At 36.9% G+C, this 70,199-nt stretch overlaps 12 protein-coding genes across 14 annotated transcripts in view; all 12 read right to left on the bottom strand.

Annotated features, from left to right (window-relative positions):
- Window positions 1-4,683: 4,683 nt before the first annotated feature.
- On the bottom strand, window positions 4,684-6,891 carry LOC125205010. 2 transcript variants are annotated; one of them, XM_048103797.1, is made up of 3 exons: window positions 6,086-6,891; window positions 5,297-6,006; window positions 4,684-5,200 (listed from the first exon to the last, which is right to left on the bottom strand). In XM_048103797.1, exons 1-3 carry the CDS (start codon window positions 6,886-6,888, stop codon window positions 4,779-4,781), a joined length of 1,935 nt encoding a protein of 644 aa, XP_047959754.1. In that variant the 5' UTR covers window positions 6,889-6,891; the 3' UTR covers window positions 4,684-4,778. The 2 variants fall into 2 exon arrangements, with proteins under 2 accessions (XP_047959754.1, XP_047959753.1); XM_048103796.1 differs by having other exon boundaries at window positions 4,684-6,006.
- Window positions 6,892-9,580: 2,689 nt separating this feature from the next.
- LOC125203306 lies at window positions 9,581-10,966 on the bottom strand. Its single transcript, XM_048101622.1, has 2 exons — window positions 10,933-10,966; window positions 9,581-10,843 (listed from the first exon to the last, which is right to left on the bottom strand). The coding sequence occupies exon 2, from the start codon at window positions 10,828-10,830 to the stop codon at window positions 9,622-9,624; it is 1,209 nt and encodes a 402-aa protein (XP_047957579.1). The 5' UTR covers window positions 10,831-10,843; window positions 10,933-10,966; the 3' UTR covers window positions 9,581-9,621.
- A 3,469-nt stretch (window positions 10,967-14,435) lies between these two features.
- On the bottom strand, window positions 14,436-16,658 carry LOC125204953. Its single transcript, XM_048103726.1, has 2 exons — window positions 15,811-16,658; window positions 14,436-15,740 (listed from the first exon to the last, which is right to left on the bottom strand). Exons 1-2 carry the CDS (start codon window positions 16,575-16,577, stop codon window positions 14,576-14,578), a joined length of 1,932 nt encoding a protein of 643 aa, XP_047959683.1. The 5' UTR covers window positions 16,578-16,658; the 3' UTR covers window positions 14,436-14,575.
- Window positions 16,659-19,521: 2,863 nt separating this feature from the next.
- On the bottom strand, window positions 19,522-21,730 carry LOC125208348. Its single transcript, XM_048107940.1, has 2 exons — window positions 20,929-21,730; window positions 19,522-20,840 (listed from the first exon to the last, which is right to left on the bottom strand). Exons 1-2 carry the CDS (start codon window positions 21,711-21,713, stop codon window positions 19,634-19,636), a joined length of 1,992 nt encoding a protein of 663 aa, XP_047963897.1. The 5' UTR covers window positions 21,714-21,730; the 3' UTR covers window positions 19,522-19,633.
- A 3,045-nt stretch (window positions 21,731-24,775) lies between these two features.
- LOC125208252 lies at window positions 24,776-26,892 on the bottom strand. Its single transcript, XM_048107833.1, has 2 exons — window positions 26,129-26,892; window positions 24,776-26,046 (listed from the first exon to the last, which is right to left on the bottom strand). The coding sequence occupies exons 1-2, from the start codon at window positions 26,860-26,862 to the stop codon at window positions 24,843-24,845; spliced, it is 1,938 nt and encodes a 645-aa protein (XP_047963790.1). The 5' UTR covers window positions 26,863-26,892; the 3' UTR covers window positions 24,776-24,842.
- A 3,304-nt stretch (window positions 26,893-30,196) lies between these two features.
- Window positions 30,197-31,613, bottom strand: LOC125207009. The gene is made up of 2 exons (XM_048106219.1): window positions 31,528-31,613; window positions 30,197-31,394 (listed from the first exon to the last, which is right to left on the bottom strand). Exon 2 carries the CDS (start codon window positions 31,379-31,381, stop codon window positions 30,197-30,199), a length of 1,185 nt encoding a protein of 394 aa, XP_047962176.1. The 5' UTR covers window positions 31,382-31,394; window positions 31,528-31,613.
- A 4,419-nt stretch (window positions 31,614-36,032) lies between these two features.
- On the bottom strand, window positions 36,033-42,781 carry LOC125207010. The gene is made up of 4 exons (XM_048106220.1): window positions 41,928-42,781; window positions 40,706-41,846; window positions 37,446-38,212; window positions 36,033-37,357 (listed from the first exon to the last, which is right to left on the bottom strand). The coding sequence occupies exons 1-4, from the start codon at window positions 42,719-42,721 to the stop codon at window positions 36,157-36,159; spliced, it is 3,903 nt and encodes a 1,300-aa protein (XP_047962177.1). The 5' UTR covers window positions 42,722-42,781; the 3' UTR covers window positions 36,033-36,156.
- Window positions 42,782-44,534: 1,753 nt separating this feature from the next.
- On the bottom strand, window positions 44,535-46,939 carry LOC125204707. Of its 2 annotated transcripts, XM_048103422.1 has the most exons (3): window positions 46,782-46,892; window positions 46,308-46,708; window positions 44,535-45,988 (listed from the first exon to the last, which is right to left on the bottom strand). In XM_048103422.1, exons 2-3 carry the CDS (start codon window positions 46,697-46,699, stop codon window positions 44,800-44,802), a joined length of 1,581 nt encoding a protein of 526 aa, XP_047959379.1. In that variant the 5' UTR covers window positions 46,700-46,708; window positions 46,782-46,892; the 3' UTR covers window positions 44,535-44,799. The 2 variants fall into 2 exon arrangements, with proteins under 2 accessions (XP_047959379.1, XP_047959380.1); XM_048103423.1 differs by having other exon boundaries at window positions 44,536-45,988; window positions 46,308-46,939.
- A 3,843-nt stretch (window positions 46,940-50,782) lies between these two features.
- On the bottom strand, window positions 50,783-51,382 carry LOC125207011. Its single transcript, XM_048106221.1, has one exon. It carries the CDS (start codon window positions 51,380-51,382, stop codon window positions 50,783-50,785), a length of 600 nt encoding a protein of 199 aa, XP_047962178.1.
- Window positions 51,383-57,623: 6,241 nt separating this feature from the next.
- LOC125204883 lies at window positions 57,624-60,162 on the bottom strand. Its single transcript, XM_048103643.1, has 2 exons — window positions 59,342-60,162; window positions 57,624-58,911 (listed from the first exon to the last, which is right to left on the bottom strand). Exons 1-2 carry the CDS (start codon window positions 60,133-60,135, stop codon window positions 57,687-57,689), a joined length of 2,019 nt encoding a protein of 672 aa, XP_047959600.1. The 5' UTR covers window positions 60,136-60,162; the 3' UTR covers window positions 57,624-57,686.
- Window positions 60,163-61,845: 1,683 nt separating this feature from the next.
- Window positions 61,846-64,573, bottom strand: LOC125207313 (subtilisin-like protease SBT1.5). The gene has a single exon (XM_048106600.1). It carries the CDS (start codon window positions 64,506-64,508, stop codon window positions 62,169-62,171), a length of 2,340 nt encoding a protein of 779 aa, XP_047962557.1. The 5' UTR covers window positions 64,509-64,573; the 3' UTR covers window positions 61,846-62,168.
- Window positions 64,574-69,935: 5,362 nt separating this feature from the next.
- Window positions 69,936-70,199, bottom strand: part of LOC125207294 (AT-rich interactive domain-containing protein 4-like) — a 5,587-nt gene continuing 5,323 nt past the window's right edge. Inside the window, exon 16 of the mRNA XM_048106571.1 lies at window positions 69,936-70,199. This exon is cut by the window's right edge and continues 182 nt beyond it. The gene's annotated coding sequence lies outside the window, so the exon portion shown is untranslated.

Consider the following 70,199-nt stretch of genomic DNA (forward strand, 5'->3'; position numbering starts at 1 on the left):
TGAGGATGGCGATTTCAAGATTTGAAGCTGAGAAGTTTTCAGGCAAAAATGATTTTGGATTGTGGCGATTGAAGATGAGGGCGATGCTTGTTCAACAAGGCCTCGCTAATGCCTTGAAGGATCAGAAATCGAAGGAGGAAATCACTGATCCGAAGGAGATAGCCAAGAGGGACGAGATCTGCGAGAGGGCTCACAGCGCCATAATCTTGAATCTTGGTGATAAGGTTCTTAGAGAAGTTGCAAAAGAAAAAACTGCTGCGGGCGTTTGGACGAAGCTGGAATCTCTCTACATGATAAAGTCTCTGGCAAATCGCCTCTACATGAAGCAGAGGTTGTACTCATTCAAGGTCAGTGAAGAAAAGAGTATTGATGAGCAGCTTGAGTTGTTTAATAAGGCAATAGATGATCTTGAGAATATAGATGTCAAGATTGAGGATGAGGACAAGGCAATCATATTATTAAATGCCCTGCCTAGATCCTATGAGCAGCTAAAAGATGCAATGCTCTATGGGAGAGAAGCCACCATCTCTCTTGAAGAAGTTCAGTCTGCTCTGAGATGCAAGGAACTGCAGAAGCAAGGGGGAAAGGTGGTTGATCCTGTGGCAGAAAGCTTGAATGTTAAAGGCTTCAAAGGGAAGAAGCAATCCAAGAAGAAGTTTAATGGACCAAAGCAGCCTCAACATCAGAAGGGAGGCCAAGAAACCGAGAAAGAAACAAGATCCTGCCATTATTGCAAGAAACCTGGCCACTTAAAGAAAAATTGTTTCTCATGGAAGAGGAAGCAAGCAGAGGAGGCAGGAACTAAGGTGACTACAGATTGTGTTGAGGAACTTGAGGTTCCTCAAGCTCTAAATGTAGCAGGGGATGGTGAAGAGGGTCCATGGATCATGGATTCTGGATGCAGTTTGCATATGTGTCATGTGAGACACTGGTTTACTGAGCTATCTGAGAGTAAGGGTTCAGTACTGTTAGGAAACAATCAGATCTGTAGCATTGAAGGGATTGGGAGCATTATGTTTAAAATGCATGATGGATCAAGGAGATTGCTCACTGGAGTCAGGTACATTCCAGAGATAAAAAGAAATTTGGTCTCTCTTGGAATATTGGAAGCTAAGGGCTGTTCTTTTGTTTCTGCTTATGGAATAATGAAAGTCATAAAGAATGGAGAAGTAGTTATGATGGCAGAAAGAAAGAGTAGCAGCCTGTACTATCTTGTGGCGGAAGTACTTTCTGGTAGTGCAAATGTTGTGCAGAAAGCTGATCTTAGAAAGTGGCATTTGAGGCTTGGGCATCTTGGTGAAAATGGGATGAAGGAATTGATTAAAAGACAGCTGATTCAACCTGGAGATAAGTCAGGAAAATTGGATATCTGTGAAGAGTGTATCTTGGGCAAGAGCAAGAAGTTAGTATATCCAAAGGGAATTCACACTTCATCAGCTCCACTTGAATACGTTCACAGTGATTTGTGGGGTCCAGCAACGCCACTGACTATTGGAGGAGGTAAGTACTTCCTATCTATTATTGATGACTATTCAAGGAGACTGTGGGTTTTTATTCTGAAAGAAAAGTCAGAAACTTTTTCTAAGTTTAGAGATTGGTGCAAGGAAGTTGAGGTTGAGAAAGGATGTCCAGTGAAGTATTTGAGAACCGATAACGGCCTTGAATTTCTGAGCCAAGAGTTTGATCTGTACTGCAGAGAGAAAGGAATAAGAAGGCATAGGACCGTGCCATGTAATCCACAGCAGAACGGGGTGGCTGAGAGGATGAACCGGACTATCTTGGAGAGGGTAAGGTGCATGCTTTTTAGCTCTGGTTTGCCCAAGAGGTTCTGGGGAGAGGCTGTAGCAATGGCTGCAGTTCTAATTAACAGAAGTCCTTCATCTGCTATAGGTTTTGAAACTCCTGACAGCAAGTGGTATGGGAGAAATGGGGACTACTCAAATTTGAGAGTCTTCGGATGCATGGCCTATGCTCACATCAGGCAAAATAAACTGGAAGCAAGGGCTCTTAGATGTGTTATGGTTGGTTACCAGAAGGGAGTAAAGGGCTATAGGTTGTGGTGTATAGAGCCAAATAAACAGAAAATTATTATCAGCCGAGATGTTCAATTTGAAGAAAATAGGATGCCTTTTCTTGAGGCAGGCTCCAAGCAGAAAGGAAATGAACCAGAAAAGTTGGTTCAGGTGGAGGTGCAGAGTGGGGTCAGAGAGGACTCTGATGAAGTTGTGGTGCCACCTGAGGATGAAGATATTGGAGCAGCTACAGAAAATATTCCTGTGCAAGAAAATTCAGAGAATGATTTAAGTGACTATATGCTAGCAAGAGACAGAGTAAGAAGGAATGTGAAGCCATCATCAAAGTACAGTGATGCTGAGTATGTCTTGTATGCCCTGTGCATTGCAGAGAAGATTGAGTATTCAGAGCCATCAAACTTCAAGGAAGCCATGGCATCCAATGAAAGCAAGCAATGGATGAAAGCCATGGTGGAGGAGATAGAGTCATTAATGAAGAATAAGACATGGATTTTGGTGGATAGACCAGCTACACAAAGGCCGGTCAGCTGCAAATGGGTGTTCAAGAAAAAGGTGGAGGCTGGAAATAAGATCAGGTTTAAGGCTAGACTTGTGGCTAGAGGCTTCACACAAGAAGAGGGCATCGATTACAATGAGGTCTTCTCACCTGTGGTAAAACATGCTTCAATTAGAATCTTGCTTGCAGTGGCTACTCAGAATGATTGGGAGTTGGAACAACTTGATGTAAAGACAGCTTTTTTACATGGAGATCTGGATGAAACCATATATATGGATCAGCCAGAGGGTTTTCTGATGCATGGGAGTGAAAGTAAAGTGTGTTTATTGAAGAAAAGTCTGTATGGTTTGAAGCAGGCTAGTAGACAATGGCACATAAAATTTGATAAGCATATGGAGAAGATAGGCTTCCAAAAGTCTGAGTATGACAATTGTGTATACTTCAGAGGAGGAAATGGAACAGCCATGACATATCTACTACTGTATGTTGATGATATTCTTATTTCTGGACCTGACATGAAAGAGTTGCAGAGAGTAAAAAAGCTGCTGGCAGAAGGTTTTGAAATAAAGGATTTGGGCAAAGCTCAGAGGATATTGGGAATGGATATAGTGAGAGACCGAAGGAATGGAACTCTGTGGTTGTCTCAAGAAAACTACATCAGCAAAGTAATAAAGAAGTTCCAGACAGAAAACAGCAAAAGTGTATCTATTCCTATCTCACAGCAGGTGAAATTGTGCAAAGATCAGAGTCCAAGCAATGAGGCTGAGGAGAAAGAGATGAGTCAGATTCCTTATGCAAATATTGTGGGGAGTATAATGTACACCATGGTCTGCACCAGGCCAGACATTGCCCATGCAATCAGTGTAGTAAGTAGGTACATGGGATGCCCGGGAAAACAGCACTGGTTGGCTCTGAAAGGAATCCTGAAATACTTAAAGGGGCATGGTGATCTTGGGATTTTGTTCAAGGCAAGAAGTGCAGTCAGTGAAGATGCCTTGGTTGGATTCTGTGACTCGGACTACGCAGCGAATCTTGATAATAGAAGGTCACAATTTGGCTATGTCTTTACTTTGTTTGGAGCAGCGGTGAGTTGGAAGTCGGGGATTCAATCCGTAGTAGCCTTGTCGACTACCGAGGCTGAGTATATGGCGCTCACTGAAGCTGTGAGAAAGAATGTATAAAAATCACCACTTAATTCAATTCCAAATCAAGAATCTCCTTTTTTATTTCTATGTATTTGCCTTTGTCTTTTGTCTTTCTCTTTGTGTCGTTGTTTGTCTTTAGCTGTCCTTACATTTTGTCTTTATATCTTTTACTTTTCTCTTTGAATTCAGCTCAAAGATTTCCAGCATTTCTATATGATGTACATTAAGACGCCCTTAATTTGAAAAGTTGTGAGAGTTAAAAAGTTCCTTCATAGTTGAGTCATTTCCAATAGGGTAATAATTATCTTACTATCCATTCCTACTTCATTTACTCTCTTACTTTATTCTCTCTGCTTTAGGTCATTTTTATGTCAAATAAATCCCATAGTGTATATATATAATCTACATTATGACGCGTGCCCTTAATTTGAAAAAAACAAGTACTAAAAATCTAAATTTTTTAATTTGAAGTGATGTTGAATCACAAGTTTACATATAGGTGACCAGCTTACATTAATTGGAATACATGAATCATACACTACTTCCAACATGAGAAAGGAATATGAAGCAATCACCACTTAATTCAATCAGAGAATCTTTTTCTTTTTCTCTTTTCTTTATCTTTGTCTCGGTCTCTTGCTTTTCTCACAGTTTGTGACATGACTACAACATATATTGCATTGGATTCAGCTCATAGATTTTTTGCCATCTTACTTCTAGGAAATGTCTGAGAATTGGATAAGCAATCATTGCTCATATTTTATAATACTATTAAATTTTGTTATAGTATTAGTTTAGTAAAAAAATCATATTAATAACTTTGAGGGTGGTATATGATGAACATTCATACGTCCTGATTCTGAAAAAATAAATATTAGTTTGAATTGATGTTCAATGACTACCAAGAAACACATAATCACAGGTTACGTATAATTAATTAAGAAAGATGCCCTTAATCTTTAACTTTTATGCATATGGAGAAGTAAAATTTTGAGCAACTGTAAAAATATAAAAAAGAAGCAAGCTACAACCTTCACTAAATTTAAAACACACTCAAACAAATAAGGTAAGACAAAAACATAAGTCCACAATTGAGCTTTTTCTTCAATCCACGGCCTCAATGTTGCCATCTCTGATAATTTTTTCACCGCAGAAGTTGAGACAAATGAAGAAGTTGCAGAATGCACAGTAAAAACCAGTCTCTTCATGCCTATCCTTACCACAAATGTCGCAGCGGCGTTTTGTAGTGAGAAGTTGAAAGGTGAGAGGGTGTGGATGGGTTTCTGCTTTCACATCATATTCCTGTCCCAATTTGATGTTTTTATACTCGCCGGATGTGGTTAGAAAGCATCTCGGATGGATGGATATATCGCAGCTGCGGCAGTGATACATCCAATGCTTGGGATGCATTTCTTGCTCGCATTGATTGCAGTAGAAATCACCGGGACGGTTTAGAGTGGCGTCGTGAGTCAAGAGCAGCGGGTGGTGCTTGTCCCATTTAAGGCTGGTGGTTGATGCCGGCAGCCCTGCGCATTTAAAGTGCACGCTGAAATCACAGCTGCCGCATTCGTAGCTGTTATCTTCATATATTAAGTATTCACAGGCATCACAATTGATGAAACCTTGTCTCTTAAGCGTATGTTGTGCAGAACGAAAGTTGAGGGGGTGTGGAGGGTGAGCTGCGTGATATATGGTGTCCGGCATTGAAGCGCACTTTATATCTACTCTGAAGCCATTGCATTTTGTACAAGCATAATACAGACCATTAGTATCTTTCCTACAGACTAGACAAAATGACCACTCCCATGGTTTAAGTTTGTCAGCGGATCGAAGGACAAGGCTGCAGTAATCTCTCTCATGTTTGTGGAGGAGAGGAAGAGAGGAGAGCTGAGTTGGCAAGAGGAAGCACGCCAAATGAAGATAGTATTTGCATGAGCTGATGCTACATCTCATGTAGTAGTAGTTGTTATCTTTACTACTACTACTACTACCTGAACAAGAAGACGAAGAAGAAGATGATGATAATGATGTTTGTTTCACAAGTATCGGAGTAATGCACCCATTACATATTAACTCCGATTTTCTACTAGAGTAGTCTTCCTCATCATCATCATAAACATCACTATTTTCTTCTTTTTGTTCTTGAAATGATGATAATGAGGAGGAGACTAATTTGAGTTTGTGATTGTGGAACTTATAATCAACATCATCTTGATGATCAAGGATGAGTGAATGTGCATGTGCATCAACTCCTTGTCTCCTTAGAAAAGCTCCAATTAGGTCTTCACCCACAGCCACATCACTCATTGGAAACTCCATAATCCCTTTCTCTCTACATGCAATGCAACAAATTAAAACACATTTCAACATATATGAACCAACAATTTTTCAAGAAAGAGTATTGATTATACCGAGTGGTGAGGAGCGATTTGTCAAAGGCGCAGCTGAGATGGACAACATAGCTGCAAAGCTCACAATGATATATCCATTGTTTGGAGTGTAAACCTTTTATGCACACATCACAATGGTAGTCATATCTGAGATATTGAGGTGCAACATGAAAAGAGAGAGAGAGGGAGTGATGGTGATCTTCCCTTTGGATATTCTGAGGCAAGGAAGCACATCTCTCGTGGATCCAATACTCACAATCATCTCTGTTGCACAAGTAGGAACTCCCTTTGGCATGTGCGGTGCCACACGCATCACACTTGAAGGAACAACTCCTCTTCAGAAACCTCAGTCCATGTTTGGGGTGACTCGGATGACTTATGCCACCGCTGCTGCTCTGCTGCTTCTCGCCATCTTCAGCTGGATACATCATGTCGCTTCCCTGCGCGCATCTGATATGCGTCACAAACGAACACTCTGCATCCGCACATGTGTAAAAAACTCCCAAGGCACTCCTTTGGCAGATTGAACAGCGGCCTCCTCCCACTCTATAAAGGCTGAATTGTTGAGTGAGTGTGTGTTGAGGGTGCATTGCGTGCCTGATATTCCTCGGCGCCTCTGCACAGTCTTCATGTAGTTGGACACCATACCCACATTCCTGGCTACATACATAACATTTCTCCCCTCTTATAAAATACCTTAGACACCCATAACAGGTTCCTCTTCCACGAGCTTCCACCAAAGTAAGTGGATGCTCGTGGTACCAATGATCAAACATCTCCCTCTCCTCCTTCTCTTCTATCTCATTTTCTACTTTCTCACTCATTCTTATGTGTTTGTGTTTGTGTGAGGAGGTGTCCAGACGAACTTATGTATATATAGTGAAAAGTACTCTATGGAATCACACAACAACTTCCCATGTCAGCAAAGAATAATGTATCACAAAAATCAAAGTGTTTCACTCTCCCTTTATCTCGTATCTTTTGTTTTTCTCAATTAGACACACACATAAAAAACTATTTCTTCCTACTGTCCCCATTAATGTCACATATATGGCCCATCCAAGTTTTAAGAAATTGTTTAATTTTATAAAGAAAAGTGGTCAAAATTTTAGTGGAATGTGAACCCACTTTTATATACTAAAAATAGAATTTTTTTTTCTTTTTAGTCTGTCTCCTAAAAATGAAAACTTTCAAAATTTCTCTCTCTAATGAGACAGGATTCATTTTCCAGTAACACACTGCGTTATCAATTTTACATTAAAATTCGTGTCATTTCAAAAGTTCCTATTTTTGAGGGACGGAGAGAATATTATAATAATTGTGAGTAGAATGGTTTAATGGAATGCGAGGTCCATTTACCACAAACGATAAAAATAAAATGGAACTTTATTGATAATCGTCCCAAAAAAAATTACTTCCTCCGTCCCAAGATGTGAGCCAAAACTTTCGGCACAAGATTTAAGAAAATGGGATTTTGTTAGTAAAGTGAAAAGTGAATAAAGTAAGAGAGTTAATAAAGTAGAGAGGAAAAAGTAAGAATGAGAATGCCAAAAAAGGAAATGACTTACTTATCTTGGGACGGCCCAAAAAAAATATGAGTCGCTTATCTTGGAACGGAGGGAGTATAAGGTACTCCTATTTAATAGATACATGAAGGAATACTATATTTTCAACAATCTTTCTCTTTCTCTTTTCCTTTTCCTTTTCCTTTTCCTTTTCCTTTTCCTTTTCCGATATAATCATATACTCCCTCCGTTCGATAAAGATTGTCCCATTTTGACCGGGCACGGGTTTTAAGAAATGTAATGAAAAGTGAGTTGAAAAAGTTAATGGAACGTGAGTCCTACTTTTATATATTAATTTTATAATAAAATGTGAGTAGGAATGAGTTAGTGTAATATGTGATCCACTACCAAAAATGGTAAGAATTAAAATAGGACAAATTTTGTGGAACCGACGAAAATGGAAAAATGGGACAATCTTTCTTGGACGATGGAGTATCTATCACGTGTAATTTTATATTGTATGAGTATGACTACAATACTATTGATGGAGTATGATACTAAGATATTAAATACTACCTCTGTCCCCCAAATTTTGACACAGTTATCGATCCATTCCCTAAATTTTGACACACTTCACTTTTTACCATTTTTTGGAGTTGATCTCATATTCTACTAACTCATTCCTGCTCACATTTTATTATAAAACTAATACTTTAAAAGTAGGACTCACATTCCACCAACTTTTTCAACTCATTTTTCATTACATTTCTTAAAATCTGTACTGGGCTAAGATGTGTCAAAATTTGGGAGACGGAGGTAGTACTTTATTTTTGTCCTTAAACCGCCGCTATATGCTGCTCCATATGGCTAAGAATACTACTCTTTAGGCCTCTATTGACTTTAGTTGGGCCACTAAAAAGGTTTATTCAGCCCAATTTACACTGGTGGATATTGATGGCCTTTAGACCACTACAATTGGGCTGGCTAAAATCATTATTACTATTTGTTATGTCAATGAGACATTTTTTAACAAAAAAATATATATAAAAGAAATGTTATGTCAATGAGACATTATTACTGTTCTTTGAATTCAACTCAAAGATTTTTAGCATTTCGTCCTGATATTACTAGTAGTATACTATGATATACATTTATATGTCTTGAATTTGAAAAAGTGAATATTGAACTGAAATTAAATCACAAGTTAATACAACAAAGAAATAGAATGCCCTACTGCCAGTGTACGTAGAGAGGTTTTTAATTAGTGTATGAGTGTGTGAAGAAGAGAACGCATGCCATGTTCATGAAGAAGATGGGGTCTATAATAGTAGGTTGATTAGGTGAGGGTAACCTAGTCTTCTAATAAACAAAGCTTTCATATTAAATTGATTGATTGATAATAATACAAACCTTCAGAAACACGTGAGAAAATTGGAATAAACCAAACTTCAAATATGAGAAAAGAATGTTGAATGAGGTAGTATTATCTTTTAGAAAAAAAAACAATCCAGCTCACAACTTATTACTTGGAATTGAAGAATCATACAAAACTCCCAATATGAGAATAGAATGTAAGACATCACTACTTAATTCAATCAAAGAATCACCTTTTTTTTTTATTTTTCCTCTTTGTTTTGTTTTTGTCTTTGTCTTTTGCTTTTCTCTCAAGTACAACATTGCATTGGATTCAGCTCATAGATTTTTTTGCCTTCTTACTTCTAGGAAAAGTCTGAGAGTTGGATTATCCACCGTTGCTCACATTTTATATTAAGTTGGGTTACATATTTAATTTAGGAAATACTCTTATATGGTGAACATTAATACATCGTGATTTTGAAAAAAATAAATATCGTGATTTTGAAAAAAATAAATATGTATTTGAACTGATGTTCAATCACTACCAAGAAACACATAATCACGGGTTAAAGACGTAAAAATTTGAGCAAGTGTATTTTAGAAAGCAAGCTTCATTAAATTAGAAATAACAAACACACTCAACAAATACGGTATAAAATGTAGAAGAATAAAATGGTAAACATTGAGTTTTGTTTTTCAATCCACAGCCTCAATGTTGCCATCTTCGATCATTTTTTTGCAGTAGTAACAAAGGAAGAACATGCACGGTGCACAGTAAAATCCTTGCCATCCATGCCTATACTCACGACAAACGTCGCAATGGCGTTTTGTAGTGAGAATTTGGAAGGTGAGAGTGTGGCGGTGAGCTCCGGCTATCACATATTTTTGACCAAACTTGATGTTTCTAAACCCGCCGGATGTAGTGACAAGGCATCTCGGATGGAAGGATATATCGCAGCTGCGGCAGTGATACATCCAACGCTTGGGATTCATTTGTTTCTCGCATTGATTGCAGTAGAAATCACCGGGACGGTTTAGAGTGGCATCGTGCATCAAAAGCAGGTGGTGTTTGTCCCATCTACCGCTGGTGTTTGATGCCGGCAGCACTGCGCATTCAAAGTGCACGATGTAATCACAGCTGCCGCATGCATAGCTATTATTAGAAAACCAGAAATAATCGTTACAGCCATCACATGATGTATCGGAAGCTCTCATCTCAGTATCTTCTTTTGATAGAAGGTTGAGGGTGTGTGGATGGTGAGCTGCATGATATATGGTTTCCGGCATTGAAGCGCACTTTATATCTACTTTGAAGCCATCATCACATTTCGTACAGGCATAATACAGACCATTCGTATGTGTACAGCAGACTCCGCAATATGTCGACTTCCATGGTTTATGTTTGTCACCGGATTGAAGGACAAGGCTGTGATCATTCTCATTCTCATTCTCATTCTCATTCTCATGTTGGTGGAGGAGAGGAAGAGAAGAGATCTGATGTGGCAAGTGGAAGCACGCCAAGTGAAGATAGTATTTGCATGATCTCATGCTGCATCTCATGTAGTAGTAATCTTTACTACTACTACTACCTGAACAAGAAGATGAAGAAGAAGAAGTAGATGATGTTTGTTTTAGAAATATCGGAGTAATGCACGCATCACATATTAACTCCGACTTTCTACAAGAGTAGTCTTCCTCATCATCATCATCACTATTTTCTTCATCTTCTTCTTCTTGAAGTGATGATGATGCTGAGGAGGAGACTAATGTGAGTTTGTGATGGTGGAACTTATAATCAACAACATCATGATGAGGGATGAGTGTATGTGCATCAACTCCTTGTCTCCTTAGAAAAGCTCCAATTAGGTCCTCACCCACGGCCACATCATTTATTGGAAACTCCATAATCCCTTTCTCTCTACAAGCAACGCAACAAAAACACACATTTCAACACGTATAATAATATCATATTTACATAATGAAGAAAGACATGGATGATTATTATACCTTGTGACGTGGGGCGATTTGGTGAAGGCACAGTTGAGATGGACAACATAGCAGTGTACTTAGTATATATTTAAATAAAAAATCTTCTTTTTCTTTTTTTTTTTCTTTTTTTTAATATTTCTCTTTCTCTTTTTGTCTCTTGCCTTCCGGATGTAATCATATTTCTATCACGTCTAATTTAACTTTGTATGATTACTTCTTGTGTTTTTGTGTGTGTAAGGAAAGGAGGTGCCCACTGTCCAACATATATATATATACATAGTAAAACAGTAAAACAGAACTTTGAGCTATGGAAATATTTTCCATCTCAACAAAGAATAATCAATAATGTATCACAAAACGGAAGTATTTCACTCAAACAATCTCCTTTGTCTTTCGTCTTTTGCATTTCTCATACTAATTCTTGCTCGGTGTGAGTGGAATAAGTTAGTGGAAAGTGAGATCTACCTACTATTCATAATAAAAATGAATCGGGACTCCTAATGATGGATGGAATAAAATGATAAACCTGGACTCCCAATGGCGAACGGGGGGAGTAAGAGAGGAAAAAAAAGTAGAAAGAGTAACATTTCTAACTTAAGAAATATATCATTTGGAATGGGACATCCCAAAAAAATATACTCCTATATCACTGGGTGGGACGAAGGAATATTTAAGTAACAACTCTTCTTTTTCTTTTTTTCTTCTCTTTCTTTTCCTTTTGTTCTTCTCTTTCTCATTCGTCTTTTACTTTCGTATATAATAATCATTTTCTATCACGTCTAATTTAACTTTGTGTGATTACTTCTTGTGTGTGTGTGTGATACGAGCAGCCCCGTAACATCGGCTATGGAGAAGGAGAGTATGAGCGAGCAGGACGTGACAGAGGCTGACGTGGTGCCGGAGGCAAGAGTAACGGGGCACGGTAGAGGAACTGGAGACGCTACGAACACAAGGGTGTTGAGGCCGCGAGAAAAGCTGAAGCAGCCGAGCAAATTCAAGAGCTGAAGAGAGTCAGACGCTGCTGTTAGAATTTGCTCTGTTTTTTTTATTATTTTTGCTTTGATTTTATTTTGAACTCTTATTTAAATTATTGTTGAGTCGGGCCGAAACTATAAGCCCCGTTCGGGTTTTCTTTACAGTTCTTTCCCGAATACCTAAGTTAGGTCGAACCGTCCTAGGGTCCTTAGTCTATAAATAGGGTATTTCGTTCAATAACTTTTTCCCCATGAATGAAATATTTTACCTATATCCTAACGTGTGTTAAAAGAACTTCTTCAAATTCTCGCTGTGAAACGGAATACGTCCGCCAAACAGCAGATTCGTGATTGAATTCTCGAGATTGTCGAGGGTTTGATTAGCGTCTACCCACGAGAAGAGAGATAACCGATTAGTTGGGGAGAACGTCTCCAACAGTGTGTAAGGAGGTGCCCACTGTCCAACATATATATATGCATAGTAAAACAGAACTTTGAGCTATGGAAATATTTTCAATCTCAACAAAGAATAATCAATAATGTATCGCAAAACCAAAGTATTTCAATCAAACAATCTACTTTGTCTTTTGTCTTTTGCATTTCTCATACTAATTCAGTAATTCTTGCTCGATGTGAGTGGAATGAGTTAGTGGAAAGTGAGATCTGTCTACTATTTTTACTAAAAATGAATCGGGACTCCTAATGGTGGACGGAATAAAATGATAATCCTGGACTCCTAATGGCAAGCGGAGGGAGTAAAAGAGAAGAAAAAGTAGAAAGAGTGACATTTCTAACTAAGAAATATATCATTTGGAATGGGACATCCCAAAAAAATATACTCCTACACATAGTTAAACCTCCTATCGGGCTGACCGGCCTCCGTAGATCGGCGATTGATAAATGCGTGTCGCAGGCAAAATGAACGATAATATTGATATTCTATTGATTGATTTCTCAAATAATTACAATAGCTCTTATTTATAATGCTAAAAACTAACTTAATGATCAAGAAAAAAAAGATATGGAAAACATATGTGAATCCTTGAATATCTTAACAAAATATGGAAAAGATACGTATCACTATGTCACTTAGGGTGAGAAGAAGGAATATTTAAGTAACAACTCTTCTTTTCCTTTTCCTTTTCCTTTTCCTTTTTTTCTTCTCTTTCTCATTCGTCTTTTACTTTCGTATATAATAATCATATTTCTATCGCGTCTAATTTAACTTTGTATGATTACTTTACTATTGATATAACACTAAAATATAATATTTCTTTGTCCTCAAACAGCCACTAAATGATTAAGAAAACTACTCCAACTCTAATTAAATTGAGGCTTTAGGCTCTATGTATTTAGTTGGGCCGGAAAATGTTCAATATTCAGCCCAATCACAATTTTTTCAAGACCAATACATGTTCTACCATTTCAGGTTGAATTTATCAAGAAAAGGGTACTGTTTATAGAAAACGATTTTAACGTAGAGTTGCAGAAATATTATTATGCAAGTCCTTTTTGATGTTCTTCTAATGTGATGGTTTTACGAATTCAGTGCTCACATTTTGTTTGATGAAATGCCCCAATGAACGAAGTATTATTATCTTTCAGAAAAAACCACTCTAGCTCACAACTTATTAGTTGTTGTTGAGAACAGAACAACACATCAAAGTCAAAATGCTTTATTTCCTGATTTTTTTTTTACTTTAACTTTTATTCATATAATTTCATTAACCGTTGAATTAGGCATGAAATTACTTAAGGCTTAAATAGGTGACCAGCTCACATATATTGGAATACAAGAATAGAAAACAAGTTCCAATATGAGGAAAGAATGTAACTTTTGCTTTACTCTTTGTCTTTTGCTTTCTCATGTATTGTCTTAATCTCTTACTTTTTTTCTTTGAATTCAATTGAAAGGTTTTAAGCATTTCTAAGTGTTATAACTTGAAGTGAAGTTGAATCACAACTTAACAACGAAAGAGGTACTTAATCATTAGTCATATATATGCATTAGTCTTTTGCTTTTCTCAGAGTGGGTGGGTGCTACGGATTCTAATGACCCACACTGAATGGCAACAGATAGTCCAACACTAAATCTCGTCCCTAGAGACCGGCCTGTTAGAAGAGAGGGCTTATTTGATTTATAAACCTCGTTCATTAATTATTCATATGTTATTTCTTCAAAATTTTCCTATATCTACATTAAGACGCGTTCCCTTAATTTTAAAAAACAAATACTAAAAATCTAAAAAATTTAATTTGAACTGATGTTGAATCACAAGTTTACATACAGGAGACCAGCTTACATAAATTGGAATACATAAATCATACATGACATGACTACTTCCAATATTAGAAAAGAATATGAAGCAATCACCACTTAATTCAATCAAAGAATTTTTTCTTTTTTTTATCTTTGTCTCTGTCTTTTGCATTTCTCACAGTTTGTGACAAGAGTACAACATTGCATTGGATTCAGCTCATAGATTTTTTGCCATCTTACTTTGAGGAAAAGTCTGAGAATTGGATAAGCAATCATTGCTCATATCTTTAACTTCAAGCATGCATATGGAGAAGTAAAAATTTGAGCAACTGTAATTTAAAAAAAGAAGCAAGCTACCACCTTCATTAAATTTAAAACACACTCAAACAAATAAGGTAAGACAAAAACACACAATTGAGCTTTTTCTTCAATCCACGGCCTCAATGTTGCCATCTTTGATCATTATTAAACCGCAGCTGTAGAGACAAATGAAGAATTTGCATAATGCACAGTAGAACCCTTGATTTTCATTCTCATTGTAACCACAAATGTCGCAGCGGCTATTTGTAGTGAGAAGTTGAAAGGTGAGAGGGTGAGGATGGATTTCTGCATTCACATCATATTCCTGCCCCAACTGCACGTTTCTAAACTCGCCGGATGTAGTTGGAAAGCATTTAGGATGGAAGGATAAATCGCAGGGGCGGCAGTGATACATCCAACTTTTCGGATTCATTTGTGTTTCGCATTGATCGCAGTAGAAATCGCCAGGACGATTGAGAGTGGCGTCGTACGTCAACAGCAGCGGGTGTAGGTCGTCCCATCTACGGCTGCTGAATGATGCAGGCAGCAAAGCGCATCTAACGTGCACTGTGAAATCACATGATCTGCTGCTGCAGCACCTGTAACAATCATAATAGTCTATGTCATTGCCACAATCAGCAGCACAACACAAGTGTCGTTGGTTGATATCTGTGCGTAGATCCGACTGAGTCACGTATTTGAGGAGATGCTGCGGGTGAGCTGCGTGAAGTATGGTATCCGGCAGACAAGCACACTTGATATCAACTTTGAACCTGCACTTTGTACAAGTGTAAAACAGCCCATTAGTTTTATACTCACACACACTGCAATATTGGTAGATCCAAGGTTGGCGTTTGTCCAAAGATTGGAGGAAAAGCTGGTGATCATCATGTTGGTGGAGTGGACGTGAGGAGAGTTGAGATGGCAAGTGAAAGCAGGCAATGTGAAGATTGTATTTGCATTCACTGCAACTCATATAGTAGTATGATGATGATGATATAGGAGTGATGCACCCATCACATATCAATTCTGATCTCACTCCATAATTCTCCTCGTCTTCTTCTTCTTCATCTTGGCTTGGATCGTCAGATGAGACTAAAGTGAGTTGATGTTGGTGATGAATGAACTTATATTTCACATTCACCAACTCATCAACAGTAGCAGCAGGGATGATGTTGATGGGTGGAATGAATGTTCCTCCTCCTCCTTCAGTTTGTCTCATCACAAACGGTGTAATTAGTTCCTCGGCTACCTCATTCGCTGGAAGATGAATAATGTCTTTCCCAATATATCTGTTGGACATGAATAATTAAGATAACAGAAGGATAATATAATAAGTAGTGACATAGAAATAAAGCATACTCAATGATGGGAGGCTGCTTGTTGAAAACGCACTTGACGTGGACAATAAATCTGCAGATTTGACAATGATATATCCAATAGTTGGGCAGCAAAAATGTGTTGCACACATCACATTTGTAGTTGAAATTGAGATATTCAAAAGGGACGCGAAAGGACAAAGAGAGATAGTGATGATGATCTTCCCTTTTGAATCTTTCATGCAAGGAAGCACATTTCTCATGGATGCAATATTGACAACCATATGCGGTGCATGTGTAGGAACTATCTTTGCGTGTGGTTCCACAAGCATCACACTTGAAGGAACAACTTCTCCTCAACAACTTCAATTCATGGTCGGAATGACTTGGATGACGAATGATGCTGCGCCTTTTCTCATCATCATCATCATCATTGCCCGTTGTATCGACCATGCCACCACCTTGTGCGCATCTCAGGTGCATCTGGAAATCACATTTGGAGCATTTATAACCAATGCTCCAAATATCCCTTTGACATATACGACACACCCCTAATTCATGTTTGTGGCGTTGGATGAGTACGTGTTGAGGGTGGTGCGATGGATGGCGTATCTCTCTCGCAATGTCTGCACATTCTTCGTGTAATAATCTTGTGTAGCCACATCCCTCGGTTCTGCATCCATAAGCTTGCTCTCCGATCCCAAACAGCTCTTCACACCCATAACAGTAATTTCTTTCACGAATTTCGACCGGAGTAAGTGGATGCTTGTGGCTCCAATGATCAATCATCTCCTTTCCTTTCTCACTCATTCTCTCTTTTTTTTTTCCTTCTCAATATCTATCTCACCATCTTTGTGTGGGTATCTAGACCACCATACATATAAACACTATTTGTACTTACTCCTCTTTCATACATTTTCAAAAGCAAGAATCATACAATCCTTACAATCTCACCAAATTAAAGTATGTACTCCATTAAAGTAATACTAAATGAGTAATTCAGTCAAACAATATTCTCTCTCTTTCTCTTTCTCTTTTTTCTTTTGCTTTTCGAATTTGATTATATTTTCATAACGTTTTAGATTTAACTTTGACTGACATCTATTAATACAATACTTTTGTGTAATGATTTTGAGAAAGTTCATCACTCAAAGAATCTCCTTTTTCTTCGGCATTGGCTTTCCCTTTTCCATGTAATTACCATTTGTTTATTCTTTTCTTGATTGTGTGAATAAATATATTCTCTCAATTATTATGTTTTGTGCTTTGATGATTTCTCTTTTCGAATACTATGTTCTAGAATTATAATAGTATAATAATTCCTATGTCGTCAAAGTAACATATTAATTCACTCAAACAATCTTCTTTTTCTCTCATTCCATTTTTTATAATGGATCCTACGTTCCACTAATTCACACACTCACATTTTATTATAAAACTAATATATAAAAGTAGGACTCATATTCCACCAACTTTTTCAACCCATTTTTTATTACATTTTTTAAAACTCGTGTCGGATCAAATATTGACTAATTATTAGGGACGCAGGGAGTAATACTTTATCTTTGGTCCACAAACAATCACTTTATAATACATATATTTTTAAGAATGAGTTAATGGAATATAAGACTCACTATCAAATACTCCCTCCGTCTCACTCAAGATGGCCATATTCTTGAGTGGCACGGAATTTTAGGAGGTGTTGTTAGGTAGAATAAAGTAGAGAGAAAAAAAGTAGTTAAATATTTTAATGATGAGAAATGAAAGAGGTTATTTCCAAAATTGAAGAGTGATCATATTGATTGGGACAAACAAAAAAGAAATGGTGATCATCTTGAATGGGACGGAAGGAATATGAAATATAACAAATATTATTAGACAGATGAAAATAGAAATATGTGATAAATTTTTGGGCGACGGAGGAGGAGCTAATAAAACTACTCTAACTATAATCAAAATTGAAGCTTTTGGGCTCTATGGTATATAGTTGGGCCACTGAAAAGGTTAAGCCCAATTTATAAGAGTGGCAATGCTTTATCCAACGTCCCAATTGCAACTTTTTCAAGACCAATCCATTACCAAACAAGAAAAGGGTAATGTTCATAGAAAACGATTTCAACGCAGAGTTGCAGAAAGATTGTTATGTAAGTCCTTATTTGATGTTTTCTTCTTATCTTACTTTGCTTTATTTATTACTGTGATTATTCATTATCTTAATTTGGTTCAGTTGATTTTAGAATAGTTGTATTGGAGCTAATCAGCACTGATTTCATGAGTTTCACGATTCCTTGTATTATTATCTTTCATAAAAAACCACTCTAGCTCTCAAATTTCAAACTCAAAATACTTTATTTCCTGATTTTTTTTTTTACTTTCACTTGTATTAATATATTTTCATTAACCACTGAATTAGGCATGAAATTACTTACTTAAGGCTTTGATAGGTGACCAGCTCACATATAGTAGAATAGAAGAATATAAAATAACTTCCAATATGAGGAAAGAATGTAACTTTTGCTTTTCTCTGTCTTTTGCTTTCTCATATATTGTCTTTATTTTTTACTCCCTCCGTCCCATAAAAGTTGAGACAAAACTTTTGGGCACGGAGGTTAAGAATTTATATTAAATAAATAGAAGAGATGAAAAAAGTAGGAAAGATAAGGAGAGTAAAGTAAATGATGGAATGAAAAAAGAGTGATTAGATGTTTTTGTCTTTTCTTTAAAAAGGAAATGACTCAACTTTGTTAGGACGGACTAAAAAGGAATACGACTCAACTTTTATGGGACGGAGGGAGTACTTTTTCTTTGAATTCAATTCAAAGAATTTTAGCATTTCTTACTGTTATAACTTGAAATGAAGTTGAATCACAACTTAACAACGAAAGAGGTGCTTAATCATTACTCATATATATGCATGGTAGGGTAAAATCTTAGATGTATTTGATCTCTGATTATTTGTTGCCTTGTTGGCAAAAATTTGTGTATATTTGAAGGCATGGCGTATTGACTTCAATTAGAATTCATGTTAGAATTTATTTGCACCTCAATTCTTTAATCATAACTAACTCAAACAAAATGGAAATAACCAAACTTCAAAATGTGAGAAAAGAATGTCTTATTCTTTTACTTTTCTAGGAGTCCGGTTGGTGTTATTTATTCTAATGTCTGGCACTTGGAGTGGGGTTTATAGTCTAAACAGAAAAAACTCACCCCAAAAAACTAATCTAGATACTATAGTTTATTTGGTTTATAAACCAACACTCGTCGGTCTTCACAAAAGACGACTTATTTAAATATTTTCGTATGTTATTTGATCAAAATTTTCATTCTTGCCCTCCATTTTGCCATTGTGTCATATTTATTGTGCTATATACAACAACAAGATTTTTCAAAAAATTCCCTTAATTGACTACTTAATTAGGCTTTCATAGGTGAGCAGTTCACATAATTGGAATAAAAGAATCATACTTACAAATCTTTCAATAAGAGAAAAGAAAAGAATGTAACTTTTGTCTTTCTCCTTGTCTTGTAATTTGTCTTTTGGTCTCTCATATACTTATTGTCTATACCTTTTGCTTTTTACTTTGAAATCAACTCAAAGATTTTACTGTTACAATCGTCCTGAATTTGAAAAATTGAATATTAAAATATAATTTGAACTGAAGTTGAATGATCACAAGTTAATTAATACTGTACAACAAAGAAATACTCGTAGGTGCATGAAGGAGTAAAATTAAGTATCACAAACTGTAAATTAAAAAGAAGCTACAATCTTGATTGAATTAAACACAACACACACAAACATAAACGGTAAGATAAAAACACTACTAGTATACAAGAAGAAAAAGGTTATTGAACTTGTTTTGTCAGTCCACGGCCTTAACATTGCCATCTTCGATCATTTTTTCACCGCAGCGGTAGAAACAAATGAAGAAGATGCATGATGCACAGTAAAATCCAAGAGAATCATGCCTATCCTTACGGCAAACGTCGCAGCGGCGTTTTGTAGTGAGAATTTGAAAGGTGAGAGTGTGGCAGTGAGCTCCCTCGATCACATATTTTTGACCAAGCTTGATGTTTCTAAACATGCCGAATGTAGTTTGAAAGCAACTCGGATGGAAGGATATATCGCAGCTGCGGCAGTAATACATCCAACTCTTTGGATTCATTGAATCTTCACATTGATTGCAGTAGAATTCACCGGGACGGTTTAGAGTGGCGTCATGCGTCAAAAGCAGCGGGTGGTGCTTGTCCCATCTACTGCTGGTGGTTGATGCCGGCAGCACCGCGCATTGAAAGTGCACGATGAAATTATATGTGCCGCATGCATAGCTATTTCTTCCATACTTGATGAGATCATTACAGGCATCACAAGAACTGTAACCTTGTCTCCAAGTATCTTCGTTGGAGAGAAGGTTGAGGGGGTGTGGAGAGTGAGCTGCGTGATATATGGTGTCTGGCATTGAAGCGCACTTTATATCTACTTTGAAGTAATTGCATTTTGTGCAACTATAAAACAGACCATTCGTCTCTATATAGCAGACGTTGCATAGTTTCCAATTCCATGGTTTACGATTGTCACCGGATTGAAGGACAAGGTTGTGATCATTCTCATTCTCATGTTTGTGGAGGAGAGGAAGAGAGGAGATCTGAGTTGGCAAGCGGAAGCATGCCAAGTGAAGATAGTATTTGCATGAGCTGATGCTACATCTCATGTAGTAGTAGTTATCTTTACTACTACTTAAACAAGAAGAAGAAGAAGAAGATGATGAAAATGATGTTTGTTTCGCAAGTATTGGAGTAATGCACCCATTACATATTAACTCCGACTTTCTATAAGAATAGTCTTCCTCATCGTCATCATCACTATTTTCTTCTTCTAAAACTTCTTTAAATGATAATGATGATGATGATGAGACTAATGTGAGTTTGTGATGGTGGAACTTATAATCAACAACATCTTGATGAGGGATGAGTGTATGTGCATCAACTCCTTGTCTCCTTACAAAAGGTCCAATTAGGTCCTCACCCACAGCCGCATCATTTATTGGAAACTCCATAATCCCTTTCTTTCTACATTCAATGATACAAAAACACACATTTCAACATATATATATATAAACAAACACTTTTTCAAGAAAGACAAGAGTATTGATTATACCTAGTGGTGAGGAGCGATTTGTCAAAGGCACAGCTGAGATGGACAACATAGCTGCAAAGCACACAGTGATACACCCAATGGTTGGTTACTAATCTTTTACTGCATACATCACAACGGTAGTCATATCTGAGATATTCAGAAGGGACATGAAAAGAGAGAGAGAGGGAGTGATGGTGTTCCTCCCTTTGGATATTCTGAGGCAAGGAAGCACATCTCTCATGGATCCAATACTCACAATCATCATTGGTGCATGCGTAGGAACTCCCCTTGGCGCCTGTGGTGCCGCAAGCATCGCACTTGAAGGAACAACTTCTCCTCAGGAACAACAGTTGATGCTCAGGATGACTCAGATGGTGTATGGTGCGCTTGCCACCTTCGGCTGCTGCATACATGATGTCGCTGCCCTGCGCGCATCTGATATGCATAGCAAACGTACATTCTGCACTCGTACATCTGTAGAAAATTCCCCAGGCATACCTTTGGCAGATTGAACAGAAGCCCCTCACACCCCCCTTAGTGTTGAGTTGTTGAGAGAGTATGTGTTGAGGGTGCATTGCGTGCCTGATCTTCCTCGGCGCTACAGCACAGTCTTCATGTAGTAGCCTTTCATACCCACATTTCTGGCTACACCCATAGCCTTTCTCTCCTCTTGTAAAATAACTTAGACATCCATAACAGTATCCTCCTCTAGGAGCTTCCACCAATGTAAGTGGATGCTCGTGGTTCCAATAATCAAACATCTCTCTCTCCTCCTCTTCTATCTCATTTTCTACTTTCTCACTCATTCTTGTGTGTGTGTATTTTCTTTTTACTTCTTGTGTGTGTGAGAGGAGGTGTCCAGACGAACTTATGTATATATAGTGAAACATACTAATACTATAGAATCATACAACAACTTCCCATGTCAGCAAAGAATAATGTATCACAATAATCAATGTGTTTCACTTTCCCTTTGTCGCGTGTCACACATAAGAAACTGTTTACTTCTTGTGTTTGTCTGTGTGTGTGTGAGGAGGTGTCCACACCAACATATGTATATATAGTGAGACATACAACAACTTCCCATGTCAGCAAAGAATAATGTAGGTTGGTCATTTCCAATCGATAATCCTAGTCTTATTTTCATTTTCGTCCATCCCTAAAAATTTATCACCTTTCACTTTTATCATTTTTTGAAGTGAATCTCATATTCCACATTTTCACTAACTCATTCTCATTCACTTTTATTATAAAACTAATATTATATAAAAAGTATGACTCAAGTGCCACTAACTTTCCAACCCACTTTTTATTACATTTCTTAAAATCCGTGTAAGGTCAAATGGTGACAAATTATAAGGGACAGTTGATTGCGTCATTTTTTTTATTTTGGAAAGTTTGAAGATAATGAGTCATTTCTATTTTTGGCAAAAAGTAACTCTCTTTTTTAATTTATTCTCTCTTCGTCTCTCTTGCTTTATTTTCTCTTACTTTATTTACCATCCATTTAACACACTATTTTTAAACGGGAAATTGGTCCCTAATATCATGAACTTTGCCCAAATTTTGGTTTTTCCCATGAACTTTCAAATTAGTACCATAAATCATGAACTTTTAGATTAGTTTGGTATTTCCCCAAAAATTCAAGATTTTTTTTAAGAAATTCACTAAAATGTTTTTCTAGCGTTTGTGAAAGAGAGAAACAAGGTTTTGTGTTTTTAATTTTTGTAGTGTAGCGTCACAAGTGTGTGTTTCTAATTGAATTCTTTATGTTTTTATTAAATTTATTTTGTTTTCTTTATTTTTAGAGTTTTATTTTGTTAAATAAAAGTAGTATTGTGTTTAATATTCCAAATAGATATGCCAACATGAAATGTCATTTATAAGAATTCAGCTAAATAGGATTCAAAATGTCATATAAGCTAACCGGATTTTACTCTTGATCTGTCGTGGAAATACCAAACTAATATGAAAGTTCATGATTTATGGTACTAATTTAAAAGTTCATGGAAAATCAAAATTTGGACAAAGTTCATGATATTAGAGACCAATTTCCCATTTTTAAATTCCGTATCAAAAAGAAATATATCAATTAACACAATACGGATAAAGTAATAGTAGTAGTACATTAGTAATCAAGCAACAACTCTCTCTCTCTCTCTTTTGCTTTTCCGATATAATCAATACTCTATACAAATCCCCTTTCTCTTTTTCTCTTTCACTTTCTCTTTTGCTTTCCCGATATAATCTTATATTTTCTCATTCTCATTCTCATTCTCTTTCTCTTTCTCTTTCTCTTTCTCTTTCTCTTTTGCTTTGTATGACAATACTATATTGTCTATTGATATAACACTAATATAAGAGTACTTTATTTTTTACCTCAAACAGCCCCTATATGCTACTCCATATGGCTAAGAAAACCACTTTAGGCCTCTATGGTATTTAGTTGGGCCACTGAAAAGGTTTATTTAGCCCAATTTACACTGGTGGATGGCCTTTAGACCACTATAAAAAAATGTTGGGCCTCATTGTTTAGAAATATGAATAAAATGGATCTAATATATTCAAATTATCACGAAATGTAAATCATATAGTACTAATTTCATTTCCGATCACTCCATAACTCGGTCAATCTTTAACTCGGAAACTAGAATTAAGATCTAATAATTTGTCTACGTATACTAGATGCAACAATTTATTTTATGCTTTAATTCTACCATGTGTATAACAAAATTATTTGACTTGTATTGAAGTAAACAAAATTATTTTATGACCATATGTGTATAGCAAAATTCATTGCAAGTTGGTGGAGCATAAATAGCATTCAACATAGGGGGTGCCTCCTTTTAACATGATGTTTGTAAACAGCTGAAACTTATCTGTTTGAAATTTAATTTTGTTCATCAATGAAATACAAAATTATGTGTATCTCAAATCATAAAAAGCAGCACCCAAATCAACTTCAATAATTAATTTGCAATGATATTATTTTTATGATTTGGAGCAAAAAGCTCCAAACTTATAGTACTAGTGTACAGCTGCCACATTCGTAGCTGATGACATCATAGTATTTCAGTGTTCCATTATCTTTTTTCACCAACCTTCTTTTATAGTGTTTCTTAAAACTCGTGTTTGACTCGATTAGAACTCCTAATTTCAAACAGAGCTATACGGAAACATTAACCAGACCGAAAATGGAATCGTAACAAAACTTCCCATCTCAGCAATGAATAACGCAACTCATTGACAAAAGTACTTCACTCAAATAATCTCCTTTTTCTTTTCCTTTTATAAGTATCTAGTTAACCAATGTATGAGTGACACTGACAATGCTATAAATATAATTAAATTGATATCGTATTTATACGTGAAGATATTAATTTCTAGCTAGCATATGTTTGTACCTTTTCCTAGATTTATAAGGTGCAAACTCCTCCCTTTCATTGAATCACAAGTAATATAAGGTGCTAATCTTTAATTAAGCATGGAATAAAAATGTAATATTATCATACTTTAAATACAAGCGACAATCTTCATCATACACAAACAAACACTACTGTAAGAATGTAACTTTTGCTTTTCTCTTTGTCTTGTAATTTGTCTTTTGCTCTCTCATATGCTTATTGTCTTTACCTTTTGCTTTTTTCTTTGAAATCAACTCAAAGATTTTACTGTTACAAACGTCCTGAATTTGGAAAAATGAATATTAAAATATAATTTGAACTGAAGTTGAAAGATCACAAGTTAATTAAGTACTGTACAACAAATAAATACTCGTAGGTGCATGAAGGAGTAAAATTAAGTATCAGAAACTGTGAATTAAAAACAAGCTACAATCTTGATTGAATTAAACATAACACGCACAAACATAAACGTTAAGATAAAAACACTACTTGTAGTATACAAGAGAAAAGGTAAATATTGAACTTGTTTTGTCAGTAGACGGCCTTAATGTTGCCATCTTTGATCATTTTTTCAGCGCAAGCTTCGAAACAAATGAAGAAGATGCATGATGCACAGTAAAATCCATGCTCTCTATGCCTATCCTCACGACAAACGTCGCAGCGACGTTTTGTAGTGAGAAGTTGAAAGGTGAGAGTGTGGCAGTGAGCTCCGGCGATCACATATTTTTGACCAAACTTGATGTTCCTATAGTAGCCGGTTGTAGTTGAAAAGCAATCTGGATGGAAGGATATATCGCAGTTGCGGCAGTGATACATCCAACGTTTGGGATTCATTTTTTCCTCGCATTCATTGCAGTAGAAATCACCGGGACGGTTTACAGTGGCGTCGTGCGTCAAAGGCAGCGGGTGGTTCTTGTCCCATCTACGGCTGGTGGTTGATGCTGGCAAAATCGCACATTTAAAGTGCACCATGAAATCACAGCTGCCGCATGCATAACCATATTGATAATACCAAATGAAGCCATTACAGCCATCACATAAATTGACACCTCGTGGGGAGAGAAGAATGAGGGGGTGTGGAGGGTGAGCTGCGTGATATATGGTGTCCGGCATTGAAACACACTTTATATCTACTTTGAAGTCTTCACATTTTGCACAGGTATAATACAGACCATTAGTAACTTTCCTACAGACTCTGCAAAATGACCACTCCCATGGTTTAAGTTTGTCACTGGATTGAAGTACAAGGCTGTGATCATTCTCATTCTCATTCTCGTTCTCATGTTGATGGAGGAGAGGAAGAGAAGAGATCTGAGTTGGCAATTGGAAGCACGCCAAGTGAAGATAGTATTTGCATGAGCTGATGCTACATCTCATGTAGTAGTAGCAGTTATCTTTACTACCTAAAAAAGAAGAAGATGATGAAGAACAAGATGATGATGATGTTTGTTTCAGAAGTATCGGAGTAATGCATCCATTGCATATTAACTCCGATTTTCTACAAGAGTAATCTTCCTCATCATCACCATTTTCTTCTTCTTCTTGAAATAATGATGATGACGATGAGACTAATCTGAGTTTGTGATGATGGAACTCATAATCAACATCATCATCTTGATGGTCAAGGATGAGTGAATTTGTATGTGTATCAACTCCTTGTCTCCTTAGAAAATCTCCAATTAGGTCCTCACCCACAGCCACATCATTTATTGGAAACTCCATAATCCCTTTCTCTCTACATTCAATAAAAAACACACATATTTCAACATTACAATTATGAACATACATAATCAAGAATATTGATTACATGCACGTACCTTGTGGTGGGGAGCAATTTCTTGAAGGCGCAATTGAGATGGACAACGTAGCTGCAAAGCTCACAATGATATATCCATTTTTTGGAGTGTAATCTTTTTAAGCACACATCACAATGGTAGTCATATCTGAGATATTGAGGAGGGACATGAAAAGAGAGAGAGAGGGAGTGATGGTGTTCTTCCCTTTCAATGGTGTGAGGCAAGGAAGCACATCTCTCGTGGATCCAATACTCACAAACATCATTGGTGCATGTGTAGGAACTCCCCTTGGCGCCTGTGGTGCCGCAAGCATCGCACATGAATGAACAACTTCTCCTCAGGAACAAGAGTTGATGCTCAGGGTGACTCGGATGGTGTATGGTCCGCTTGTCACCTTCAGCTGGATACATCATGTCGCTGCCCTGCGCGCATCTGATATGTATCACATACGCACATTCTGCGCTCGTACATCTGAAGAAAATTCCCAAGACATACGATTGGCAGATTGAACAGCACTTTAACAAGGGTCCAGTTCTGATATGTTGAGTGAGTATGTGTTGAGGGTGCATTGCGTGCCTGATCTTCCTCGGCGCCTCTGCACAGTCTTCATGTAGTAGCCTTTCATACCCACATTCCTGGCTACATGTATAACATTTCTCTCCTCTTCTGAAAAGCATTAGACACCCAAAACAGTATCCTCCTGCAGGAGCTTCCACCAAAGTAAGTGGATGCTCATGGTTCCAATGATCAACCATCTCTCTCTCCTCCTTCTCTTCTATCTCATTTTCTACTTTCTCACTCATTCTTATGTGTGTGTGTGTGTTTTCTTTTTACTTCTTGTATTTGTCTGTGTGTGTGTGATGAGGTGTCCAGACGACCAAATGTATATATAGTAAAACATACATGCAACAACTTCCCATTTCAGCAAAGAATAATGTATCACAATAATCAAAGTGTTTCACTCTCCCTTTGTCTCGTGTCTTTTGCCTTTTGCCTTTTGTTTTTCTCAATTAGACACACACATAAAAACCTGTTTCTTACTCTCTCCGGTCCACATTAAAATATCACATATTTGGCTTAGTCCGGATTTTAATAAATTGTTTGATTTTGTAAAGGAAAGTGAATCAAAAAATTTAGTAAAATGTGGACCCACTTTTATATACTATTCCTTCTTTCCCCTAAAAATATGGAGTAAACTATTTTCCTTTTTGGATTCATTTGTTTTTCGCATTGATCGCAGTAGAAATCACCGGGACGGTTAAGAGTGGCATTGTGCGTCAAAGGCAGCGGGTGGTGCTTGTCCAATTTAAGGCTGGTGGTTGATGCCGGCAGCACCGCACATTCAAAGTGCACGCTGAAATCACAGCTGCAGCATGCATACCTATAATTATAATGCCATCATAGAAATTGAGACCTCCTGTGAAAGTACCTACTCGGGAGAGAAGGTTAAGGGGGTGTGGAGGGTGAGCTGCATGATATATGGTGTCCGGCATTGAAGCGCACTTTATATCTACTTTGAAGTCTTCATATTTTGTGCAACCATAAAACAGACCACTCGTATATATTTTGCAAAGTCTGCAATATGACGACTCCCATGGTTTAAGTTTGTCACCGGACTGAAGGACAAGGCTGTGATCATGTTTGTGTAGGAGAGGAAGAGAAGAGATCTGAGTTGGCAATTGAAAGCAGGCCAAGTGAAGATAGTATTTGCATGAGCTGATGCTACATCTCATGTAGTAGCAATCTTTACTAGTTGATGAAGACGAAGACGAAGATGATGTTTGTTTCAGCAGTATTGAAGTAATGCACCCATCACATATCTACAAGAGTAGTCTTCCTCATCATCATCATCACTATTTTCTTCTTCTAAAACTTCTTCTTGAAACGGTGATAATGATGGTGAGGAGACTAGCATGAGTTTGTGATGGTGGAACTCGTAATTAGAGCTGGGGAAAAATACCAAAAAAATGATATATCGCTCGTATCGTATTGAAAAATTATCGAATTTTCGATATATCGTAATTTTCGATACGATACGATATCGTATCGTAAGTTTTCGATACGATAACGATATGAATTTCCTTATATCGCGATATATCGTTTTATATCGAAAATACGATATATATCAAAAAATTTCGATATATCGATATTTTATTTTCGATATATATCTATATATATCGAAAATTTCGATATATATCGATATTTAACGATATATCGGATTTCGGTACGATATATCGAAATATCAATACGATAACGATATGAAATTTTTTTATATCGAAAGTTCGATATATCGAATTTGTTTTCGATACGATATTATCGTATCGACCCACCCCTTACTCATAATCAACATCATTTTGATGAGGAATGAGTGTATGTGCACCAACTCCTTGTCTCCTTAGAAAAGCTCCAATTAGGTCCTCACCCACAGCCACATCACTTATTGGAAACTCCATAATTTAATGTTAGCAAAGTATATATGTCAAGCAACAACTCTTTTTCTTTTTCCTTTTCTTTCAGTCTCTTTCTCTTTTATCTTTTGCTTTTCCTATGTAATCATAATTCCATCACGTCTAATTTAACTTTGTATGATTACTATTGATATAATAATACCTTATTTTTGGTCATCAAACAACCACTTTATAATAAAATGTGATCGAGAATAAAGTGTGAAATATGATAAATATTATGGGACAGACGAAAATAGAAATACTCCTTCCATATGCACTCTTTCCTTTTTGGTCCGTCCCACAAGAATATGCACTTTCTAATTTTGGAAACCATTTTCTCTCTATTAAGATGAGACTCATTCTTCATTAACAATACATTAAATATTTTTTCTTTCTACCTCTCTCTTACTTTATCAATTTTGTATTAAAACGTGTGTTAAATTCAAAGTGAATATTCTTTTGGAATGGAGGGAGTACGTGGCAATTTTTTTAGGGACTGAGGAGGAGCTAATAAAACTACTTTAGGGACTGATTTTGATAGGATAAGTTTCTTGTGCGTGTTTCGCAATTCCTTGAAAATTTCAGTGCTCACATTTTGTTTGATGAAATGCCCCAATGAACAAAGCATTAAACAACACATCAAACTCAAAATACTTTATTTCCTGTTTTTTTTTTTTTTTTACTTTCATTTTTATTCATATATATTCAGTAACCACTTAATTTGGCATGAAATTAATTATTTAAGACTTTGATAGGTAACCAGCTCACATATATTAAAATAGAAGAATATAAAACAACTTCCAATATGAGGAAAGAATGTAACTTTTGGTTTTCTCTGTCTTTTGCTTTCTCATATATTGTCTTTCTCTTTTACTTTTTTCTTTGAATTCAATTCAAAGATTTTTAGCATTTCTTACTGTTTTAACTTGTAATGAAGTTGAATCACAACTGTGAGTCCAGTTGGTGTAATTAATTCTAATGCCCGGCATTGGAGCGGGGTTTATAGTCTAAACAGAAAAACTCATCCCAAAAAACTATCTAGATTCTAGAGTTTATTTGGTTTATAAACCAACACTCGTCGGTCTTCAACTTCACTAAATATTCGTATGTTATTTGATCAATTTTTTCATTCTTGCACTCTATTTTGCCATTGTGTCATATTTATTGTACTATAAACAACAACAAGATTTTTCAAAAAATTCCCTTAATTGACTACTTAATTAGGCTTTCATAGGTGACCAGTTCACATAATTGGAATAAAAGAATCATACTTACAAATCTTTCAATATGAGAAAAGAAAAGAATGTAACTTTTGCCTTTCTCTTTGTCTTGTAATTTGTCTTTTGGTCTCTCATATACTTATTGTCTTTACCTTTTGCTTTTTTCCTTTGAATTCAACTCAAAGATTTTACTGTTACAAACGTCCTGAATTTGAAAAAATGAATATTAAAATATAATTTGAACTGAAGTTGAATGATCACAAGTTAATACTGAAAGAAATACTCGTGGTGCATGAAGGAGTAAAATTAAGTATCAGAAACTGTAAATTAAAAAGAAGCTACAATCTTGATTGAATTAAACATAACACACACAAACATAAACGGTATACAAGAAAAAAAAGGTTAACATTGAACTTGATTTGTCAGTAGACGGCCTTAACGTTGCCATCTTTGATCATTTTTTCACCACAGTAGAAACAAATGAAGAAGATGCATAATGCACAGTAAAATCCAAGATATTCATGACTATATTCACGACAAACGTCGCAGCGGCATTTTGTAGTGAGACTTTGAAAGGTGAGAGGGTGTGGATGGGTTTCAGCATTCACATGATATTCTTGCCCCAACTTCCTGTTTCTATACCAGCCGGATGTAATTGGAAAGCAGCTCGGATGGATGGATATATTGCAGCTGCGGCAGTGATACATCCAACTCTTGGGATTCATTTCTCGTTCGCATTGATCGCAGTAGAATTCACCGGGATGGTTTAGAGTGGCGTCATGCGTGAGAAGCAGCGGGTGGTGCTTGTCCCATCTACTGCTGGTGGTTGACGCAGGCAGCCCCGCGCATCCAACGTGCACGAGGAAATCACAGATGCCACATTCGTAGCTGTTAACGTTATATAGAGTGCCTCCACAGGCATCACAATAGATGACACCACGTCTCTTAATTGTATCTTGTGCAGAACGAAGGTTGAGGAGATGATTCGGGTGAGCTGCGTGATATATGGTGTCCGGCATTGAAGCGCACTTTATATCTACTCTGAAGTAATTACATTTTGTACACCCATAAAACAGACCATTAGTAGGTTTGGAGCAGACGCTGCAAATTGAGCACTCCCATGGTTTAAGTTTGTCACCGGATCGAAGGACAAGGCTGCTGTGATCATTTTCATGTTCATGGAGGAGAGGAAGAGAGGAGAGCTGAGTTGGCAAGAGGAAGCACGCCAAGTGAAGATAGTATTTGCATGAGCTGATGCTACATCTCATGTAGTAGTAGTTATCTTTACTACTACTTAAAGAAGAAGAAGAAGAAGAAGATGATGTTTGTTTCAGAAATATAGGAGTAATGCACCCATCACATATTAACTCCGATTTTCTACAAGAGTAGTCTTCCTCATCATCATCATCACTATTTTCTTCTTCTAAATCTTCTTCTTGAAATGATGATGATGACGATGAGACTAATATGAGTTTGTGATGGTGGAACTTATAAACAACATCATCTTGATGATCAAGGATGAGTGAAGGTGCATCAACTCCTTGTCTCCTTAGAAACGCTCCAATTAGGTCCTCTCCCACAGCCACATCACTTATTGGAAACTCCATAATCCCTTTCCCTCTACATGCAATGCAACAAATTAAAACACACATTTCAACGTATACTATAAACCAACAATTTGTTTTGATGATGTAACATAAAAATATTAGATTTACATAATGAAGAAAGATACATGGGTGGTTTTGTTATATACCTAGTGGTGTGTGGCGATTTGGTGAAGGCGCAGGTGAGATGGACAACATAGCTGCAAAGCTTACAATGATATATCCAATGTTTGGATATTAAAAATTTTCTGCACACCTCACAACGGTAGTTATACTTGAGATATTGAAGCGGGACATGGAAAGAGAGAGAGAGGGAGTGAGGGTGTTCCTCCCTTTGAATGGTATGAGGCAAGGAAGCACATCTCTGATGGATCCAATACTGACAATCAACATCAAGGCATGTGTAGGAACTCCCTTTGGCATGTGTGGTGCCGCAAGCATCGCACTTGAATGCACAACTCCTCCTCAACAGCTTCAATTCATGGTTGGGGTGACTCGGATGATGTATGATGCTGCGCTCGTCATCTTCGGCTCCATACATCATGTCGCTTCCCTGTGCACATCTGATATGCGCCTTAAACTTGCATTCTGCGCTCGTACATCTGTACAAGATGATTTCTAAATCGTCTTGGCAGATAGAGCAGAGCGTTTGCCAATCCACAGGGGCATATTGTTGAGTGAGTGTGTGTTGAGGGTGCATTGCGTGCCTGATCTTCCTCGGCGCCTCTGCACATTCTTCATGTAGTCGGACATCGTACCCACATTTCTGGGTACATCTATAACCTCTCTCTCCTGTTCTAAATTTCCCACTACAACCATCACAATTATAAAAACTATGAATCATCACCATAGAAAGTGGATGCTCGTGGCTCCAATGATTAAGCATCTTTCCCTCTCCTTCCTTCTCTTCTATCTCATTTTCTACTTCTCCTCTCATCTTGTGTGTGTGTGTGTGTATTTTCCTTGTTACTTCTTGTGTTTGGATATCAAAACTTATATAGTCTCAGAAAAGCAATGATAGACCCAGGATATATAACTCGTGGGATCGGATACACTGAATATTTAATGTATGGAGTACAATATTTAAATAATAATTATTTTAAAATATAGATAATATTTAAATACTAGTAGTAATATTTTTTGAAAAAATGCATTACAATTCCTTTTTGTATCTACTAAAATAAGTACTACTACTACCTAATAAAGTCCCATTTCATTTTGAAGACCAAAATATTAATTCACCACACAATAATATTGCACAAAGTACGATGCATCTTCATAACCACATTTCTATGCAGAGTTATCTTGGTTCAGCTCTCTTTATTCAAAAAAATTCATCGATCTCTCCCCTCAATTTTAATCCATATCGATAATTTAGTTGCATATTTCTTCTCTCTCTCTCTCCTACTATTTCTCTAAATCCCAGTTTTCAACACATTTTCGTTTATCTTCGTGGAGGTGTTGGCCGTGGGGTCGGAGGCGTGTTGTAGCAAGATCGGCCGACGAATTCTAGTATATTCCGATAGCATTCATGGACCCACGGTAGGGTCGGCCGACCCCGCCCGACCCCACCTGGGTCCGTCCTGCAGAAAAGTATATATCAAAGTATATATATCAAAGTAAAAACTCTTCTTTTTCCCTTATTTTTCTTTTTCTTTTGTCTTTTGCTTTTCCGATATAGTAATTATATTTTTCTAACGTCAAATTTAAGATTAAATTAAAAGATTAAATTAATTAATTAATCTTACACATTTTGGATTTAATGCCTTATGGGGGGTTTTGTCTTTTGCGTGTTAAAAATCATTATTTTTTTAATTAACTGAGATAGTTCTTTTTAATAGTACTAGAAACGGAGATAATCCAAACAAAAATGCATCTAAATCTGTAAATGGAAGGACAGATTGCAGTCGCTGCAGTGATATTGTTAAGGACCTTCTCCTTAACAGTATTCCGGCGCGTCTGCGTTCTTTTTAAGCCCATCTGCGTCGATCGAAAAGTATTCCGGCGCCCAGCGTGGGTCGTCGGAAACGATAGCTTCAGGCTGTACGCGGTTCCTCCGTCGGGCAGCGTGAGAACTAGAGTTGATAGATAGATAATTCACAAGATTTGTGGGCAAATAATATTTCATTCATAATGTGTTAATGAACAAAAGCCCTATTTATAGACTAAGGACCATGGGTTGATTCGAGCTAATCCTATTCATCTCGGGAAAGAATCAACAAAGAAACCCGAAACTGAGCTTATAATTACGCTCGACGCTTAATACCAAAAATAAATAATAAAGATACTAATATTCAAAAAGGAAATAAAATCAAAAATAGAATCAAGAAAATAAAACATAAAATATCTTCTTCACTGGCGAACTACTTGGCGAGTTTCTCCGGCGGTCGGACGTTTCGTTTTGGCTTCGTCGTCGCGATGGACGATTGGGGCAGCACCTCGAGACTCTTACCCCTGAGTATCGTCGGCGCCTCCTTCGCCACTGCTGTCACGTCCGGCTGCTGGTCTGGTCCTGGCTGTTGTTGCGGGATCGTATCAGATACATCCAACTCTTTCGGTTCATTTGTTGCTCACACTGATTGCATCCCGGATGTTTCCCTTTTGTCTTTTGCTTTTCCGATATAATCATATTTCTATCGCGTAATATGCATTTAGTTGGGCCGGAAAAGGTTCATTAAGCCATTATCTTAATTTGGTCCAGTTGTTATTAGAATAGTTGTATTGGAGCTAATCAGCACTGATTTTGATATGATAAGGTTCATGTGTTTTGCGAGTCCTTGGAAATTTCATTGCTCACATTTTGTTTGATGAATGCCTCAATGAACCAAGTATTATTATCTTTCAGAAAAAACCACTAGCTCACAACATATTAGAAGTTGAAAATAGAAGAATATAAAATAACTTCCAATATGAGGAAAGAATGTAACTTTTGCTTTTTTCTTTGTCTTTTGCTTTCTCATATATTGTCTCTATCTTTTACTATTTTCTTTGAATTCAATTCAAAGATTTTTAGCATTTCTTACTGTTATAACTTGAAGAGTAGTTGAATCACAACTTAACAACGAAAGAGTTGCTTAATCATTAGTCATATATATGCATGGTGGAGTAAAATACAAGCAAATTGGAATAAACCAAACTTCAAATGTGAGAAAATAATGTCTTAGTCTTTTGCTTTTCTCAGAGTCGGGTGGGTGCTACGGATTCTAATGACCCACACTGAAAGGCAACAGGTGTGGGATTTATAGACCAACACTAAATCTCGTCCCTAAAAACTGACCTATTAGAAGAGAGAGCAGAGCTTATTTGATTTATAAACCTCACACTCGTTGCTACCGGCATCGTTCATTAATTATTCATTTGTTATTTGATCAAAATTTTCATTCTTGTGCTTCATTTTATCATTGTACCATAGTTTTTGCTATATGGAGTATAACTCAACAATAACATGTCAAACAAATCTCTTTGACCACTTAGGCATGAAATTAATTAGGCCTTCATAGGTGACCAGCTCACATAAATTGGATAGAACGAATTATATCAAACTTCCAATATGAGAAAAGAATGTATAAAAATCACCACTTAATTCAGTTCCAATTCAAGAATCTCCATTTTTATTTCTATGTATTTGCCTTTTGTCTTTTGTCTTTCTCTTTGTGTCGTTGCTTGTCTTTTGCTGTCCTTACATTTTGTCTTTATATCTTTTACTTTTCTCTCTCAATTCAGCTCAAAGATTTCCAGCATTTCTATATGATGTACATTAAAACATCCTTACGACTCGTTTGATAAAAAAGATTGGATATAAGAAGATATGTAAAACAAGATAAGAAATACGGCTTCATGTCAAGATATGCAAAGATATGAATTTTTTCCGTTGTTGTTTGATAGAAAAGAAATTATCTAAATTTGTATTGTATTTTAAATAACATGGCTTAACTTGACAAATTGGTGGGATACATAAACATGGTTAATGTTATAATTTTGGTAAGATTGGATAGGGCCTTTGTCTTATATTGGGCTTTGAGTTAAGCTTAACTATGATATCAAACAATTAGAAATGTCCATATATAATTTTCTATCTTGGTATTACTAACTTATCATAAAGTTGTGAGAGTTGGATAAGCCATCATTGCTCATATTTGATAGTAATAATAAATTGTGTTAATTAATTTAGGCAAAAATTTAGTATGAATAACTAGTTCCACCACAGTTGATTCGCTTTTCCATTTTGGGAAGTTCCTTCATAGTATAGAGTCATTTCCCGATATGGTAATAATTATCTTTTCTTCTTTCCTACTTTATTCACTTTTCTATTTTATTCTCTATATATATGATCTACATTAAGACGCGCGCCCTTAATTTGGAAAAAACAAATACTAAAAATCTAAAAAATATAATTTGAACTGATGTTGAAGCACAAGTTAATACAACAAAGCCCTTTATTAATCGCTCACACGGCTAGCTCAGCTGGTCTTCAAAGCGACCATTGAGTTTAACGTTTAACCTAGGAACTTGTAGTGTGATATATGATGAACATTAATACGTGTTGATTTTGAAAATATAAATATTGTTTTGAATTGATGTTCAGTCACTACCAAGAAACACATAATCACGGTTAATATGACTAAGAAAGATGTCCTTAATCTTTAAGCATGTGAAGAAGTAAAAATTTTCAGTATTTGAAGGGCAAGCTACACTCTTCATTATTTGAAAGGCAAACACACTCAAATAAATGCAGTATGAAAAACATAAGTCTACTAAACATTGAGCTTGTTTTTTTTTCAATCCACGGCCTCAACGTTGCCTTTTTTGATCATTTTTTCTCCGCAGGAGTGGAAACAAATGAAGAAGACGCACGATGCACAGTAAAATCCAAGTGATTCATGCCGAGGGTAACGACAAACATCGCAGCTGCGTTTGGTAGTGAGAATTTGAAAGGTGAGTGTGTGGCAGTGAGCTCCGGTGATCACATATTTTTGACCAAACTTGATGTTTCTAAACCAGCCGGATGTAGTGACAAGACATCTCGGATGGAAGGATATATCGCAGCTGCGGCAGTGATACATCCAGCTTTTGGGATTCATATCTTGCTCGCATCGATTGCAGTAGAAATCACCGGGACGGTTTACAGTGGCGTCGTGCATCAAAGGAAGCGGGTGGTTATTGTCCCATCTGCGGCTGGTGGTTGATGCTGGCAAAATCGCGCATTTAAAGTGCACCATGAAATCACAGCTGCCGCATGCATAGCTATTACAAGCAACAAAGAAGGAATCAGGACAGCCATCACATTTAAGGTTATCTCGTGTCCTAGTATCTTCTTTGGAGAGAAGGTTGAGGGGGTGTGGAGGGTGAGCTGCATGATATATAGTGTCCGGCATTGAAGCGCACTTTATATCTACTTTGAAGCTATAGCATTTTGTACAGTCATAATACAGACCATTCGTATCTTTACGGCAGATGCTGCATTCTTGCCATTTCCATGGTTTAAGTTTGTCACCGGATTGAAGGACAAGGCTGTGATTGTGGATGAGAGGAAGAGAGGAGAGCTGAGGTGGCAAGCAGAAGCAAGCCAAGTGGAGATAGTATTTGCATGATCTTATGCTACATCTCATGTAGTAGTAGCAGTAATCTTCATTACTGCTACTACTACTGGAACAAGAAGAAGAAGACGGGGATGATGATGCTTGTTTCAGAACTATCGGAGTAATGCACCCATCACATATTAACTCCGATTTTCTACAAGAGTAGTCTTCCTCATCATCATCATCACTATTTTCTTCATCTTCTTCTTCTTGAAATGATGGTGATGATGAGGAGACTAATCTGAGTTTGTGATTGTGAAACTTATAATCAACACCATCTTGATGATCAAGGATGAGTGTATTTGTACGTGTATCAACTCCTTGTCTCCTTACAAAATCTCCAATTAGGTCCTCACCCACAGCCACATCACTTATTGGAAACTCCATAATCCCCTTCTCTCTACATGCAACAAAAACACACATTTCAACATATATAAACCAACAAATTTTCACGAAAGATATGGATGAAAGAAGAGTACTGATCATACCGAGTGGTGAGGAGCGATTTCTTGAAGGCGCAGGTGAGATGGACAACGTAGCTGCAAAGCTCACAATGATACACCCAATTTTTGGTTACTAATCTTTTTCTGCAGACATCACAATGGTATTTATGTCTGAGATATTGAGGAGGGACATGGAAAGAGAGAGACAGGGAGTGATTGTGTTCCTCCCTTTGAATATTCTGTGGCAAGGAAGCACATCTCTCATGGATCCAATACTCACAATCATCATTGGTACACAAGTAGGAACTCCCCTTGGCGCCTGTGGTGCCACAAGCATCGCACTTGAAGGAACAACTTCTCCTCAGGAACAAGAGTTGATGCTCAGGGTGACTCGGATGGTGTATGGTGCGCTTGTCACACTCGGCTGCATACATCATGTCGCTGCCCTGCGCGCATCTGGAATGCATCAAAATTGTGCATTCTGCGCTCGTACATCTGTAGTAAATTCCCCAGACATACCATTGGCAGATTGGACAGCGGCCTCCTTCCACGCCGAAAAGGCTGAACTGTTGAGTGAGTGTGTGCTGAGGGTGCATTGCGTGCCTGATCTTCCTCGGCGCCTCTGCACAGTCTTCATGTAGTAGCTCTGCATACCCACATTTCTGGCTACACCCATAACCTTTCTCTCCTCTTCTATAATACGTTAGACACCCATAACAGTATTCTCCTCCACGAGATCTCACCAAAGTAAGTGGATGCTCGTGGATCCAATGATCAACCATCTCTCTCTCCTCTTTTATCTCATTTTCTACTTTTCCACTCATTGTTGTGTGTGTGTGTGTGTGTGTGTTTCTTTTTACTTCTTGTGTTTGTGTGTGTTAGGAGGTGTCCACACCAACATATCTATATATAGTGAAATACTAAGATATTTTATTTTGTATGACTACACTACTATTGACGGAGTATAATACTAAGATATTTTATTTTTGTCCTTACACAGCCGCTATATGCTACTCCATATGGCTAAGAAAACTACTCTTTCCGATGAGTATCACTTATGTCATTTCCTACTCCATCTCCTACTACATATATACATATGAGTGATGGACTCCACCATCATATATCATGTTTGTGTATATGTAGTAGTAGATAGAGTAGAAAATGACATATGTTTATAAACAGCTGAAACTTCTCTGTTTGAAATGTAATTTTGTTCATGAAATACAAAATTATGTGCATCTCAAATCATAAAAAGCAGCACCCAAATCATCTACAATAACTAATGTGCAATGATATTATTTTTATGATTTGTACCTTTACCTATACTCATTGAAACTATACTTGACTAAATCATGATCTCAAAGCCCAAGATCATAATTTTGTAGTCCAGTAAAATCAAGTAAAGATTGTGAGTGGAAAAAGGCATTTCCCATCTACATAATTTCATAAACACAAGAGGATCATGAATTATGATCACTTTTTTTATAATCTTGTACACCTCCACCAACATCAACATTCCCCTATTTCTTTTTTACAAAACACTACCATCTTCATCACCACACCACTACCATACACCAACAACTCTTTCTCTTTCTCTTTCTCTTTCTCTTTCTCTTTCTCTTTTGCTTTTCCGATATAATCATATACCCTATCACGTTTAATTTTGCTCTTTCTATTTCTCTTTCTCTTTCTCTTTTGCTTTTCCGATATAATCATATACTCTATCACGTTTAATTTTGCTTTGTATGACAATACCACTATTAATATTGATATAACACTAGTATAGGAGTACTTTATTTTTTGACCTCAAACAGCCGCTATATGAAATATGAGATCTACTTACCACAAACAATAAAAATATAGAACATTTATTGATGATCGTCCAAATAAAAAAAATATAAGATACTCCATTTAATAGGTACATAAAGGATTACTTTCTTTTCAAAATTGAATCACACTAAACTTTAATACTATTAGCAAAGTTAATAGAGTACTCTCTTTCTCTTTTGCTTTTCCAATATAATCATATATCTACTCTCTTTCTCTTTCTCTTTCTCTTTCTCTTTCTCTTTTGCTTTTCCGATATAATCATATATGCTACTCCATATGGCTAAGAAAACTACTCTTTAGGCCTCTATGGTATTTAGTTGGGCCACTAAAAAGGTTTATTCATCCCAATTTACACTGGTGGATGGCCTTTAGACCACTTCAATTAGGCTGGTAAAAATCATAATTTTTTTTCAATTTCAGTGAGACATTTCTCTATAATAGAGACACAGTCACACACACAAACATGTTTGGTTAATCAGTGTTATAGACATATGAATAAAATGGAAAGAAAAAGTTTTCTGTTAAAAATTTCAATATTATGAATCTTATATATTCACATTAACACTGAACGAGACATCTTTACCATACGAATTGTAAATCATATAATTTCATTTCTGATCACTCCAACAAAGTAAGTGAATGCTCGTGGCTCCAATGATCAACCACCTCTCTCTCCTCATCCTTCTCCTCCCCTCCCATCTCTATCTTTTTTTCTATTTCACTCATTATTATACCTGTGGTTTTTAATCTTCTTATGCTTGTGTGTGTATATATGCAGTACTCCCTCCGTTCCACAATTGGAGTCTTAATTTTTCATTTAAGTTCATCCCACATTAGGAGTCCCGGTACACTATTTCCATAAATGACAATAGGTCTCGCATTCCACTGACTTCATTCAACTCATTTTATTATAAAACTATTAATATATAAAAATGAGACTATGTGTTCCATTATCTTTTTCCATCAACCTTCTTTTATAGAGGAGTGTTTCTTAAAACTCGTGTCTGACTCAATTAGAACTCCTAATTTCAAACAGAGTTATATGGAAACATTAACAGACCAGAAATCGAATCATAACAAAACTTCCCATCTCAGCAAAGAATGTAACTTTTGCCTTTCTCTGTCTTGTAATATTTCTTTTGTTCTCTCATATACTTATTGTCTTTACTTTTTGCTTTTTTCTTTGAATTCAACTCAAAGATTTTGCTGTTACAAACGTCCTGAATTTGGAAAAATGAATATTAAAATATTATTTGAACTGAAGTTGAATGATCACAAGTTAATACTGTACAACAAAGAAATACTTGTAGGTGCATGAGAAGGAGTAAAATTAAGTATCACAAAATGTAAATTAAAAACAAGCTACAATCTTGATTGAATTAAACACAACACACATAAACATAAACGGTGAGATAAAAACACTTCTAGTATACAAGAAGAAAAAGGTAAATATTGAACTTGTTTTGTCAGTCCACGGCCTTAATGTTGCCATCTTCGATCATTTTTTGACCGCAGGGTTCGAAACAAATGAAGAAGATGCATGATGCACAGTAAAATCCAAGACGTTCATGCATATCATAACAGCAAAGGTCGCAGTGGCGTTTTGTAGTGAGAATTTGATAGGTGAGTGTGTGGCAGTGAGCTCCCTCGATCACATATTTTTGACCAAACTTGATGTTTCTAAACCCGCCGGATGTAGTTTTGAGGCACTCCGGATGGAAGGATATGTCGCAGCTGCGGCAGTGATACATCCAACTCTTTGGATTCATTTCTTGCTCGCATTGATTGCAGTAGAAATCACCGGGATGGTTTAGAGTGGCGTCGTGAGTCAAAGGCAGCGGGTGGTGCTTGTCCCATCTACGGCTGGTGGATGATGCCGGCAGCACCGCGCATTGAAAGTGGACGATGAAATCAGAGGTGCCGCATGCATAGCTATTATTAGCACCCCAGATGAGGCCATTACAGCCATCACATGTATCGAAAGCTCGTATCTCAGTATCTTCTGGGGAGAGAAGGTTGAGGGGGTGTGGAGGGTGAGCTGCGTGATATATGGTTTCCGGCATTGAAGCACACTTTATATCTACTGTGAAGCCATAATCACATTTTGTACAGCCATAAAACAAACCATTAGTAAATGTGCCACAGACGCCGCAAATGGACCACCGCCATGGTTTACGATTGTCACCGGATTGAAGGACAAAGCTGTGATCATGTTTGTGGAGAAGAGGAAGAGAAGAGAGCTGAGTTGGCAATTGAAAGCACGCCAAGTGAAGATAGTATTCGCATGAGCTGATGCTACATCTCATGTAGTAGTAATCTTTACTACCTGAAGAAGATGATGGTGATTGTTTCATAAGTATCGGAGTAATGCACCCATCACATATTAACTCTGATTTTCTACAAGAGTAGTCTTCCTCATCATCATCGTCATCACCATTTTCTTCTTCTTGAAATGATGAGGAGGAGGAGACTAATCTGAGTTTGTGATGGTGGAACTCATAATCAACAACATCATGATGAAGGATGAGTGAATGTGTGTCAACTCCTTGTCTCCTTAGGAAAGCTCCAATTAGGTCCGCCCCATCATTTATTGGAAACTCCATAATCCCTTTCTCTCTACATGCAATGCAACAAATTAAAACACACATTTCAGCATATATAAAACAACAATTTTTCAAGAAAGAGTATTGATTATACCGATTGGTGAGGAGCAATTTGTCAAAGGCGCAGGTGAGATGGACAACATAGCTGCAAAGCTCACAATGATAAATCCAATGTTTGGATAACAATCTTTTTCTGCAGACATCACAACTGTAGTCATATTTGAGATATTGAGGTGGGACATGAAAAGAGAGAGACAAGGAGTGATTGTGATCTTCCCTTTGGATATTCTGAGGCAAGGAAGCACATCTCTCATGGATCCAATATTCACAAGCATCATCGGTGCACGTGTAGGAACTCCCTTTGGCGCCTGTGGTGCCACAAGCATCGCACTTGAATGAACAACTTCTCCTCCACAACTTCAGTTCATGGTCGGGATGACTCGGATGGTGTATGGTGCGCTTGTCACCTTCTGCTGCATACATCATGTCGCTTCCCTGTGCGCATCTGATGTGCATCACAAGTGTACATTCTGCGCTCGTACATCTGTAGAAAATTCCTAGGACATGCTTTTGGCAGATTGAACAGTGGCCTCCTTCCATGTCGTCAAGGTTGAATTGTTGAGTGAGTGTGTGTTGAGGGTGCAATGCGTGTCTGATCTTCCTCGGCGCCTCTGCACATTCTTCATGTAGTATCACATCATACCCACATTCCTGGCTACATCTATAACCTTTCTCTCCTCTTCTAATATGTGTTAGACACCCATAACAAAATCTTCCTCCAGGACCAGCTGGAGCATCCACCAATTTAAGTGGATGCTCGTGGTTCCAATGATCAACCATCTCTCTCTCTTCCTTCTCTTCTTTCTCATTTTCTACCTTCTCACTCATTGTTGTGTGTGTGTGTGTGTGTTTGTTTTTTCTCTTCTTGTGTTTGTAGTGTGTGTGAGAGGAGGTGCCCAGACGAACATATGTATATATAGTGCAACATACTACTATATGGAATCATACAACAACTTCCCATGTTACCAAAGAATAATGTATCACAAAAATCAATGTGTTTCACTCTTTGTCTCGTGTCTTTTGTCTTTTGCTTTTCTCAATTAGACACACATTAAAGCTACTACTAGTATTTCTTACTCCCTCCGATTCCCGTTAAATGTCACATATTTGACTAGTTAAATGTCACATATTTAACCGGTTTTAAGAAATTATTTGTTTTTGTGAAGGAAAGTGGGTCAAAAAATTTGTGGAATGTGGACCCACTTTTTTATACTATTCCTTTTGTCCCCTAAAAATATAAATTTTTTCTCATTTTTAGTCATTCTCTTAAAAATAAAAACTTTCAAAATTTCTCTCTCTAATGAGACAAGATCCATTTTCCACTAACACACTTTTCTTTGTATCTCTCTTACGTTACTAATTTGCATTAAAACTCGTGTCGTTTCAAAAGTTCCTCTTTCTAAGAGACGGAGAGACTATTATAATAATTGTGAGTAGAATGGGTTAATGGAATGTAAGATCCACTTCTCACAAATAGTAAAAATAATAGAACATCTATCGATGATCGTCCAAATAAAAAAAATAGTACATGAAGGAATACTATCTTTTCAAAACTGAATCACACCAAACTTCTAATATTATTAGCAAAGTTAATAGAGTAGTATCAAGCAACAACTCTTTATCTTTCTCTTTCTCTTTCTCTTTCTCTTTAGCTTTTGAAAGTAGTAGTATCAAGCAACAACTCTTTCTCTTTTGCTTTTGCTTTTGCTTTTGCTTTTCCGATATATAATATATCTATCCGGTCTAATTTTATTTTATATCACTACACTACTATTGATGGAGTATAATACTAAGATATTTTATTTTTTTCCTCAAAAAAGCCGCTATATGCTACTCCATATGGCTAAGAAAACTACTCTTTCCGATGAGGATCACCTATGTCATTTCCTATTGATCTACTATACATACAAACATAAGTGATGAACTCTACCATCATTTAGTAGATAGAGTAGGAAATAATATAGTTGATCCAAGTTACTCTCTAGGCCTCTATGGTATTTAGTTGGGCCACTAAAAAGGTTTATTCAGCCCAATTTACACTGGTGGATGGCCTTTAGACTACTACAATTTGGGCTGGCAAAATCATTATTTTTTTATTTCAGTGAGAAATTTCATTTTAATAGAAAAACATAGTAAAAAAAATGTTGGGTTAATGTGTGCCAGAGTGTTTAGAAATATGAACAAAATGGAAAGAAAGAATTTTCTGTCAAAATTTTCAGTGTGATGAATCTTATATATTCACATTAACACAGAACGAGACATCGTTACCACACGAAATGTAATTCATATAATTTCATTTCTGATCACTCCATAACTCGGTCATCCTTTAACTCGGAAACTAGAATTAAGATCTGATCATTTGTCTACATTTTATAGATGCAACAAATCATAAAAAGCAGCACGCAAATCAGCTTCATCTCATGTAGATCGGATACAATACAAATCTTCCAATGAGAAAAGAACGTAACTTTTGCTTTTCTTTTTGTCTTGTGATTTGTATTTTGCTTTCTACTAATATATTGTCTTTATCTTTTGCTTTTTTCCTTTAAATTCAATTCAAAGATGTTAGCATTTCTTGCTTTTAATACGTCCTGAATTTGAAAAAATGAATATGAAAATTATACAATTTGAACTGAAATTGAATCACAAGTAAACACAACAGAGAAATAACACACACAAACAAATACGGTAAGACTAGAAACACAAAGTAGTACTCCCTCTGTTCCATTAAAAATGAAACGTTTTCCTTTTTTGGTTGTCCCATTTAAAATGAAACGTTTCTCTTACTTTACTCTCTCTTCATCAACTCACAAAACAACACTACATAAAATCCCGTGCCGGTTCACAAATCTTGCATTTTAAATGGGAAGGAGGGAGTAGTATACAAGAAGAAAAAGGTAAACATGTCAATCGACGGCCTCAACATTGCCATCTCTGATCATTTTTGTAGCGCAGGTGTCGAAACAAATGAAGAAGACGCATGATGCACAGTGAAATCCAATATCCTCATGCCTATCCTGACCACAAACGTCGCAGCAGCGTTTTGTAGTGAGAGTTTGAAAGGTGAGTGTGTGGCAGTGAGCTGTGGGGATCACATACTTTTGACCAAACTTGATGTTTCTATGGTATCCGGTTGTAGTTGGAGAGCAGTGCGGATGGAAGGATATATCGCAGCTGCGGCAGTGATACATCCACCTTTTAGGATTCATTTGTTTCTCGCATTGATTGCAGTAGAAATCACCGGGACGGTTTAGAGTGGCATCGTTCATCAAAGGCAGCGGGTGGTGCTTGTCCCATTTAAGGCTGGTGGTTGATGCCGGTAGCACTGCGCATTGAAAGTGCACGGTGAAATCACAGCTGCCGCATGCATACCTATAATCATAATCCCGGACGACATCATTACAGCCATCACATAAATCGAAAGCTCGTATCTCAGTATCTTCTTTCCATAGAAGGTTGAGGGGGTGTGGAGGGTGAGCTACGTGATACATTGTGTCCGGCATTGAAACGCACTTTATGTCTAATATGAACTCATCGCATTCTGTACAGACATAAAACAGACCATTCGTATATCTACGGCAGACGCTGCAAACCGACCCATCCCATGATTTAAGTTTGTCACCGGATTGAAGGAGAAAGCTGTGATCATGTTTGCGGAGAAGAGGAAGAGAAGTGAGCTTAGTTGGCAAGAGGAAGCACGCCAAATGAAGACAGTATTTACATGATCTCATGCTGCATCTCATGTAGTAGCAGTAATCTTTAGTAGGAGTACTTGAAGAAGACGAAGAATAAGATGATGCTTGTTTCACATGTATCGGAGTAATGCACCCATCACATATTAACTCCGATTTTCTACAAGAGTAGTCTTCCTCGTCATCATCATCATCACCATTTTCTTCTTCTTCTTCTTCATGAAACGATGATGATGATGATGAGACTAATCTGAGTTTATGATGATGGAACTCATAATCAACATCATCTTGATGATCAAGGATGAGTGAATTTGTATCAACTCCTTGTCTCCTTAGAAAAGCTCCAATTAGGTCCTCACCCACAGCCACAACATTTATTGGAAACTCCATAATCCCTTTCTCTCTGTGTTCAATGCAACAAAAACACACATTTCAACATTAAAAAAAAAATTTATGATGTACTCCATCTGTCCCACTAGAAATGAAATGTTTTCCTTTTTGGGTTGTCCCATTAAAAATGAAACGTTTTTTAAAATAGAAATAACTTTATCTCTATTTTTCCCTCTCTCTTACTTTACTCTCTCTTATTTAACTCACAAAACAACCCTACATAAAATCCATAAAATCCTGTGCCGAAAAACAAACGTTTCATATTTATTGGGACGGAGAGAGTACTAACTAACATACATAATCAAGAATATTGATTACACACGCGCACGTACCTAGTAGTGAGGAGCGATTTGTCGAAGGCGCAGGTGAGATGGACAACGTAGCTGCAAAGCTCACAATGATACACCCAATGTTTGGTTACTAATCTTTTTCTGCAGACATCACAACGGTAGTCATATCTGAGATATTGAGAAGGGACATGAAAAGAGAGAGAGAGGGAGTGATGGTGGTCTTCCCTTTTGAAGGTTGAAGGCAAGGAAGCACATCTCTCATGGATCCAATACTCACAAGCATCATTGGTGCATGTGTAGGAACTCCCCTTGGCGCCTGTGGTGCCACAAGCATCGCACTTGAATGAACACCTTCTCCTCAGAAATAACAGTTGATGCTCAGGGTGACTCGGATGGTGTATGGTGCGCTTGTCACCTTCGGCTGGATACATCATGTCGCTGCCCTGCGCGCATCTGATATGCATCACAAACGTACATTCTGCGCTCGTACATTCGTAGAAAATTCCCCAGACAGACCTTTGGCAGATTGAACACTGCAACCACACTAACACATCTTCAAAGTTTTGTTGTTGAGTGAGTGTGTTGAGGGTGCATCGCGTGTCTGATCTTCCTCGGCGCCTCTGCACACTCTTCATGTAGTAGTAGCCTTTGATACGCACATTTCTGGCTACACCCATAGCATTTTTCTCCTCTTGTAAAATTCCTAAAACACCCAAAACAAAATCTATCTCCAGGAGGAACTTCCACCAAAGTAAGTGGATGCTCGTGGTTCCAATGATCAAACATCTCTCTCTCCTCCTTCTCTTCTCTCTCATTTCCTACTTTCTCACTCATTCTTATGTGTATGTGTGTATTTTCTTTTTACTTCTTGTGTTTGTCTGTGTGTGTGTGAGGAGGTGTCCGGACGAACATATGCATATATAGTGAAATATACTATGGAATCATACAACTACCTCTCATGTCAGCAAAGAATAATGTATCTTTCACTCTCCATTTGTCTCGTGTCTTATGCCTTTTGTTTTTCTCAATTAGACACACATAAAAAACGGTTTCTAACTCCATCTGATCCGCATTAAATGTCACATATTTGGCTAGTCCAGATTTTAAGAAATTGTTTAATTTTATGAAAGAAAATGGTTAAAAATTTAGTGGAATAATACTACTTCCTTCATCCCCTCCCTTCATCCCCTAAAAATAGTTTTAATTTCTTTTTCCTTTTAAGTCCATCTCCTAAAAATTACTCCCTCCGTCCCAGATAATTCGTCTCAGTTTTCCATTTCGGTCCGTCCCACATAATTTGTCTCACTTCAACTTTACCATTTTTGGTAGTGGACCTCATATTCCACTAACTCATTCCTACTCACATTTTATTATAAAACTAATATATAAAGGTAGGACTCACATTCCACTAACTTTTTCAACCCACTTTCCATTACAATTCTTAAAACCCGTGCCCGGTCAAAGTGACCCGAATTATCCGGGACGGAGGGAGTAAAACTTTTGAAATTTCTTTCTATCTAATGAGACGGGATCCATTTCACATTAACGCACTTTTCATTCTATCTTCATTACGTTACCAATTTTGCATTAAAACTCGTGCCGTTTCAAAAGTACATATTTCTAAGGGACAGAGGGAGTATTATAATAATTGTGAGTAGAATGGGTTAATAGAATGTGAGGTCCACTTATCACAAATAATAAAAATAAAATGGAACATTTATTGATGATCGTCCAAATAAAAAAAATATATAAGGTATTTAATAGGTAGACATGAAGGAATACTATCTTTTCAAAACTGAATCACACAAAACTTCTAATACTATTAGGGGGTGTTCGGTTTGCAAGATTGTATCCCGGGATTAAGTATGTAGGGTGTTTGGTTCATAAAAATTCAATTTTACAATTCAATCCTAGATATATAATCATGGGATAATTAGTTAGCTTAATCCTAAATTATATTTTAGTAGTATTATTTTATCTAGAAAACCAAACACCGTCTTAACAAAGTTAATACAGTAGTATCAAGCAACAACTCTTTCTCTTTCTCTTTCTCTTTTGCTTTTCCTTTTCCTTTTCCTTTTCCTTTTCCGATATAATTATTTATCTATCACGTTCTCATTTTATTTTGCATGACTATACTACTATTGATGTAGTATAATACTAAGATACTTTATTTTTGTCCTTAAACAGCCGCTGTATGCTACTCCATATGGCTAAGAAAGCTACTCATTAAGCCTGTATGGTATTTAGTTGGGCCACTATAAAGGTTTATTCAGAAATATGAATAAAATGGAAAGAAAGAATTTTCTGTCAAATTTTTCAATGTGATGAATCTAATATATTCAAATTAACATGGAACGAGACATTGTTACCATTAGAATTGTAAATCATACTATAATTTCATTTCTGATCACTCCATAACTCGGAAACTAGAATTAAGATTTGATATTTGTCTACATATACTAGATGCAACAATTTATTTTATGACCATGTGTATAACAAAACTGTATTGAAGTAAACAAAATTATTTTATGACCATGTGTATAACAAAATTCATTGCAAGTTGGTGGAGTATAAATAGCATTCAACATATGGGGTGCCTCCTTTTAACATGATGTTTGGTAAACAGCTTAAACTTATCTGTTTGATATTTAACTTTGTTCATCGATGAAATACTACAAAATTATGTGCATCTCAAATCATAAAAAGCAGCACCCAAATCAGCTTCAATAATTAATTTGCAATGATTTTATTTTTATGATTTGGACCTTTACTTATTAAAACATCTCACATTATAATCATCACCACCACCATCAACTTTTGCTTTTCTCTTTTTCTAGTGATTTGTCTTTTGCTTTCTCATATATTGTCTTTTACTCTTTTGCTTTGTTTCTTTGAATTCAACTCAAAGATTTTTAGCATTTCTTACTGATATTATTAGTAGTATACTATGATATACATTTATATGTCTTGAATTTGAAAAAGTGAATATTGAACTGAAGTTAAATCACAAGTTAATACAACAAAAAAATAGAATGCCCTATTGCTAGTGTAGAGAGTTTTTTTAGTGTATAGTCCGACACTAAATCTTATTTGATTTATAAACCTCACACACGTTGGTCTTCACTACCGGCCTCGATCATTAATTATTCATATGTTATTTGATCAAATTTTCCATTCTTGTGTTTCATTTTACCATTGTATCATAGTTATTGCTATATAGAGTATGACTCAACTACAACATTTCAAACAAATCTCTTTGACCACTTAGGCATGAAATTAATTAGGCTTTCATAGGTGACCAGCTCCCATAAATTGGAATAGAACGAATCATACGAAACTTCCCATATGAGAAAAGAATGTATAAAAATCACCATTTAATTCAATTCCAATTCAAGAATCTTCTTTTTTATTTCTATGTATTTTCCCTGTCTTTTGTCTTTCACTTTGTGTCGTTGTTTGTCTTTTGTTGTCCTTACATTTTGTCTTTATATCTTTTACTTTTCACTTTGAATTCAGCTCAAAGATTTCCAGCATTTCTATATGATGTACATTAAGACGTCCTTAATTTGAAAAGTTGTGAGAGTTGGATAAGCAATCATTGCTCATATTTGATAGTAGTAATAAATTGTGTTAATTAATTTAGACGAAAAGTCCGTATGAATAACTAGTAGTCCCTCCATTCCACCATAGTTGAGTCGTTTTGAGAATTTCTTTCATAGTTGAGTCATTTCCCGATATGGTAATAATTATCTTACTTTCCTACTTCATTCACTCTCTTATTTTATTCTCTATATTTTAGGTCAAATATCTCCAAGATAGAGATAGAGGAGTTATCTACCCCAAACTATCCCGCAGTATACATATATAATCTACATTAAGACGCGTTCCCTTAATTTTAAAAAACAAATACTAAAAAATCTAAAATTTTTAATTTGAACTGATGTTGAATCACAAGTTTAGGTGACCAGCTTACATAAATTGGAATACATGAATCATACACTACTTCCAATATGAGAAAGGAATATGAAGCCATCACCACTTAATTCAATCAAAGAATCTTTTTTTCTTTATTTCTCTGTTCTTTATCTTAGTCTCTCTCTTTTGCTTTTCTCACAGTTTGTGACAAGAGTACAACATTGCATTGGATTCAGCTTATAGATTTTTTTCCATCTTACTTCTAGGAAAAGTCTGGGAATTGGATAATCAGTCATTGCTCATATTTTATAATATTAAATTGGGTTATAGTATTACTTCAGTAAAAAAATCATACTGATAACTTTTAGAGTCGTATATGATGAACATATCAATACGTCCTGATTCTGAAAAATAAATACAGTATTTGTTTGAATTGATGTTCAATGACTAGCAAGAAACACATAATCACAGGTTAAGTATAACTAATTTAGAAAAATGTCCTTAAAAAAAAGCAAGCTACAACCTTCATTAAATTAAAAACACACTCAACAAACAAATAAGATAAGACAAAAACATAAGTCCACAATTGAGCTTTTTCTTCAATCCACGGCCTCAATGTTGCCATCTCTGATCATTTTTTTACCGCAGGGGTAGAAACAAATGAAGAAGATGCATGATGCACAGTAAAATCCAATATCCTCATGCCTATCATTACCGCAAGCGTCGCAGCGGCGTTTAGTGGTGAGAAGTTGAAAGGTGAGAGGGTGTGGATGGGTTTCTGCATTCACATGATATTCCTGCCCCATCTTGATGTTTTTATACCAGCCGGATGTTGTTTTAAAGCATTTGGGATGGATGGATATATCGCAGTTGCGGCAGTGATACATCCAACTCTTGGGATTCATTCTACCTTCACATTGATCGCAGTAGAATTCACCGGGATGGTTCAGAGTGGCGTCGTGCGTTAGAAGCAGCGGGTGGTGCTTGTCCCATCTACGGCTGGTGGTTGACGTAGGCAGCGCCGCGCATCCAACGTGCACGATGAAATCACAGATGCAGCATTCATAGCAGTTAACATCACCCATGAAGCCTCCACAGGCATCACAATTGATTAAAACTAGTATCATACTCTTATCTGCTGTGGAGAGAAGGTGGAGGGGGTGTGGAGGGTGAGTTGCGTGATATATGGTGTCCGGCATTGATGCACACTTTATATCTACTTTGAAGCCATAATCACATTTTGCACAACCATAATACAAACCATTCGTCTCTTTATAGCAGACGCTGCATTGTTGCCAATTCCATGGTTTACGATTGTCACCCGATTGAAGGATAAGGCTGTGATCATTCTCATTTACATGTTTGTGGAGGAGAGGAAGAGAAGAGATCTGATGTGGCAAGTGGAAGCACGCCAAGTGAAGATAGTATTTGCATGATCTTATGCTACATCTCATGTAGTAGTAGCAATCTTTACTACTGCTACTACTACCTGAACAAGAATAAGAAGACGGGGATGATGATGCTTGTTTCACAAATATCGGAGTAATGCACCCATCACATATTAACTCCGATTTTCTACATGAGTAATCTTCTTCATCGTCGTCATCATCTTCTTCTTCTTCTTCTTGAAATGACGACGATGATGATGAGACTAATGTGAGTTTGTGATGGTGGAACTCATAATCAACATCATCTTGATGATCAAGGATGAGTGAATGTGTATCAACTCCTTGTCTTCTTATAAAAGCTCCAATTAGGTCCTCACCCACAGCCACATCATTTATTGGAAACTCCATAATCCCTTTCTCTCTACATTCAATGCAACAAATTAAAACACACATTTCAACATTACAATATAATTAGATTTACATAATGAAGAAAGATATACAATACCTAGTGGTGGGGATATATTTGTTGAAGGCGCAGGTGAGATGGACAGCATAGCTGCAAAGCTCACAATGATACACCCAATGTTTGGGAGTCAATGATTTATTGCAAACTTCACAATTGTATGCATATCTGAGATATATAGATGGGAGATGAAAAGAGAGAGAGAGAGGGAGTGATGGTGATCTTCCCTTTGGATATTCTAAGGCAAGGAAGCACATCTCTCATGGATCCAATACTCACAATCATCATTGGTGCATGCGTAGGAACTCCCCTTGGCGCCTGTGGTGCCGCAAGCATCGCACTTGAATGAACAACTTCTCCTCAGAAACAAGAGTTGATGCTCAGGGTGACTCGGATGGTGTATGGTGCGCTTGTCACCTTCGGCTGCATACATCATGTCGCTGCCCTGCGCGCATCTGATATGCATCACATACGTACAATCTGCGCTCGTACATGTGTAGAAAATTCCCACGACATACAATTGGCAGATTGAACAGCGGCCTCTGTCAAAGCTGAATTGTTGAGTGAGTGTGTGTTGAGGGGTGCATTGCGTGTGTGATCTTCCTCGGCGCCTCTGCACAGTCTTCATGTAGTAGGACATAATACCCACATGCCTGGCTACATTCATAACATTTCTCTCCTCTTCTAAAAAACTTTAGACAACCATAACATTGTCCTCTTCCACGAGTTTCCACCAGACTAAGCGGATGCTCGTGGTTCCAATGATCAAACATCTCTCTCTCCTCCTTCTCTTCTATCTCATTTTCTACTTTCTCACTCATTCTTATTGTGTATATGTGTATGTATTTTCTGTTTACTTCTTGTGTTTGTGTGTGTGTGTCCAGACGAACATATGTATACAGAGTGAAACATACTCTATGGAATCATACAACAACTTCCCATGTCAGCAAAGAATAATGTATCGCAAAATTCAAAGTGTTTTTGTTTCACTATCCCTTTGTCTCGTGTCTTTTGTTTATCTCAATTAGACACACACGTAAATAAATACTCCCACCATCCCCCATTAGGAGTAGCACTTTGACCGGGCACGGATTTTAAGAAATGTAAAGAAAAGTTGGTTGAAAAAGTTAGTGGAATGTGGGACCCACTTTTTTATATTGGTTTTATAATAAAATGTGAGTGAAATGAGTTAGTGGAATGTGGGACCTACTTACCATTTATGGTAAAAGTGAAGTGCTACTCATAATTGGGGACGGACCAAAATGGAAATTAGTAATTCTTATTCGGGGACGGGGGGAGTAAAAAACTGTTTCCTCTTGTCCCCAATTAAATGTCACATATTTGACCAGTCCAGATTTTAAAAAATTATTTAATTTCATAAAGGAAAATGGTCAAAAATTTAGTGGAATGTGAATCTACTTTTATATATTACTCCCTTCATCCCTAATATTAGAATTTCTTTTCTTTTTAAGTCTATCTCCTAAAAATTAAAACTTTTGAAAGGCAGAAGCAATTTGTTTAGCTTTACATCCATCCCAAGGTATCATTTCTAATACATCGGTGGGGCACGTCCGGACACATTGGGTACATCCTATACATGTATCATAAATCTTTACTGAATGTGACATTGGATCTATACATTTTGAACGTCATAAATTTTCGATCTAGAAAACTAACTTATAAATGAATCCTATAAGTTAGATACCGGACGAATCAATGAGTGATCATAATCAATTTACTTCCTAATTTCTTTATGAAAAAGGACCAAAATACTTTGATTTCTTGTGTTTTTGCAACCACGATCATACCTTACCCGTCTCAAACCTATTAATTTGAACTTTTTTCTAAATATTCAAATTTCCACTGATATAATGAATACTATTTATTCAATAAGTTTGATTGGTTTACACTAACACACTTTTCTTTCTATGTCTCTTAATTTACCAATTTTGTATTAAAACTCGGGTCATTTCAAAAGTTTCTATTTCTAAGGGACGGAGGGAATATTAGTTTTGTAATAAATGTGAGTAGAATGAGTTAATGGAAGTGAGGTTCACTTGTAACAAATAAAAAAAAATGGAACATTTATTGATTATTGTACAAATAAAAAATATATAAGGTATTTGATAGAAGGAATACTAACTTTTCAAAATTGAAAAATCACAAAAAACTTCTAATAACGTTAGCAAATTAAATAGAGCAGTACTACACCTCCGTCCCATAATAAAAGTTACATTTTGTCATTTCGGTCCATCGCACAATAAGAGTCATATTTTATTTTTACCATAAATTATAAATAGACCGCACATTCCACTAACTCACTTTACTCACATTCTATTATTAAATCAATATAAAAAAGTGGACTTCGTATTCCACTAACTTTTTCAATCCACTACTTTACATTTCTTAAAACTTGTGCTCACACTAAATATGAGTGTTATTATGGGACGGTGATAGTATCAAGCAACCACTCTTTCTCTTGCGCTTTTGCTTTTGCTTTTGCTTTTCCGATATAATCATATATCTATCACGTCTAATTTTATTTTGTATGACTACCACTACTATTGATGGAGTATAATATAATAAGATACTTTAGTTTTGTCCTTAAACAATATATGCTACTCCATATGGCTAAGAAAACTACTCTTTAGGCCTCTATGGTATTTAGTTGAGCCACTAAAAAGGTTTATTTAGCCCAATTTACACTGGTGGATGGCCTTTAGACCACTACAATTGGGCTGGAAAAAATCATTATTGTTTTATTTCAATGAGACCTTTCCTTTTAATAGAAAAACATAAAAGAAATGTTAGGTTAATGTGCGCCTCAATTTTAGAAATATGAATAAAATGGAAACAAAGAATTTTCTGTCAATATTTTCAGTGTGATGAATCTAATAGTATATTCAAATTAACATGGAACTAGACATCATTACCATACGAATTGTAAGAGCATCTCCAGCAGCGCCCTTCCCGTCGCCCTTCGGAAAGGCTTCCGGGAAGGGCGTCGGGGAAGTCTGCCATTGGGGCTGCGTGGGAAGGACGCGGACGTCCCTTAAGGACACGGGAGGGGCGTGCCGACGTCCGCCGCTAAGGGCGCCATTGTGGCGAGTCGCGGACGTCCGGCACAGACTTCCCAATTTTTTCATTTAAAAAAAAAAAAAAACTCTATACGTCCGTATTCGTGTCGAAAATTTAATTCCTTAACGTAAATTGTATATTTGTGAATTTGTAAAAAAATTTTAACTGCGAGAAGTCCGCACAGGAAGGGCGATGGGAAGGGCAGAGTCGAAAGTCCTTATAACGTGGCAGGAGGTGTTTTTGGGAAAGGCGATGGAAAATCTGTCCCATTGGAGATGCTCTCAATCATATAATTTCATTTCTGATCACTCCATAACTCGGTCATCGTATACTAGATGCAACAATTTATTTTATGCTTTAATTCTACCATGTGTATAACATAATTATTTTTCTTGTATTGAAGTATAAATTCATTGCAAGTTGGTGGAGCATAAATAACATTCAACACAGGGGGTGCCTCCTTTTAACATGATGTTTGTAAATAGCTGAAACTTATTTGTTTGAAATTCAATTTTGTTCATTGATGAAATACAAATTATGTGCATCTCAAATCATAAAAAGCAGCACCCAAATCAGCTCCAATAATTAATTTGCAATGATACTATTTTTATGATTTGGAACAAAAAGCTCCAAACTTATACTAGTATACTTCTTTATTCTTGAAACGATTTGACTAAATCAGAAAATTGGATACTATATACATTTTAACATGACCATATATATCATACTATAACAAAAGCAATTTTATTTTAAAAATTATTCTTTTTATTCTTAAAAGATAATTACATGATTGAATCCTCTAATCTTTCTCTATCAATATTCATCTACATTTCTTACAACTTTACATCGTCTAGATTGTAGCATCTTTCGGCGAAACAAACACCCAAAAAAATCCAACAGTAAATTTCATCCTGAAAGACTGACCTAATAGAAGAGATATTTTGTTGGATATTTTAGTGTAATTGGATTAACTTGATTGATCGGTTATTGTTACAATGATACATCATTTAAGTATGGAGGTGCGGAGTGCACGCTTATTTGAATTCATTATGATGTTAGGGGCGAAGCCCCTAAACAGATGAACGGGGTCCGGGGGCAGCGCTCCTGGGTAGCGGGGTCCAAGGGGCAGAGCCCCTGGCTGGGGTTAATTTTTGAAAATCGAAGGACTAATTTGCAATTTCGGAAACCTTTGAAAATTAGTTATTTTCGGTTAAATTTTCCCAACGGATGCACTGTTTCGTCAACAGCTGCATCGTTTCATCTTCTTCAAAATCTGATCAATTCGTCTGGTTCACATCTCGAATACATATATGAATGTTCTGCATTCTCTGAATTTTATCCGATCAAATAACTTTGGTAGAACCACCGAAATTGATTTGATCTGAAAGTGTTTTGCACGACTTTCAGATATCCGTTTTTATGTTCTCTATATTGAATCTCCCTAACATATTTTATTTGATTTATAAACCTCACACCCATTGATCTTCACTACTGACGTGTTATTTGATCAAAATCATCATTATTGTGCTTCATTTTACCACATTTCAAACAAACCCCTTATAATTGACCACTTATGCATGAAATTAATTAGGCTTTCACAGGTGACCAGCTCACATAATATGGAATATAACGAATCATACAATTTACAAAACATCCAATATGAGAAAAGATTGGATAACAATCAACACTTAATTCAATTCCAATCCAAGAATCTCCTTTTTTATTTCTGTGTATTTGCCTTTGTCTTTTGTCTTTCTCTTTGCATCGTTGTTTGTCTTTTTATGTCCTCACATTTTGTCTTTATATCTTTTACTTTTCTCTTTGAATTCAGCTTCAAAGATTTCTATCATGTATACTCCTACTATATGATGTACATTAAGACGTCTTTAATTTGAAAAGTCGTGAGAGTTGGATAGGCCATAGTAGTGAAGACATTTCTTTTTGCTACGGAGATAAAGAAAAAATGTGTTAGGTGAGTTAAAGTAAATGAAAAATAAAGTCAGAAATGAAAAAGTAAGAGAGAGTAAAGTAAGTGAGAAGAAATATGTTGACTTTTACTAAAAAGGAATTGACTCCACTACTTTGGAATGGAGGGAGTAGTATTTATAAATTGTGTTAATTAATGTAGGCCAAATATCTGCATGAATAACTTGTAGTTTTATACTATTTGATGTATATTAAAACGAATGTCACTGATTTGAAAAAATGAATACTAAAAATCTAAAACATATGATTTGAATCGATGTTGAATCACACGTTGGGACAAGAAAGAAATAGGTGCCTAATTAATCACCCGCCCGAATAGCTCAGTTGGTCTTCAAAGAAACAATGGAATTTAAGGTTTAATTTAGGAAATAAATGGTAGTGTGACATATGATGAAAATTAATGCACCAATATTCCGAAAAAATTAAATATTTATTTGAATTGATGTTTAATTACTACCAAGAAACACATAATCACGGGTTAATATAGCTAAGAAAAATGTCATTAATCTTTAAGCACGTGAAGAAGTGAAAATTTTAGTAGAAACATAAGTCTAGAAGAATAAAAAGGTAAACATTGAGGGTTTTTTTTCAATCCACGGCCTCAATGTTGCCATCTTTGATCATATTTTTACCGCAGCGGTAGAAACAAACGAAGAAGTTACATAATGCACAGTAAAAACCATTCTCTTCATGCCTATTCCCACCACAAACGTCGCAGCGGCGTTTTGTAGTGAGAATTTGATAGGTGAGTGTGTGGCAGTGAGCTCTGGCGATCGCGTATTTTTGACCAAACTTGATGTTTCTGAACTGGCCGGAAGTAGTTTTGAGGCATTCCGGATGGAAGGATATATCACAACTGCGGCAGTGATACATCCAGCTCTTTGGGTTCATTTCCCGCTCGCATTGATTGCAGTGGAAATCACCAGGATGGTTTAGAGTGGCGTCGTGTGTCAAAGGCAGCGGGTGGTGCTTGTCCCATCTACGGCTGGTGGTTGATGCCGGAAGCCCCGTGCATCCAACATGCACGATGAAATCACAGGTGCCGCATGTGTAGCCATTTATATTATGTATCCTGAATCCACAGGAATTACAATAAAATAGGTGACCTCGTCCCGTTGTATATATTCGGGAGAGAATGTTGAGGGAGTGGTTCGGGTGAGCTACGTGATATAGGGTGCCCGGCATTGAAGCGCACTTTATATCTACTCTGAAATTTTCACATTTTGTACAAGCATAAAACAAACCATTAGTAGATGTGTTGCAGACTCTGCAATATGACCACTCCCATGGTTTAAGTTTGTCACCGGATTTAAGGACAAGGTTGTGATCATGTATGTGGAGGAGAGGAAGAGAGGGAAGCTGAGTTGGCAAGCGGAAGCACGCCAAGTGGAGATAGTATTTGCATGATCTGACGCTACATCTCATGTAGTTGTAGTAGTTATCTTTACTACTACTACTATTATCTGAACAAGAAGACGAAGAAGATGAGGAAGATGATGTTTGTTTTACAAGAATCGGAGTAATGCACCCATTACATATTAACTCCGACTTTCTACAAGAGTAGTCTTCCTCGTCATCATCATCACTATTTTCTCCTTCTAAAACTTCTTCTTGAAACGATGATGATGATGAGGAGGAGGAGGAGGAGACTAATCTGAGTTTGTGATTGTGGAACTCATAATCAACATCATCTTGATGATCAAGGATGAGTGAATTTGTATGTGTATGTGTATCAACTCCTTGTCTGGTTAGAAAAGCTCCAATTAGGTCCGCACCTACATCACTTATTGGAAACTCCATAATCCCCTTCTCTCTATATGCAATGCAACAAAAATACACATTTCATCATTAGAAAACCAGTGGTAACATAAAATATTGGATTTGCATAATAGTAAAGGTCAATTTTGGTCCTAAATATATAACCAAAATACGAATTTGGTCCAAAACATTTTACTTTTTAAAAACAGATCCATAACAAATGAAATCCTTGTCGAAGTGGTCCTTTTTTGACGATTCTGTCAAAAAACTAACGGTCATGCCACTGTGCAATTAGCGTTGACCATTAGTTTTTTGACGGAACCGTCATAAAAAGGACTACGTTGTCGAGTTTTTTTCATTTGTTATGGACCTGTTTTTTTAAAAGTGAAGGTTTTGGACCAAATTCGTATTTTGGTCATTTGTTTAGGACCAAAATTGACCTTTACCGTTTATATAATGAAGAAAGATATATGGACGAATTATACCTAGTAATTGGGAGCGATTTGATGAAGGCGCAGCTGAGATGGACAGCATAGCTGCAAAGCTCACAGTGATATATCCAATGTTTGGATATTAATCTTTTTCTGCACACTTCACAAGTGTAGTCATTTTTGAGATACTGAGGTGGGACATGGAAAGAGAGGCAGAGGGAGTGATGGTGTTCCTCCCTTTGGATATTCTGAGGCAATGAAGCGCATCTCTCGTGGATCCAATACTGGCAAGCATCTGCGGTGCATGTGTAGGAGGAACTCCCTTTGGCGCCTGTGGTGCCGCAAGCATCGCACTTGAATGAACACCTTCTCCTCAACAACTTCAATTCATGGTTGGGGTGACTCGGATGATGTATGATGATGATGCTACTCTGCTGCTCATCATCTTCGGCTGCATACATCACGTCGCTGCCCTGCGCGCATCTAATATGCATCACAACCGTGCATTCTGTGCTCGTACATCTGTAGAAAAATCCCCAAGTGAGCCATTGGCAAATTGAACACTTTGCTACAACATCGCAAGTGTTGAATTGCTGAGTGAGTATGTGTTGAGGGTGCATTGCGTGCCTGATCTTCCTCGGCGCCTCTGCACAGTCTTCATGTAGTAGCCTTTCATACCCACATTTCTGGTTACATCCATAGGCTTTCTCACTACCTCTAAATGACCGTCGACAGCCATCACAAGCACGTCGTTGAACATTCTCCACCGGAGAAAGTGGATGCTCGTGGTTCCAGTGATCAACCATCTCCACCTCCTTCTCTTCTATCTCATTTTCCTTCCCACTCATTGTTGTTGTTGTGTGTGTGTTTTTTCTTTTTACTTCTTGTGTATGTTTGTGTACGATGCGTCCACACCAGCATATATATAGTGAGTAGTGCAATGTAAAACAGACCTTTGAGCTATGCAAATAATATTTTCCTTTGGTTAATAACCATTCTTAAAGTGACAACATACTACCAATCTCGTGCTGCCACGTGGCACGTTATCCAGCAATATTAGGAGCGTATCCAACAATATTCATTTAGTAGGCGTACAGATTGTAATATATGGATTGCAGTATAGATTGTTGAGTATTGCAGTATAGGCATAGAATATTTCAATTGCAGTATATATATAGACATATACGGTTATGTTGCATTGTAGACAATAATACAATATTAAACAATCTACACTGCAATTCACGTAATACTACCATGCAATCCGTAAAAATCCATCTAAAACGTCTACTATGATATTGTTGGATACGCCCCTAATATTGCAGGATAGTGTGTCACATGGCAGCACGAGGTTGGTGATACGTTGTCACTTTAAAGATGGTGTCACCATAACGCACCCCTACAGAGTAATATTTAAGTAGCAACTCTTCTTTTTCTTTTTCTTTTTCTTTTTCTTTTCTCTTTATGTAATATTTAAGTAGCAACTCTTTCTTCTTTTTCTTTTTCTTTTTCTTTTTCTTTCTCTTTTCCTTTTCTCTTTCTCTTTTGTCTTTTGCTTTTGCTTATATAATCATATTTCTATCATGTCTAATTTTACTTTGTATGATTACTATTAATATGATACTACTTTATTTTTATTACGCAAACAGCCACTATATGATTGCTATGAAATCTATAGCGGTAATTCAATTAAGGCTTTAGGGCTATATGGTATTTGTTTGGGCCTATTAAAAGGCATTCAGCCCAATTTACATTGGTCGAGGCCTTTATACCACTACGATTGGGCTGGTGAAAATCATTAATTAGTAGATTTTTTTCATTTTAGTGAGATATTTCATTTTTTTTTAAAGAAAAGATAAAAAAAATGGTTGGGTGATGTAGGCTCAGTGTTTTAGAAATATGAATAAAATCGGAAGAAAATTTTTCCTTCAAAAATTTCAATGTTATGAATCTACAGTATATTTAAATTAACACGAATGAGACATGAATTCTAGAATCTAAATCAGATAATTTCATTTCATAACACAATTATTTGTCGTGTACATTAAAGTATCAAATTCATTGCAACTTGGTGGAGCATAAAGAGCATTCAACATAGGGATGCTTTTAACATTATTTTCACTGCTCCCTCCGTCCCCCGTTAAAAGTCACACTTTTCCATTTCAGTCCGTCCTCAATTAAGAGACACACTTCATTTTTACCATAAATGGTAAGTAGATTTCACATTCCACTAACTCAATTCACTCACATTTTATTATAAAACCAATATAAAAGAATGGGTCTCACATTCCACTAACTTTTTCAACCAATTTTTATTTACATTTCTTAAAACCCGTGCCCGGTCAAAGAGTGACTCCTAATAGGCGACGGAGGGAGTAATTTATAGCAAAAAGCTCCAAACAGTATTCTTGAAACGATTTGACTAAAACAGAAAAACCTCAAACTTGAAAAACTTTTTGCAAATTAAGACCAACCATAATAAATTCCATGAATTCATTTTTAGTTGCATGCTCCCAAGCCCAAGATCATAATGTTTTAGTAACACCAAGTAAAGATTGTGATTGGAATAAGGCATTTCCCATGTACATAATTTCATAAACACAAGATGATCATGAATTATGATCACTTTTTTTATAATCTTGTACACCTCCACCAACATCAACATTCCCCTATTTCTTTTTTACAAAACACTTCCATCTTCACCACCACACCACCACCACCATCAACACCTCCATACAACCCTTTTTTTCTCCCACCAAGAAAGAGATCTCCCTCTCTCCCCCTTCTCTTCCCTTCCATCATCATAATTAACACATCCTCACATTGATAATCATCAATTCATCACCACCAAACCAAACCAACTTGATCAATTCAAGAATCTTGATCAAAGAGGCTGCTGCAATGTCACCACCACCGCGCTCCTCACATCCCTCTTCCCGTCCGACCACGAGATCGACCCGCTCCTCACCACCGAGCTCCCGGGAGACAGCTCCACCGCCTCCGTCCGCACCCTCACCAGGAAATTCAGCTTCTGCCCCACCCTCCTGAACGCCAGCCGGTCTGGCGCCACCGTCACCACCACCCCCGCCGGAGCCCGGATTTTCACGGTGTAGACGGAATCCGGATCGCCCACATTCGTCACCGTCCTGATGAAATGTGTGGAGAGCCTATGCTTTCCATACTGCTGGAACACTGCCGCCAATGTGGGATAGTTCAAATTCCCAATGTGGGCGCGCCGGCGCCGGCAAACCGCCGCCGCCTTCCTCGTCACCACCTGAATGTTCTTCGCCGTGTAGTTCGAACTGCAGAGGAAGTCGACGTAGTCATAGGAGGAGATGTCGTAGACGAGGCCGGGATCCATGGCCTTCTGGGGGTGCACGTGGCCGGCGCCGTAGTCCATCACGGTGGACGCGTTGCCGGTGGATTCGTCCAGCATCGTCTCCCCGCGGCTGTCGTGGCTGTACGCCGTCGTCATCAGGGCCGACCTGATGGCGGCGGGGCTCCACTCCGGGTGCGCCGCCTTCAGCAGGGCGGCCAGGCCGGAGACGTGGGGGCACGCCATCGACGTCCCCGAGAGTATGTTGAACTCCGTGCTCCGCTTGTCCGAAGCAATGCCGCTCGGCCCGACGTTGTCGGGCCAAGCCGCGAGGATGTTCAGGCCCGGGGCGATCAAATCCGGCTTCAGAATCTCCGGAGTCTCCGGATTCGGACCCCGGGCCGAGAACGCGGCCACGACCGGCGCCGGAGCGACGTTGAGCCGCGTTCCGCGGAATACGATCGTGGCCTTCGCCGGAGATTTCGATTTCTCGGTGGATTGGATGTATTTTCTTAATTCATCACCGGCCACCGCCCCCACCGCCGTCGCCGGAAGCACGTGGCAATCCGCCACCAATCCCTCGCCGTCGAAAACTCCGTTAGCTAAAATCATACCGACGCCGCCGGCCTTCTTCACAACTTCCCCTTTCACCGCCCTCGAATTAATCCCTCTGTCGCACAAAACGATTTTCCCTTTCACCACATTAGGATCTAACGAGCCATCCAAACAGAGGGAGGAAGAGTATCCATCGCTCCCTTCGCTCCCGGCGTAAATTAGCGGGTAGAGCTTATCGTGCGCCAGCGCCGGACCTCCGTAGATACTAACGCCGGATATCTCCCTTCCGTTCCCAAGCTTGACGACTGCAGGAAAATCGCGGTCAATTGTCCCCGCACCGACGGTAGTTACCCACGGCGCGACATTTGTAACCGTCAATCCACCAGGACCGCCGTTTCCGGCGGAGGCGGAGACAAAAACGCCGGCGTCCGAAGCGCTGAAAGCTCCGATTGCTATGGCGTCGAGATAGTACGGCACCACCACTCCACCAACACTCAACGAAATCACATCGACGCCGTCGGCTACGGCGGCGTCGAACGCCGCTAGAATGTCGGAATCGTAGCATCCGGCATTCCAGCAAACCTTATACGCGGCGAGGCGCGCCTTCGGCGCCATCCCCGCGGCTACGCCGCGGGCGTAGCCGAGAGTCGACGCCGGAAAAACGTACCTCCCGGCGGCAATTGAAGCTGTGTGGGTGCCGTGTCCGTCTGAATCTCGCGGAGATCGAAACTCCGTCGTTTCATTCATTTTTCCATTACTCGCTTCGTAGCCGCTGCAGAAGTACCTAGCTCCGATCAGCTTCCGATTGCACAAATTCGCCGGAAATTTCTCACCAGCAACGCATTTCCCCCTCCACTTCGCCGGCGGCGGACCTAAATCCCGATCATTGAAGCTCTCCCTCTCCGGCCAGATCCCCGTGTCGATGACTCCAATGACGAGATCCGACCCGAAATCCGACTCCTTCAGCAATCCAGCGCTATTCCCCGTCTTCAGCCCTAGAAACTCCGGCGATCGGGTGGTGTGCAGGTGCCTCACCTGCTCCGGCAGCACCGCAATCACTCCAGGCGAGCTCCGCACCTTCTCCACTTCAATCGCCGACAGCTCCGCCGCGAATCCGTGGAAGACGCTGTCGTACGAGTGGAGCACCCGTCCGGAAGCCGCATCGGCGGAATCGGAGATAGATCTCAGCGTCGATTCGTACCAGTGAGTGTGCGTGGGGTAGACCGAGGGCTTCGCGTCGCGCTGGACGCGAACGATGAAGGTTTTGCGATACTCCGGCGGATTGAGCGCGGAGGAGGCGGTGAAAAGGAGCGAGATTAGGAGAGAGAGTGTAGAGAGAGGAGAAATCGCCATTGGAGGTCCGGATTCATGCAGTGGTTTCAATTGTGTGAGGATTTATGGGGTTGGGAATTTTGGAGAAGGTGACCACACTGTGAGCTGGATGACTGCACTCTCTAATGATGGATATTTTGAATCAACGGCTGAGATTCAAATTGGGATTTAATCGTCATTATATAATTAATCGAACAATTTAATCTATGAAAATGAATTATCACAACACTTTATCAAAACATATCTCATTATTAATGATTTACTCCCACCATCCAATTAAATATGCAATGTTTGCTTTTTGACACAAGATTTTATATAGTGTTGTTTGTGAGTTAATGAAGAGAGAGTAAAGTAAGAGATAAGAAAAAGTAGAGAGAGTATTGTTTCCAATTTTAGAAACGTTTCATTTTTAATGGGACAGACTTAAAAAGAAAAACGTTTCATTTCTAATGGGACAGATGGAATATTAATTTGTTAAAAGGTGGAGGGGAGTCTGAGATCGGATACTCAAATATTTTACTAGTCACATGCTAATGTGGAAAACTTCATATTTGTATAGCTCATAAGGTCATTCATAATGGGGAGGACGATGATTGTGGCATCATGGACAACGGCTTTCATATTTGTATAGCTCATAAGGTCATTCATAATGGGGAGGACGATGATTGTGGCATCGCGGACGATGGCTAAGCCATCGTCCGCGCCCGATCGATCGTTCGTGGACGAAGCGCGGACGATGCACACGCATTTTCAGTTTTTTTTTAGTTTTAATCAATTTTCAAAACCTATATATACCCTCACTTTTCATTTCTTTCACTCTCAAATTCACACTACATTTTCTACATATCAAACAAAATGAATCACGGCGATTACTCAAGTCCGAATTAAGTAAATGTAGGATTTGCCTTATTAAAATTGTGTTGTTTTTATTTGCATAAATTATATAAATATAAAATAAAAGTAAAATGCTTAGGGCGGGATATAGTCCGCCTCATTACAGGTGGAAGGGGTGAAGGATAAAATGCTAATATGGCAGTGTATAGAACGGGCCTTAGGACGGACTATAATCCGCCTTAGGGTGGATATGCCAATGTGAATTACTATCAATTGTTTAATTGAATGCTTTGTATAGCTTATAATGTGAATTAATTATTTAATTGAATGCATCTACTCTTCTTTATCCAAGAATAGATTTATGGGGGACAAACAATTCATTTCGGCGGTTAGTTCACTGTCAATTTTTGGGCTAAATTAAGTGATGCATAAATCTATTCCTAAATCCCATATGTATGAATTTGGTAACTTGATGGTGAAATGTATCAATTTATATTGCGAAAGGTACAATCTTGTAATAATATTTAATTACTATATCATTTTAGTTTATTCTACATTATCGTGTGATTTATTGTGAAAGGGACGAGCCATGTTATCACATGAGAATTACACTTTTAGGCAAAGCTAATTTGTTATCTTGTAGTAGTAATATAATATAAGTACTTTAAGAAATGAAAATTTACAAAAATAAAATAATATGCATAAGGAGGCTAAATTTTAGTACTAATTGATTGTCACGTGTGCTGCAATAGTTGTTGAGTGAAACAAGACATATTCGTTTGTCGTTTAATTCCAGCAATTAAAGCATAGTCCTTTTAAACTATGGACTTCCTCCCAACCCACTAACCAAAAGAATAAAAATAAATAAATAAATAAAATAATAATAATAATAATAATAATAATAATAATAATAATAATAATAATAATAATAATATAATTACATATAGATAGATTTCGATTTTATTTAGCCTATTTTTACATTAGCTTCAAAATTCAGTTTTTATTTATTTTAATATTGTTCAAAAATGTGATGAAATATCAAATTTGACACATCAAGCATTAGATGATATTCTATTAATTCATTTTAATATGTCTCAGATTATTTGTGGTTTGTGTAGAGTCAAAAAAGAGGATACAACCAAAAAAATTGATAAAATGAAAATGGGGCCCAAGTTAAAAAAGTGAAAGTTTCAAATCAAACAGTTGCAATTTGTATGTAAGTTGTTATTGTTATTCTTGTTTTTATACAATATGATTAAAATAAGCAAAATTGCATAAGCTAAAATTTGGGAAATGAACATGAAAAGCCTCTCTAATGTTTATTTATTTGGTTTTGGTGTTACACAACTTAAACTCGTAAATAAATAGGCTCTATTTTTATGCCTACATTTGTTCAGCTTTAAAAAATCATTTATTGGCTTTGTAAAGGGCAAAATTATTGATGGAAAGGTAAAAGTTGAATTTTGAAGGGGAACATAAAAATGAAAGGTAGTTGCTGTCTAATTATGAAAGGAAACATATTTTCCTTTTTATTTTTATGCTTGAATTCTCAAGTTCTCAATAATTCAAATTTTGAATGCTTAATCCCAATTATAATGAGTAATTTTGAGGGTAAAAAAAATTGAAGTAGATCCTTGGAGTTGTCGTTGAATCCATATGCAATACCGGCCCAATACTTTTAGTTAAGGTTTAATTTTATTTTTCATCCTTTATTAATCGTCACACTCAGTGGCGGATCCATGATTCATAAACGAAGGGGGCGAAATATATATTAGTAGGTTAGTTTAGGGCGAAAATAATAATTTTTTCCGATTTTTGGGACGACGTCGGGGCAAACGGAGGGGGCTAACATGGTAATTTTATGTTCGGATAAGAGGAAATTAGTCGCACGGAGGGGCGCATATTCAAAAATATAATTATGAAAATGAGACTAACATATGTTTTCTTTTTTAAGGATAAAAGTTATGGCAAAAAAAAAGGAAAAAAGTACAGCTACAGTATAATATTCACGGGATGCCTAAGTTACAAAAACTTTGTTTTTTTTCCACCAATAATAACTAAATAGTACTACTCCACTAAGTATAAAAAAAATATAGTGATATATTTTACCAAAATATATAAAGATAGTCAGCCATAAAAAAAATAGGAGCATTTGTAGATTACACTCCCCCACTGATATAAATTCCAATTACTACGAAAACAAAAAACTGAATTGAAATTTAATAACTGTATAAATAAACAACATTGAAATCAAATTTAATCTGAATATGATAAATCCACTTGATGCGCACATCAATATTAATCTAAGTACATTTCTACTTTTATATTGTGTTAAATCTTGATTAAAAAATAATTATATTAAATCATGAATCTTTATATTAATGTGATATAGTGTTGAAGAGTATATAGATGGAATGTCGTGCAAATATATACTAGTTTAATTAAAAAAAATGTGGGGGAAATATGATGTGGAGGTGTTTGGACACGTTTGGTTTCTCGTGTGTCAGGAAGACTTGTTGTCGTCTCTAACGCTGAATTTCTTCACCGTAAAATAGACCCCAAACATGCCCTTATAATCTTTGTTTAATTATTAGAAAAAGTTATTTGGACATAATAATAGAAGTCTCATTTCATTTTTATTGTGGAACACTTCATAAAGAATAAGTAGTTTTCACATTTTATTAATTTTTTAAATTAATATTTCTCCACATTTTTCAAAATTTGTATTGAAAAAAATAAGACTTTTATTTGTGGATGAAGGGAGTCTCTCTTATCAATTTGATTTCTTTTTATTGATGTTTTGAGAAAGTAATAATAAATAGTTAAAATGGAGAGAACGTAAAGTAAAAAGGAGAATAATGTAAAATAGAGTTTTCTCTATGTTATTATGTTTCTTACTTTACTTTCTCTCCATTTAAATTATTTATTAGTATCATTTTCTCTAAACACATGCTGAAAAGCCGTCAATAAGCTGGGATGAGTATGATCTCCAAAATATTCTGATTTTTAGATTATGAATTTGGAATCATGTCAATTTTTGTACACAAATGAATATGCTTAAAAAATATTTGACTGTTATTGGCTATTGCAGTGGAAATATACTTTTTGGTCACCCTTTACAGTTACAAGCACCAAGAAAAATGATTATTTATATTCAAAATGTCATCATATTACCATAGTGAAAGTTAAAACAATAAAATAAACCAAATTTGACTGACATTAAAACAATAAAAATCATTAGATATAAAGATGAAGGCAATGTTGTTACCTAAAATACATTGAAGTATAAAACAAATACTATTATGCTTGAACTATTGTATGAGAAGAAACACAGATAGCTTTTGTGTCTGATTTATTTAAAAACAAAAATATAAACCTCAAGTTATGATGGGTCTTGCCAAGTAAATGGGGGATGGATATAGTCAAATATAGAATTTTCATTTTTTATTTCCATAGACAGACTAGAGGTGGGACTTACATAAATTAAAGCCTTGATTTAATAGTGTGGGGACTTATATTATGGGAATATAGATCGATAAAGATATAACTTTGAAGGCCTCTTAAAGTAGGATTTCAAACTCAAACTACAACTTTAATCATTACAATAGTATGCCCTTAAGTTTTTTGAAAGCATGTTAATAATTAAATTTATCTATTTTGTTTGTGTGTGTCAATTTTTTGAAATAAAAGTAAAGGAAATGTGTTTCCATCCTCCTTTTTAGAGATCCACAATCGTAAAAACTTATGTAAGATTGCTTTCATACTTTCGTAGCATATTTATAATTTGTTGTAATTTTATAACTAAAAATAAATACTTCGGATTAGTAAGACATTTTTCTTGGCCACGATAGGAAAATTGAAAAATAAAAATTAGTGAATTAAGTAAAGACAGAATAAAGATGTAGTAGAGTAGAGTATAAGAGATTAAAAAGATGAACTTTTGCAAAAAGATGGAATTACCCACTTTAGTCGAGACACCCCTAAAAAATACAGTTCAATTACTATGAAATTGAGGAATTATTAGTGTGATTTCAAATACTCCAATGATCTAGTTTTTTTTTCGATAAATCAAAAAAGGCTCGAGCTGGCAAGTAGCGAGCAAAGGTTCAAGACAAGCGGTCAGAAGCCAAGCCGCAAAAATCGAAAAAAGAAGAGTACAACATCTCAGTCAAACACAAACAAATAGTTTAAATGCTAATTATCCAAAGAGCCAAAGAAACGTCACCAGCAACAACTGGTATCAATTTTCACTCAAAAACGTGCACTAGATCGATCGACATCTGTGTTGTTGGGGAGGTTTGGGTAGCCACTTGTACTACAATGATCTAGTATTCGACTCCCTCAAAGTTATAACCATTAATGACATATCTTAGTTATTAATAATAACTTTTCATCTTTTTCTCAACCTTGTGAAATTATAGGAAGTCTATACTAACCCAAATCTTTAAAAATGATAAAAGAAAAAAGTTCATTATTTCATATGGAGTACATTATAATACCTTACTTGAAAATTATACTCAGGTACCCACTAGAATAAATACTCCAAATATAATTCACCAAAAAAAGAAATCTTCCTAACTTAGAGAGTGGTTTCTATCAAGTGCAATTCCAAAAGATAGGTAAATAACATTTTCCATAAAACTACAAAAGCTACAAAATATCTTGGCTCAAAAACCATATAATTACAAATTAAGCAACTAATTTGGCTATTATATCCAATTAGCCCCCACAAATTTCCTCTTTGGGAGCACTTCCTACCACCTAAAATTTTCCCCAAATTACATTTTCCTCCCCACCATGTATTCAATATTTTGCATTTCACCCCTTTCCGCGGGCCTTCTCTGCAAACTCCGATACTTCTCTGCAGTAAAATGGGAG

The sequence above is a fragment of the Salvia hispanica genome, chromosome 2, assembly GCF_023119035.1.
Source record: "Salvia hispanica cultivar TCC Black 2014 chromosome 2, UniMelb_Shisp_WGS_1.0, whole genome shotgun sequence".
Taxonomy (NCBI): domain Eukaryota; kingdom Viridiplantae; phylum Streptophyta; class Magnoliopsida; order Lamiales; family Lamiaceae; genus Salvia; species Salvia hispanica.

Coding starts and splice junctions, on each gene's coding strand:
- LOC125205010 (XM_048103796.1), bottom strand. CDS start 6,888: ATGAGTGAGAAAGTAGAAAATGAGATAGAAGAGAAGGAGGAGAGGGAG. Junction 6,007..6,085: donor AAATCGCTCCTCACCACTCG/GTATAATCAATA, acceptor CATTGCATGTAG/AGAGAAAGGGATTATGGAGT.
- LOC125203306 (XM_048101622.1), bottom strand. CDS start 10,830: ATGGAGTTTCCAATAAATGATGTGGCCGTGGGTGAGGACCTAATTGGA.
- LOC125204953 (XM_048103726.1), bottom strand. CDS start 16,577: ATGAGTGAGAAAGGAAAGGAGATGATTGATCATTGGAGCCACAAGCAT. Junction 15,741..15,810: donor AAGCAGCCTCCCATCATTGA/GTATGCTTTATT, acceptor CATGTCCAACAG/ATATATTGGGAAAGACATTA.
- LOC125208348 (XM_048107940.1), bottom strand. CDS start 21,713: ATGAGTGAGAAAGTAGAAAATGAGATAGAAGAGGAGGAGAGAGAGATG. Junction 20,841..20,928: donor AAATCGCTCCTCACCACTAG/GTATAATCAATA, acceptor CATTGAATGTAG/AAAGAAAGGGATTATGGAGT.
- LOC125208252 (XM_048107833.1), bottom strand. CDS start 26,862: ATGGTTGATCATTGGAACCATGAGCATCCACTTACTTTGGTGGAAGCT. Junction 26,047..26,128: donor AAATTGCTCCCCACCACAAG/GTACGTGCATGT, acceptor TATTGAATGTAG/AGAGAAAGGGATTATGGAGT.
- LOC125207009 (XM_048106219.1), bottom strand. CDS start 31,381: ATGGAGTTTCCAATAAGTGATGTGGCTGTGGGAGAGGACCTAATTGGA.
- LOC125207010 (XM_048106220.1), bottom strand. CDS start 42,721: ATGAGTGAGAAGGTAGAAAATGAGAAAGAAGAGAAGGAAGAGAGAGAG. Junction 41,847..41,927: donor AAATTGCTCCTCACCAATCG/GTATAATCAATA, acceptor CATTGCATGTAG/AGAGAAAGGGATTATGGAGT. Junction 37,358..37,445: donor AAATCGCTCCTCACCACTCG/GTATGATCAGTA, acceptor TGTTGCATGTAG/AGAGAAGGGGATTATGGAGT.
- LOC125204707 (XM_048103423.1), bottom strand. CDS start 46,900: ATGAAGAGTGTGCAGAGGCGCCGAGGAAGATCAGACACGCGATGCACC. Junction 45,989..46,307: donor AAATCGCTCCTCACTACTAG/GTACGTGCGCGT, acceptor CATTGAACACAG/AGAGAAAGGGATTATGGAGT.
- LOC125207011 (XM_048106221.1), bottom strand. CDS start 51,382: ATGCCGGACACCATATATCACGCAACTCACCCTCCACACCCCCTCCAC.
- LOC125204883 (XM_048103643.1), bottom strand. CDS start 60,135: ATGAGTGGGAAGGAAAATGAGATAGAAGAGAAGGAGGTGGAGATGGTT. Junction 58,912..59,341: donor AAATCGCTCCCAATTACTAG/GTATAATTCGTC, acceptor CATTGCATATAG/AGAGAAGGGGATTATGGAGT.
- LOC125207313 (XM_048106600.1), bottom strand. CDS start 64,508: ATGGCGATTTCTCCTCTCTCTACACTCTCTCTCCTAATCTCGCTCCTT.